At 39.0% G+C, this 72089-nt stretch overlaps 2 protein-coding genes across 2 annotated transcripts; one reads left to right on the top strand and one right to left on the bottom strand.

The window, feature by feature from the left end:
* The first annotated feature begins 12136 nt into the window (after window positions 1-12136).
* Window positions 12137-13069, top strand: LOC140036209 (protein FAR1-RELATED SEQUENCE 5-like). The gene is made up of 2 exons (XM_072077522.1): window positions 12137-12418; window positions 12551-13069. The coding sequence occupies exons 1-2, from the start codon at window positions 12137-12139 to the stop codon at window positions 13067-13069; spliced, it is 801 nt and encodes a 266-aa protein (XP_071933623.1).
* Window positions 13070-35366: 22297 nt separating this feature from the next.
* Window positions 35367-37111, bottom strand: LOC140036210 (uncharacterized). The gene is made up of 3 exons (XM_072077524.1): window positions 36993-37111; window positions 36644-36800; window positions 35367-36479 (listed from the first exon to the last, which is right to left on the bottom strand). Exons 1-3 carry the CDS (start codon window positions 37109-37111, stop codon window positions 35367-35369), a joined length of 1389 nt encoding a protein of 462 aa, XP_071933625.1.
* Window positions 37112-72089: the final 34978 nt, after the last annotated feature.

The raw sequence follows: 72089 nt of genomic DNA on the forward strand, positions 1-72089 counted from the left end.
CATAGTTTAATTTACACCTTGCAATAGCAGTTGTTCAATTCCAATTTAATTAAGACTATTACAATTGTTTGATCTCTATTGTAAACGAAATTAAACTTATATTTGTTACTTATCATCGATTTTAATCTCAACTTCTGATTGAGTGACAACATCTCACCTTAACGCATGTATTGAACATATCCAATCTCTCTTCCGATTTCAAGTTCACTATGTCAATTACGATTATCATTAGTCATATCTAATTTTGGCTCATATTGAAAAGAACAATTTATGTTCTCCCTCAAACATATATTCAAGTCCTCTATGTTAATTATGTTTATAATTAGGCACCGACAAATTTAGTTTTGTTTTTAAAACAAAATTTTCAATTATATTTGTGATTACTCATCTACAATATCAATTCCGATTTCAAAGCTATTAAATGAATTGTGATTTTCATATATCTTGTACAATCATAATTATAGGAGTACAATGCCAATTATAATTAGAGAGTTTTTGGTGTCCAATTTAATATTGCTAATTTAGGAGTATAATACTAATTATAATTTCACCATCAAGTGCAAAGCACCCGTCTAGTTTAGTAGTGGTTCGTTCAGCACCCTCCGAATTCCCCATTAACCCCCTTGGATCCACCTCTTTCCCTTAATGTAGAGTAGGAGTAGATGTGAAACAAAATTTATTGTGTCCGGGAAAAAAAATTAACCTAGTTTCATTGTATGTTAAGCATCTTGGAAACATTATGAGGTGGTGCTCATATTTGAGTTAATTATTTAAATTTTGAAAATTGAAATCAATGTAATCGCACAAAACTCTAGAAATATATAGCTTTGCACAACCCAAAAACATACATGAGTATGAGTAAATGTAAGTTAGAAGTGCAATAAATTTGGCAGATGGCACAATGGTGAAATGTAATGTCAAGACCAAAACGCATTATGAATGAATTTTTCAAATGGGGATGAGGAGTGGGTATGGAAATAATTATGCCGATTATAAAGCAGGGATTAAATGGTGTAATAAATAAAATTGTACTGTGTATTGTTCAAAAAGTTTAAAGTCTTCCTGTCTCCTTGTAAGGATCGAAGACAACCTAAGAGGGGGGGTGAATTAAGTTATTTAAAAACTATCCAAAATATGAGTCACCTTATTGAACTTGCTTTCTTTTTCTAAAGGACCACACAAAGAAACAATTGATGGACTAGCACAAGTAATTTGTGAGTAAAAGAAGCAAGCAATATATATATATAGTAAGACAGTAAATAAAGGGATGGAATGGCAGACCGAGTTTCAAACTTGACTAAGTTTGAATATCACTTTGTATATATATCAAGCTTCTTCAAGTTGATCAACTTTTAACCAATCTCTTGTGTACAAAGGAAGGATCACTTCCTCATTGCCTCAAGTCCCACTCGATCAAGCAAGGAAGTTTTACAATCACTCGGATAACCCTCACAAACCTACACTATTGAAGAAATTGAGTCACACTTGAAAAGCTAAAAGAAGACTACACAACTAAGAGTACAAATTTTCTTTTTGGAGTATTCTTACATTTGAATCACTCAAGATCTGATGTATCCTTAATGTGTAAAGTCATTTTCGAAGAGTTGACTAATCTCTATTTATAGGAGACCAAAAAATTCTTCAATAAATGCTGTCAACGGATAGAAGGCAATTGGAGAGTCAACTAACCGTTGGTAGTGTCGGACGTCCGGTACTCTGATTTTCTGCGTCCGAACGAAAACAGTGAGTTCAAGACAATTTCTTGAGATTCATAGGACGTCCGGTCCTTCCACAGTAAATGTCCGAAAGTGAACTCGTAAATCCTTCTTCATTTCTTTCGGACGTCCGATGCTCCAGTGTTTTGCATCCGAAGCATTGCAACGTTTTTCGGACGTCCGGTACGGAGGTATTGTGTGTTCGATCGAGATCAGTGATCATAGAAAATTTGGCTTTATTATCTTCGGACGTCCGAGTGTGAGTTCTTCATGCGTTTGAAGTTACTCAATGGTTGTCGGCCGTCCGATATGGTCCTTTTGTGCGTCCGACAGCTATTTCAGTAATCTGCCAAACTTGATCCTGTTTTGGCTTCAAGTCTTTGACCTTATTTTTGTTCCAAATCCTGACATAATCTCTTCAAAGAATATTAGTGACATCCAATTATTTTGTAATCATCAAAAGTTATGAACTGAGATATACAATCTCCCCCTTTTTTATGATTACAAAATATTGGATGGAGCAAAAATAAATTTAGAATTTTTATTGCAGCTCCCCCTTGCACAACTCCCCCTCAAAACGACTCCCCCTTCCTTATAGATTTCATGACGAGAGTATTCGCAACTCCCCCTCATTTATAAGATCCATATCCATTTTACTCCTTTTTTTGTCATCATAAAACAGCCATATGATCAATAGATGATCCAACCAAATTTGTCAACATTCAATAGAAATTATCAATCAGACAAAATATATCAACATTATCAGCAATCAGCAAACAGCAAAACCAATCAGCAAAGGATAAAGACATTCATTCATAGCAAAGGATAAAGACATCCATCAGTTAACAAAATAACACCAGTTTTACAGACCCAAAAAGGAATTATGATCCTCCATACATAGCATACCAAAAGTCTTTCAATGCATAAGATGAACTATTGTCCTAATGATGAGGTGCAATGTCCTAGTAGTGCTTAGATGGTAATTTTAGATGATCCAGGCCTTCTCCTGGTTAGACGAAACTGCTCAGGATCCACTTGGTCTTCATCCTCAGTCGCTTCATCATCTTCTTCAGTTGACTCCTCAGTTACAGGAGCCTTGCCTTTATTTTTGAGTTGAGAGCTAGAAGCATGTGTCTCTGGAGTGGTTTCAGTACCAGGAGTATGCCCTATGGGCTGAAATCTTGGCTCTTTTTGATGAGCACTTTTATTGAATTCAGGGATTGGAGGCACAAGGAGATTCCTTTTTTCAATAAAGATGGACTGCTGGGAAGGGAACATGGTCATCATGAGACCATCTTCAATGAGCAGAACATGCTGTTTGAGGTTCTCAAGCAAGGAGATGACCTCAGAATTGAAAACGAGTGACTTGCTGGCTGATTTTCTAGGGTGGATGGTGAATGGAGAGACATACATGGACTGATCACGAGGAGTCCTAGGAGTGACAGGGGTTTCGTGAAGATTCTTTCTCCTAGTTTCTGCAACAGTCTCTTTATGACACCAATGGTCCTAAAAAAATTTCAGATTTTTTCCTTCAAAATATGCTTGTGAGAAAACTGTTGAGGCACTATTTTTGGGTAATTTTCCAGTAAAAGGGATTTTAAAATGGGTAAAGATAGGAGTCAGAAATTTTTCATAAGATAGCTTCTTACGACTATCAGTGCTAATCTTGAGCAGAAATTTGCACATTACAAACCCAAAATCAATTCTGACTTTTTTAACAAAACAGTAAAAGAGATAAAGCTCCATTTTGTTCGCATCAGTTCTGTGGCCATCAGTGGGCACCAACAGCTTTAAAATGATGGTAAAGATGATCAAATTCTGAGGGCTAAGATCTTCTAAACTTGCCTCAGCAGGAGTGTTGAAATGTGATTGAAAATAGGTCATGAGTTTAGTAATGTGAAAATGATGATAAGCAGGGGGATATTCCTCATATGAAAAGAAATTTACAACTTTTCCTTTAAAACCAGCCTCAATATTTGTTTTCAGAATGGAATTCACAATGTCAGGAGTTAACGTAATGTCTACAGAGTTGACCCTAGAGATGAGTTCAGTGTGTGAATTACCCTTTCTAAGATTTGCAAAGAACAGATAGAGCATATCAGGGTAAAAAGTATTGGGGATGGACAGAAGATGAACCCATTTTTGGAACTCAAAGAGTTTAATGATAGGTTCGAGGTCAATCTTACGAAATTCAGGAGGAAAAATGGTCCTTTGAATGATGAATCCTTTTTGTGAGACCAACTCAAATCTGTCTCTGGCCTCATCATCAATGAATTTTGGCAGAGGAGAAGGTTCCTTAGCAGGCTGAGTCACTGGTTCCTTTCCAGAACGTTTCCTTTTTGCAGTTTGCTTGGCAGACAACTCAATATTCTGACCCTCAGACCTTGTCCGTGGAGATTTTCTGGTAGATGGCTCAGGGGTGTGCTGAACCTCAACATTTTTCTCTGCATTTGATTGAGCAGTGCTTCCCTTTTGGGCAGACCTTTTTCTTTTCCCAGGTGATTTCGTGACAGTCACTTCAGCATGGGTGGGTTCCTCCATTTTTTCTGCATTCCTACTCACTAGATTTTCTTCCGAGTGATGCTCTTCCATCTGCTCATCAGATGGCTCAACAGTTGGAGCATCTCGTTTCCTTTGAGCAGTTTGCTTCATCTTTCCCCCCGATTCGCAGTTTTCTTTTTGGATACTTTGGTGGAGGGTTCCACAATCCTCATCCCTAAGTCTAAAAGAACGTCCGACCCCCACAGAACCACCTCTAAATCTAACCATGATATAGTGTAGTTGGATATTGATGTAGAGAGTGGTTCAGAGTGTATGAGATGGATGAAAAATGCAATATGAATTAATGTTGATGCACGAACCAGCCACAAGAAGTCAGTTTTGAAGGTTTAGGGTTTCAGATACAAATTTGAGAAATATGAGGCAGTTGGAAGTTGGAAGAGGTCAATAAGTCTAGATGACAGGTAATAGGGGTGTAATGGTGTCGATTGAATCAATTTCTTGGAACTTGATTAGAGAAGAGAGTAATTTGAATTTTGAATTTTGAAAGAGAACTGAAGAGTTGCGTCCGAGACAAAGAAGGTAAATGAACTTAATGAGGTAGGTGGCTTCCTTATATGAAGCAATTTTTGAGTGTCGGACGGCCGAACGAAGTGACGCGTCCAACGCAATCGTCCGAACCAGAACTCTTCAGACAAAAGGATGAAGAACACTGTCGGACGTCCGTTCTAACTTATCAGACGTCCGATAAGAAGTGACCAAAGAGAAACTTAGAGAATTTTTTCTAAGACGCCCAGTTTTGTTCTCAGATATTCAAATTGATCCAGTGGAAGAGCTTTTGTGAGGATATCAGCAATTTGATCTTTAGAACAAACCTATTGAACACAAATTTCACCCTTGTGGACAAGATCGCGAATGAAGTGATGCTTAATGTCTATGTGCTTAGTCCTAGAATGTTGAATGGGATTTTTTGTCAAATTGATGGCACTAGTGCTATCACAAAACATAGGCACACAATTATACACTAAACCAAAATCATTCAATGTGTTTTTCATCCACAACAATTGAACACAACAAGCACGAGCAGCAACATATTCTGCTTCGGTTGTAGATAATGAAATGGCATTCTGTTTCTTGCTAAACCAGGATACTAAGCAATTTTCAAGAAAATTACATATTCCAGTTGTACTTTTTCTATCTACTCTACAACCACCAAAATCAGCATCAGAGAATCCACACAAAGAAAGTTCATGACACTTAGGATACCAAAGGCCAAAATTCAAAGTTTCTTTTAAGTATCTAAGGATTCTTTTTACCGCATTTAAATGTAATTCCTTTGGACAAGACTGAAAACCAGCACACAAGCACACAGCAAACATGATATCAGGCCTACTAGCTGTTAAGTAAAGCAAGCTACCAATCATACCTCTATACTTCTTTTCATCAACTTTGGTACCTTGTTCATCTTTATCAAGTTTGGTAGATGTGCACATGGGTGTTCCAACTTGTTTTGAGTTCTCCATTCCAAATCTTTTCAGCAGTTCCTTGGTGTATTTGGTTTGATTGATGAACGTTCCATCTTGAGTTTGTGTCACTTAGAGTCCAAGGAAGAAATTTAATTCTCCTATCATGCTCATTTCAAATTCTTTTTGCATGATTTTGGAAAAGTCCTTGTACAGTCTCTCATTAGTAGCACCAAATATAATATCATCCACATATATTTGTACAATCAGAAGATCACGCGAACTTTGTTTAGTGAAAAGAGTAGTATCCACTATACCTCTTTTAAAACCATTTTCAATCAAAAAATCACTCAAACGTTCATACCATACTCTTGGAGCTTGTTTTAAACCATATAAAGCTTTTGAGAGTTTAAAAACATGATTTGGATAATTTTTATTTTCAAAATCAGGAGGTTGATCAACACAAACTTCTTGATCTATAAAATCATTTAGGAAAGCACTTTTAACATTCATTTGAAATAATTTGAAATTCTTGAAACATGCAAAATCCAAAAACATCCTAATAGATTCTAACCTAGTTACGGGTGCAAACGATTCTTCAAAATCTATTCCTTCTTCTTGAGTATATCCCTTAGCTACCAATCTGGCCTTATTTCTGACTATCTCACCTTTGTCATTCATTTTGTTTCTAAATACCCACTTAGTGCCAATGATAGGATGATCTTGTAGTCTAACAACTAAAGTCCAAACTTTGTTTCTTTCAAATTGATTTAACTCCTCTTCCATGGCTAAAATCCAGTTCTCATCTTTTAATGTATCAACAACATTTTTGGGCTCAAAATATGAGACCAAAGCAAAATTATCTATTAGTTGTCTAGAAGAGGAACGTGTTCTAACCTTTTCTGATAGATCACCAATGATAAGTTCCTTAGGATGGTTTTGGACAAATTTTCAGACTCTTGGAAGATCATTAGGAGTGGTAGTGTCTTTGTCGTTGTCATCCCCAGCTGGACTGTCTTGATTTTCACTTTCCTTTGAATCATTTTCTATTAAAGCTGTGCCTTGATTACTGATTGTCAGCTTCTTTAGTTCTTCTTGAACACCTGCATCATCATTTTCACCACAACTTATAGAAATGTCACCATTAGATTCATCGAAAGTGATATGTATAGCTTCCTCTATAACCAGAGTCCTACGATTATAGACTCTAAACCCTCTCTTATTTTCACAATATCCCAAGAAGATCCACTCATCAGATTTTTTATCAAACTTACCAAGATGCTCCTTGATATTTAGAATGAAGCATTTGCAACCAAAAACTTTAAAATAACCGACAACAGGTTTTTTTATCAAACAACAGTTCATACGAAGTTTTGTTCAAAATTGATCTTAAAAGGACTCTGTTCATGGTATAACAGGCAGTGTTTATTGCTTCAATTCAAAAGTACTTTGGTAAATTGCATTCACCAAGCATGGTTCTAGCAGCCTCTTGAAGAGTTCTATTTTTCCTTTCAACCACTCCATTTTGCTGGGAAACTCTAGCAATAGAAAATTCATGTGTGATCCCATTGTTGTCACAAAATTCTGGAAAGTCACAAAAATAAAATTCTGTTCCATTGTCACTTCGGATTTTTATGATTTTCAAACCAATCAGATTCTGAACCTTAACAAACAGAGAAACAAAGTTTTTGAAAGCATCATCTTTATGTGCAAGAAACATCACCCAAGTGTATTTAGAAAAATCATCAACAACAACAAAATAGAATCTTTTGCCACCAAGACTTGTGGTTTGAGTAGGACCAAAAAGATCAAGATGTAAGAGTTTTAAGGGTTTTGAAGTAGAAACACACTTCTTGGGTTTAAAAGATACCTTGACTTGTTTTCCAAATTGGCAAGCATTACAAATACGGTCTTTACAAAAGTTGAATTTTGGAAACCCTCTAACCAGATCCATTTTGGAAATCTCTTTTAGCAAATTCATATTGAAATGACAAAGCCTTCTGTGCCATAGCCAGAGATCCTCATTTGCTACTTTGAGACAACTGAGGTTGGAAGAATCAACTTTCTCAAGAGTAACTACATAAATGTCATTAACTCTTTTTCCTTTAAAAACAACGTTGAATTTTCAGTTAAGAACAAGGCATTCATGTTTTTTAAATAATACAAACAGATTCCTATCACATAATTGACTGACACTTAGCAAGTTATAACTCAGGTTGTCAACTAAAAGGACATTGTGAACAAAAGTTTGACCATTCTTACCAACATCACCAATTCCAACAGTTTTGGCTTTATTATCATCTCCAAAAGTAACCTTTCCACTTGCTTTTGGTTTGAATTTGATGAACTGTGATGCATCACCGGTCATATGTCTTGAGCATCCACTATCTATGAACCACTTTGATTCTTTAATAATGTTTACCAAGTTCACCTATACAGAAATCCACAAGATAATATTTGGTACCCATTACTCTTTGGGCCCGTGAGAGTTAGCATTATGCTTAACTATCCACATACATCTCATACCATTTCTTATATTTTTCTTAACATAACAGTTGTTATTCATGTGACCGAATTGACAACAAAAACTGCACATAGTTGATGGATCATTCAAATGAACAGATTTAACAAAACTGATTTGACATCTCCTATGGATGGTAAAATCATTTGCATGATAATTTAACTTGTTCTGATGAGTACTAAAATGAGATTTTTTATCATTCCTTTGAAGGTAATTCTATTTCTGATGTTGAAGCCACTGACCAAGATCATTCATTCTATTTTCAAACAATTTTATTCATTTTTGAGTATGTCACAGAAATTTATTTTTCTTTCGAATTTAGCATGCAAATCTAATTCAATCCTTTTCAGATTATCATTTTCATTTTTCAAGTCTTTGTTTTGTCGATAAAGATTTGCATTGTCTTGAATTAGAAAGCTAATCTTCTGTTTTAGTTCTTTGTTTCTAACATAGGATCTTTCAAACTGTTGTACATTTTTTCTAAAAATGAATTAACATCATCATCAGATTCACTGTCACTATCAGTTAGAGAGTTACATGTAGTTACCTCTTCATCACCAATGGCCATGAATGCCACTTGGGCAGATTTCTCTTCTTCTTTGACTTCTCCTTATGAATTGCAGTCATTCCAGGTGATCTGAAAATTGTTGAACCTTGGCTTTCGTTCTACTTTCCTCTCCTTCTTCCTTTTTGTTGGACACTCATTTGCATAATGTTCAAGTTGGCCGCATTCAAAACACTTATCAGTTTGCTTTTTGTTAAATTCTAGCTTCCCTTTATTTCTCAAGTTGTTGGACTGATTCTGAAAGGAATTGCTTGGGCCACCTTTTCTAAATCTTCTCTTGTTGAGTATTTTTTTGAAGTCTCTTGTGATGAGTGCAATGTCACTGTCATCGCCTTCCAGGTCTTCTTCATCCAACGAGGCAGTATCCTCTTCATCTTGTGAAACTTTCAAAGCAATACTCCTCCTCATCTTTGTGTCTTCTTCTCCCTGCACCTTGGATTTTAGTTTCATCTCATAAGAGGTTAGAGAATTGATAAGAGATTCAATGGATAGGGTATTCAGATCTTTAGCTTCCTCTATGGCGGTCACGTTGCTCTCCCAATCCTTTGATAGGGCATTCAGAATTTTTCTGTTTTTCTCACCTAGAGAGTAGTTTTTCTCAAGCACTTCTAAATCTTTGATAAGATCATTGAATCTGCAGTACATCTTGTCAATGTTTTCATGAGGTTCCATCATAAAGGATTCATACTTAGTGACCAGGATGGATTTCTTTTGCTCTCTCACATTCTCACTTCCTTCATGGATTTCTCTAAATTTATCTCAAATTTCTTTCGCAGATCTGTAGCCTTTGACTCTAATGGACTCATTTGAATCTAAAGCACTATATAATACATTCATAGTCTTAGCATTTAGAATAAGATGAGTTCTATCTTCAGCAGTCAACTCACTTCTTGTTTTCGGTCTCGACCTATGAGTATCATCATCAATAATAGAGGCATCATATGGACCCTCATTAACAATAAATCATAACTCAATATCGATAGATTGTAAGAAAATGATCATCCTCTCCTTCCAACTCACATAGTTTGACCCATTGAACATAGGAGGTCTGGTGACAGATTGTCCCTCAAAGAACATGGCATTGTTGGTTGTCATTTTTACTCCCAAGTCGATTGAGTTTAATCTCTTGGAGACCAAACTCTGATACCAATTGTAAGGATCGAAAACAACCTAAGAGGGGGGTGAATTAGGTTATTTAAAAACTATCCAAAATATGAGTCACCTTATTGAATTTGCTTTCTTTTTCTAAAGGACCTCACAAAGAAACAATTGATGGACTAGCACAAGTAATTTGTGAGTAAAAGAAGCAAGCAATATATATATATAGTGAGACAGTAAATAAAGGGATGGAATGGCAGACCGAGTTTCAAACTTGACTAAGTTTGAATATCACTTTGTATATATATCAAGTTTCTTCAAGTTGAGCAACTTTCAACCAATCTCTTGTGTACAAAGGAAGGATCACTTCCTCATTGTCTCAAGTCCCACTCGATCAAGCAAGGAAGTTTTACAATCACTCGGATAACTCTCACAAACCTACACTATTGAAGAAATTGAGTCACACTTGAAAAGCTAAAAGAAGACTACACAACTAATAGTACAAATTTTCTTTTTGGAGTATTCTTACACTTGAATCACTCAAGATCTGATGTAGTCTTAATGTGTAAAGTCATTTTCGAAGAGTTGACTAATCTCTATTTATAGGAGACCAAAAAATTCTTCAATAAATGCTGTCAACGGATAGAAGGCAGCTGGAGAGTCAACTAGCCATTGGTAGTGTCGGATGTCCGGTACTCTGATTTTCTACGTCCGAACGAAGACATTGAGTTCAAGACAATTTCTTGAGATTCGTAAGACGTCCGGTCCTTCCACAGTAAACGTCCGAAAGTGAACTCATAAATCCTTCTTCATTTCTTTCGGACGTCCGATGCTCCAATGTTTTGCGTCCGAAGCATTGCAACGTTTTTCGGACGTCCGGTATTGAGGTATTGTGTGTCTGATCGAGGTCAATGATCATAGAAGATTTGGCTTTATTATCTTCGGACGTCCGAGTGTGAGTTCTTCATGCGTCCGAAGTTACTCAATGGTTGTCGGCCGTCCGATATGGTCCTTTTGTGCGTCCGACAGCTATTTCAGTAATCTGCCAAACTTGATCCTGTTTTGGCTTCAAGTCTTTGACCTTGTTTTTGTTCCAAATCCTGACATAATCTCTTCAAAGAATATTAGTGACATCCAATTGTTTTGTAATCATCAAAAGTTATGAATTGAGATATACACTCCTTTCGAAAGTATGCACGATAAAGTAAATGTGAATGAATGATAAATAAATTCGGTCAAAGGGCAAAAAGATGAAAATTTATGTGTGAAGAAAAATCTGAAATAAATGATTGTCCCAAAATGGGATAAGTAGGGATTTCGTGCCAGAATTGGTTACTTGTCTATATTAAAGTTGGTAGTAAATAAATTATTAAAGACCATGAGTTAATGAAAGAGTAAAAAAAGCCCAACAACTAGGTGCAGTGAAATTGAATCCTCGTTATAAATTGTAGTTGTTACTAGGAAGAAGGCAAGTGTGGGGGGCAACGGAATTGCTGGACGTATCGTGGAACAGTCTAAAGAAAGGTAACAAGCAAATGTCTTTTTTTTGTGCATCCATGCTTTATTTTATGTAACAGAGTGCTGAGTTTTTTTTTTAATTTAGTATTTGAAGCTAATTACAAGAAGTTAGTAGTATATTTTGAAAACTAGAGCAATGGGTTAAGTTAAGTCCAATTTTGCACGATATATAAAATAATAGCGTGCTTAGTTGCTTTTAATTTTTTTGTATGCATTTTCTAATTCTTGTATGTAACATGAGCCAGAGAATTTAGAATTTGAAGCTGACTAAGTACATGGAATAAATTCTAGTAGTAGGTATATTATTTCGTTATTTTCTGTGATATATAAAATAATATTGGGCTTACTTGGGTTTTGGAGGATTGAAGCAGTGTGATAATAGGCAAAAAAAGTAGGGAAAAAAGTGCCCATTAATTATTTGGATGACCATAAAATTTGTTTTCTGATAACATTGAGCATGCATGTGCTCCAACTAAGAAGACATCACAACCTAAAATATCACTATTTTTATTTTGGTTTAGGGTTTGAGATCAACATTCCAAAGGCAATGGAGGCAGATGATCCCAAAGGAAAGAGACCCGTTGAGTATTATCAGCAAAATTTTTTGATATGGGATACCAACCCTGTGCCACCATTAGAATACTACCACATTGAAGGTGATGACTTGTCTATCTGAGGAGAGCAGCTGGGTGAGAATGGCAATCAACAAGGTGACGATGAATCCATCAACCATGCAACCCTGGACGATAATGATGTGATGTCCATGATGTTTGACACCATGGAAGAAGTAGAGACTTTCTATCTGTTATTTGCTAGGGCAACGGGTTTCAGTGTTCGAAAGGGCTACAAATTGGTATATGACAATGGAAGGGTGTATTATAGGCAATGGGTATGCAGTCGAGAAGGTCGAAGAGATCCAAAATACATCAATAGAGAGGACAGACGAAGAGAACCTCAGCCAGATACTAGAGTTGACTGTCAAGCAACTCTCAAGATAAGATACGCAGCCGAGGAAGATAAATATGTTGTTAGCGACTTTGTGAGGCTCCATACCCACAAATTAGCATGCCCAACTACCACGAAATTATTGAAGTGTGACTATGCCCAAGCACACACATTACATCGTGTGGGCATGAAGACCAGCCAAATTATGAAACTATTTGTTCTATAGTGTGGTGGATATCAAAACATCCCATTCACTATGAAGGATCTATATAATAGAATGAATGCCGGTCGGATGGAGGAAATTGCAGATGGGGATGCAGAGGGTGCAGTTGCATATCTATTTGTAAAGAAGGATGCTGACCCTGAAGTGTACTTTAACTTTATAGTTACCTACGATGGCCGGTTGGGAAGGTTGTTTTGGTTGGATTCTCACTCTAGGGAAGACTACAAATATTATGGTGATGTCATAGTTTTTGATAGTACTTACAAAACAAATAGATATGTGCATCCACTGGTTGTGATGTGTGGCATTAATAATCATTTTTGCACGTCCGTTTTTGCATGCTCTACTGTTCCTGACAAGGAAGTTGAAACTTATGAATGGATCCTTAACAACTTCCTTGAGGCAATGGATGGCAAACAACCATTATCAGTTGTGACGGATGGGGCGCCTCAGATGAGAAAAGCAATCAAGAAGTGCTTCCCGAATGCAAAGCATTGCCTTTGTTCATGGCATATACAGTGAAATCTCATTTCTAATATTGCTAATGAGGAGTTTAGGGAAGGGTTCAAAAATTACATGTACAAAAACTGCTCCATTGACCAGTATGAGACAAAACAGGCCAATTTAGTCACCACATGCAACCTCCAGAATCATGATTGGATTAAGTACATCTACCAAAAGAGGAAAAGATGGGCATTAGCATATCTCTAAGGGAACTTTTTTGGTGGCATGAGGAGCACACAACATTCAGAGAAGATGAACGATATCTTAAAGATATACCTACACAAAGAGCAGAGACTATTTAAGTCAATTAGGGCATTTGACCTAGCTATGGCATGGCTTCGACATAAGGAGGCGAGATTGGATGCGGAGACAAAGCATAGCTCCCTCTTATCCGCTACTGATATGCATAACTTAGAGTGGCATGCTACAGAAATCTTCACAAGGTGCATATTTATGAAGGGTAGGAAAGAGATGAAAAGCCAAGGTGTGTATTTTAGGTACAACGTGATGGATGATGGAGTTCAGTGCATCCACTTCATTGCTCATGCCTATTCAAATAGACAATGGAGAGTCCTATACAATCGGGAGTCACAAGTTGTGCAGTGTTTGTGTGAACAAATGGAGATGCTAGGATTACCATGTTGCCATATGTTTAAGGTCATGGTCATAGAGAGAATGCAAAAAATTCCTCCAAGTTGTATAATGTGGGGATGGACCAGGGAAGCAAGATACAGAGCCAATGATGCATCTAGCATGCAGTCGGAAGTGACAAATGTCAATGAGATGGCATGATATGCCCGTTTGGCAAGTGCATGCAACACAATGTGTTTCTACGCATCAAAGACATCCAATGGCTATGAGCACTTGCTGGACGTCATCCAAAGAGAGACAACTAACATGAGAACTTTATTGCTTGAGCAAAGGTCAGACGCTAGATCATCCTCTCATCGTCATGTAGTTGGGATTGGTGATCCCCAAGTAACCAGAGGAAAGGGAGACCAAAAGAAGAGAACAAAAGAGAAGCATGCCCATAACAAGTGCGGGAACTATGTGTAAGATGATAATCTTTAAGCACTTCATTCTTTTTCTTACGTATCTCAGTAGATTAACTAGCGTAATTTATTTTATGTCTGATTTTGTAGGTCATGGAAGGGGCACAACAAGCGAACTTGCCCCTTAGACCTATGTATTCGATGAGTTATCCCACCCCATTGGCATGTCACAAGACGGGTTGCATGGCAATTTAAGTCTTGCGTGGGTGCGAGGGGGGCTTGAATTGTAGTCACAGTCAACCTGTGATTTTGGGCAGGTACAACGAAGTTAAAGCATTAAATTGTTAGGTGTTGACTTATATTTTTCATATATTTGTATGCTTTATCTTTTATTTATGTTTTGATAGACACCATGGGTTGGAGTGGGCCAAGGGTCCCACGATAAAGAAGGCCAAGGTACTCAAACAGGTGGAGAGCAGGAGAAAGTGGATGAAGAGAATGATATTGATATCATTTTCAGTTTGGAATTGCCTACGTGTTGACTACACGTTATGTTGATCCATCTAAGATTTTTCATGGCTTTAATAGTGGGTTTTGCTCGTTTGATATGAAGTCATGTAAATTGGAGACTTGTTGCTTTAATTGTGTGGCTTTAATGTTGCTTTCATTCTATGAATCGTTATGTTTTTTTTTTGGCTTTTTTTGCTTAAATTTTTCATTATGTTTGAATTTGGGTCTAGTTGACAAACCTTTATGAATCTTATTTCAGGACTTCATTAAGACGGGAAATTTTCACTGAAAATTTGAATCCCTAACTAAATTTTCGTGTGTTGAATTTTTACTGAAAATTAGAATTCCTGCCTAAATTTCCATAAATGTCGACCCGTCATGTCTTGATTTATATACAGGCATAGAAACATAGCTTGCCCAATCTCGTCGATACGGTTGCTTTGGGAGAGTCTTAGATGGTATGTCGAATATCAATGTGTTGGCAGTTGTGAGTGGACAAAGGTAAAAGCAACGGAAGTGTACCCAAAAAAGAGTGAGTTGCCGTCAACCCCTTTCGCTTCATCAGAAATGCATGAAAGACAAGGATTTGATGCCTGGTCGTCAACTGGAAGCATGTCTTCAATTGCAAATCATGAGTTGCCCTTACGGCAATGTAGCTGTGGGCATTATTGCGAAGTTAAAATTGTAGAGAAATCTGATGCAAATCTTGGCCGATTTTATTATGCATGTCAGAAGCAGAACGTGTGGTATTTAAATTCGTTAATTTGTAATATATGGTTGAGTATGTGGTTTTTTAATAAAAATAATTTTATAACTTTTCCATGCTGGTTACAAAATCGGTGTAATGGGTTTCAAGGGTGGCGTAATGTGTATGCCCGGGTAATTAGATAGTCCACTAGGGAGCCAACTGTATTCCGTAGTACTCCATCAGTTGAAACAACCAACTCCCAGTCAGTAGAAGTGGGTCTACCTGTGACGACCCCATGTCCCCCTAGGTCGTACCCCAAGATTTAGCGGACCGCCTGCCCAACTCTCGTCAGGACTCACTCACTCATTCACTTCAAATAAAATAAGTTAAAACCTCAAGAGTAAAGGAAATAACAGTTCCCAAACTTGGAACGTACATGTACATTCATTTCTATTCAAAGCATTCGTACAATCCAAAATATATCACAAGATTTAAGTTCTCAATACATTCAACCCTAATTAAGCGACTAGTGCGGGTACAATCGCAAATTTCCAAAAACTAGACTATGCTAGCGTGTACCAGTCTCACGCCTCGCTCGTACCCCCTGTAAGAAAAATAAATGGCATGAAATGAGCTAAAAGTCCAGTGAGGTTCCAAATAGCAAGTTGACCATTATTGAAAAGTTCACGTATCAAAGTAGTAAAGTAGCGAGCATAACCAGTCCATAAAAGTGAGCAATAACTGTAGACACCAAATTTTTAAGGATTTTTGTTTGCTATTATTTCTATTTTTGTTTGATTAATTTCAATTTTATTTTTATTTTTATTTTAAGTCATTTTATCATTTAATTAAATCATTTAATTTTTAGTTTAATTTGTTTCAATATTAGGGTTTTACTTTATCCTATTTTATTTTTGCACATAAGCCTATTTTTAGAGGATTAAATCTTAGCCCTTCATCTTAGGTTTAGTTTTTCTTTGGAGAGGTGCCTTAAAAAGAGAGGAGCCGCAAGCAATGAGGGGGAGGACAATTAGAGAAGGGAGCTATCGGGCATGGAGGCAAAAACAGAAAAACAAGAGATAAAGAAGACAGCACAGAAACGGAGGGAGAATGATTGAGGCTTACGGCAAAACAACAAAAACAGAGAAAGGCAAATAAAAAGGGGGCTAAGAAGCAAAAGAAACAGAGGGTGCCAATTAGAGAGGAAATGGAGGGCGGCTAAGGGGAAAAATCTGGAGAAGAGGAGAGAGTTGTCGGGTGAAGAGGTGATTTTTGGTGGATAGATGGACCGACCTAAATCAGACCTCTCTGAGATGAAGTGAGGGGTATCCTCGTGTCCGAAGTGGATGGCGGGGCTTCTCCCCTGGTATCACTCCGACGATTAAGTTAGTATGAGAACGAGAAAGATAATAGTATATGAGAATGAACAGTGTCTCTTACTTGTTGGGAGTGTGTGGGGTATTTATAGAGTGAGAGTGGAAGGCAGGACGGAGGTCTTATGCCGGTGGGACCCATGTCCTGCCATTACGGCTCTGCTCCCTGTCAGATGGCCTGACTCTGACACTGTAGCCGCCCGGACAGGGTGACGGGGAGTCCTTTGCAGTAGCCATTAAGTGCAACAGTGCTTTTCAGATAAAGCACACTGATCCCGGGTGATGTCAGGTGTCCTGACATCATCAGCGTGCAGCTGAGGTGGAGGTGCCGAGGTCACCTACCCGGTAGACTAGGGATTTAGCCGAGCTTAGGGATATGCCCGAGACGCGGATGAGCTCTGATGAAGGACGAGGTGAGTTCACCTCGGGCATGAAGGATTGCCGAGGTGAGCATCCTCAATAAGCCCCCCAAGCCTCGGGAGCTCCGGGCTAGGGAGGTTCCGAGGCTTCCTTGTGCCGAAGTCGTAGAGAGCCGGAGTCCCGAAACTGCTCCGGAGGATGCGGGGACGTGACACGTGGGCGTGTCAGGTGATAGGACGTGGTCACTGGTAACCGTCGCGTCGTGAAGCAGTGGGACGTTTCGTGCAGAGGGTGTCAGCTGAAAGGACGGGGCCTTAATGAGGAGAGAGGGAGGTACGGCGTTTTGAATTCGAACGTGGCCGTCCTTTCGCATTCTTGCCGCCTCTTCGGATTCCCCCCAAACCCCTATAAATAGTGGGGGTCCCCCTCACCGCACTTCTCACACCTTTCATTTTCATCTGAGACCTGCAAAGTTCACGAGCGTAGCCGAGATCAGTCTAGTAGCCGAGATCAGAGCCGAGATCAGAGCCGAGGCCATCAACTTCGTCCAATTCCGTAGGCAATAGTAAGTATCCCTCTTCTTTCTTATCTCGTCTTTCACCCATGGCCAGAACGGCTAAGACCCATGAAGAGACCGTGACTCCGAGCTACCAGACCGAGGTGAGGCCGGATCCTGGGGAAGAAGCGACGACGTCCAGCTCGGAAGGGTCGACCCCGAGTTCTGAGGAGGGATCAACCGAGGCGGGAACCAGCGAGGCAGCCTCGGAGTTAGAGTCGTCCGAGATGAGCGAGGGCGGTTCCGAGGTGGACTATAATGAGGAGTTCGGTGTCGAGATACCACACGATGAGGACGCACTGGAGCCTGTCGCTCCCAAGGACACAGCCAACATCGACTTCGGCAAGATGCCGAAGTTTAGAAGTCGCATCGGAAGAGATAGGGCTGTGAGGGTGATAAACAAGTACCCCTTCCGGTCGGGGTATGAGATTATACCGCCCGAGGCAGATGACTCAGCCGAGAAGCCCCCTATTGGCATGGTGGCCATCTATGTCCAACAGTTGGAGGCCGGGCTAAGGATGCCTACGTCGAGGTTCTTCAGGGACCTGCTCCGTCACTTCGGCGTGAGGATTACCCAGCTCACCCCGAATGCGATCCGCATCATTATGGGGTTCGAGATGCTGTGCCGACATCAGGAGGTGATTCCCTCTGTCGACCTCTTCCGCCGAAGCTATACCCTCAAGGCGCACGGGACAGACAAGGGATGGTTTTATGTTGGCAATCGGAACAATGCCATTCTGAAGTTGGTGGTCGGCGCTCCCAGCTCAATCAAGAATTGGAAGCGCGACTACTTCTTTGTGTCCGAAGTGGACTTCCCCAGGGGCTTTTGGTGGAGGCCAATCAAAGCGAAGGCCGATCCCTCTGTTGGGGATGCCAAGGAGGAGGACTTCCAGAAGCTGATGGGGTCGGGACTTCGGATATACAGTCTGGACTACCCCGAAGCCGTGCTGGTTGACGGGGGAATTAGCCGAGCTTTGATCCCTCCTGACAAGACTCCCTTCACCTCCACTAAACTTAAGATACCTTGTAATTTTCTTTCATAGCTTTGATTTCACTTCGGCTAAGGCACATGATAATATTTGCTCTTTGTGCAGTGACCAAATTGTCCGACATCATCACGTCGAGCTCAGGTGCCGAAGTGGCGAAGAGGTCGAAGAGGAAGAGTTCGGGCGAGACATCGGCGCCCCCGCCCAAGAAGAAAACGCAAGGGCAGCCTCCCAGGACGTCGGCAAAGGAGACCACCCCCACCACGGCAGCTCAGAGCAGTTCGGCTGCTGCTGCCACAGGGTCCACTTCGGTACCAGAAGGGGTGCCACTAGGGGTGACCACGGCACTTCCACCTCAACATGGCCGAGGCAAACAGCTGAAAGCTCCGGTCAACGCGGTGACGGCGACTTCGCTCTGGAACCGGTACCACAGCCCCCCAGTATTTTCTGGGAAGGATAAGTCTCACTCCGGCGGGCAGTGGTGTCCGGATTGGTCGCTCAAGGTCAACGACCGATGCTCGAATCCTCGGGTCGCCCAAGACCTGGTGATGCAGTCCACTCTGCCAAGAGACTTGGACTTCACAAGGAAGCTGACCCCGGCCGAGATGCTCCAAAGCGTTATGGTGACCACGGCCTCCAACACAGCCTTTGTGGCCGAGATGACACATCGGTACTGCGAGTTGCTCGAGGAGCAGGACACCGGCAAGCTGCAAGATCAGGTTGCCAAGTTGAAGAAGAAGCTGGTGGTGTCTGAATCTGAGAAGTCCGAGCTTCAGAGACAGCTCAAGGAGGCCGAGGCTAAAGGGGAGGAGGCCGAGATCACAACCAACAGTCTGAGGTCCGCTCTTGAGGAAGAGCAGAAGAGGGCCGAGGAGGGGAAGAAGAATCACGAACAATCCCTTGATAGCGCGAGGACCTCGGCCGTCGAGGATTTCCGGAGGTCCGAGACCTTCATTGGGGATCTCGGCCAGCTGACAAGGCCATCCTTCATGCTGGGCTTCACTTCGGCCATAGACCAGGACGCAGCTCATCTGCCCTCCGAGGCTTTGGAGTCCTTGAGGAACAGTGCTCACTATAACGAGGACTCCACGGAGCTGTGCGATCGGATGGCCGAAGGCATCCGAGCCGGGAGGAACCTGGCCGAGGTCCAAGACGAGTTCAACAAATGGCTGTCTGAACTCGACGAAGCGTTCGAGGAGGAAGGAGGAGAAGAGGCTGGGGATGACATCGGCGAGGGGGCTGCCGAGGAGCGAGGAGGAGAAGCTGTTCACCCCGGCGGGGAAGAAGACGGGGAGGCCACTGGCCAAGAGGGGGCCGAGACGGGGGAAGGAGCCGAGACTAGGGTCTAGGCTCGTAGATATTTCAGTAGGATCCTGAGGTGGGAGACGCTTAGTAGCACTCCTGACCTTGGTCTTGTATTCTTATGCATTCTCCTTTCATTAAATGAAATGCCCATTTTCTCATCTCGGCTCTTTAATTTCTTGCTTTGATTTCGTCCCTTGCTTGTCCCCCTTTATTTTTTAACAACGTAGAACCGATGTTGAAAAATAACATAAGATCCGAAGTCATAACTTGATTAAAAATTCAAGCATAATACATTTTGAGGTTCTCGGAGTGCCAAGACCTCGGCACTAGTAAGCCATCTCGGTAGCTCAGTTTACAATATCCCTTAAGGTCAGACTCCACAACTCGGTAAGGGCCTTCCCACTTTGGGCATAGTTTCCCTTGCGGTTCAGCTCGGCTGACTGAGTTTTTTCTCAGAACCAAGTCTCCAGGCTGGAATCTACGGTGTCTGACACGGGCATTGTAATAATGTGCCAGCGTGTTCTTGTAGGAGGCTATCCGGGCTGAGGCGAGGTCCCTTCGTTCATCGACGAGGTCGAGATTCAGCTGTCTCTCTTCGTCGTTCACCTCGGCGGCATAGGCTGCCAGTCGAGGGCTAGGGGTAAGGATCTCGGCAGGGATAACAGCCTCGGCTCCGTAGGTTAAGGAGAATGGGGTCTCTTGCGTGGCTGACCTTGGCGTGGTCCGATAAGACCACAGGACACTGGGGAGTTCTTCGACCCAGGATGTTCCAACTTGGTGTAGTCGGGTCTTGAGGCCGTGCAAGAGAGTTCGGTTGAAGTTTTCTGCTTGGCCGTTGGCCTGGGGATGGCCTACCGAAGTGAAATGTTGTTTGATGCCAAGGTTTGTGCACCAAGTTTTAAAGGGGTTCTCGGCAAATTGCCTCCCATTATCCGAGATGATCACCTGAGGTATGCCGAAGCGGCAGACGATGCATTTTCAAAAGAATTTTTGTATTGCCAGCCCGGTGATGGTCCTCAGAGGCTCGGCTTCAACCCATTTGGTGAAGTAATCCACCGCGGTTACCAGGAAGGTATGACCCCCGACGGCTCTGGGGAAAGGACCTATGATGTCTGTCCCCCATTGCTCGAATGGCCAGGGTGAAGTGATGGGAACCATGAAGTTTGCGGGCTGGTGATGTTCGGGTGCGTGGACCTGGCAAGAAGGGCAGCCGAGAACGAGGTCCTGGGCGTCTTGCCGAACTGAAGGCCAGAAATATCCAAGAAGCAAAGCCTTCTTGGCTAGCATTCTGTGGCCGACGTGAGCTCCGCACAAGCCCTCATGGATCTCGTGGAGGACGTGGCATCCCGTCTCGGGAGTGACACACCTCAGCCAGGGGCCGAGGTATGAGAGTTTGTACAGCTTTCCATCGCGGAGAGCGTACCGAGCCGCCTTGCGTTGTATTTTTCTCGCCTCGGCTCGGTCTTCTGGAAGGGCTCCGTGACTCAAGAAAAGGATGAACGGGGTCATCCAGGTTTCTTCAGATTGCACGGGGCAGGCCACCTCTTCCACGTATCCTGGTTCACTCAGGACTTCCATTAAGACAGTTTTGTTGAGGTCAGAGAATGACGTAGAAGCCAGCCGGGATAAGGCATCGGCTCGCTTATTCTGGGACCGAGGTATTCTTTGGATTTCGAAGGACTCGAAATACGCGGTGAGTTGGTGAACTTTGGAGAGGTACCGTTGCATGGTCTCATCCTTAGCCTCGTATTCACCAAGAACTTGGCGTACAACAAGTTGGGAGTCACTGCGGACGTGGATTTGCTGGGCGCCGAGCCTGCGAGCCAGCTGGAGTCCAGCAATTAAGGCCTCGTACTCGGCTTCATTATTGGTGGCTGGGAAGCCAAAGCGGAGGGCGTAAGAGCACACTTCTCCCTGAGGTTCTTCCAGGAGCAGTCCAGCTCCGCTGCCGTCCCCATTAGAGGATCCATCCACATACAATGTCCACAGGGATGGGGTGGACACCTCGGCAAAGGCGGAGGTGGACTCCGGACCTTCCGTGAAGGTGAGCTCGGCCAAGAAGTCGGCTAAGGCTTGAGCTTTTATGGCGGTGCGCGGCTCATAAGACAGGTCGTACTCCCCTAACTCGACGGCCCATTTAGTGAGGCGCCCGGAGGCCTCGGGTCGAACCAGTATCTGTCGGAGAGGCTGGTCGGTCCTGACGGATATGGGATGAGCCAAGAAATAGGGCTTCAGCCGCCGAGCGGCGTGGACTAGCCCCAGCACCAGTTTTTCCACCTGAGTGTATCGAGTCTCCGGTCCGCGGAGAGCTCGGCTGACATAGTAGACTGGCACTTGGGTGCCCTCATCCCGGATAAGAACAGCGCTGACGGCCTCTTCGGCTGCGGAGAGGTAGAGGTAGAGCTTCTCCTCGGGCCGAGGTGAAGCGAGAGTGGGTAGGTGATGGAGGTATTGCTTCAGTTTGTCGAAAGCAGCCTGGCACTCTTCCGTCCAGGCAAACTGATCAGCCTTCTTGAGCACCTTAAAGAAGGGCAGAGCTTTCTCAGCTGATTGGGACAGGAAGCGATTCAGCGCGGCCAGGCGTCCATTTAGCCGTTGGACTTCTCGGATGTTCCGAGGTGGGGACATGTCCTGAATGGCTTTCACCTTGTCGGGGTTGGCCTCGATTCCCCGGTGGGAAACCAGATACCCCAAGAATTTTCCCGAGGTGACGCTGAAGACGCACTTCTTGGGATTCAACTTCATCCTCGAGTCTCGCAGGACACCAAAGACTTCCCTCACGTCTGACAGAAAGGATGAAGTGGCGAGGCTTTTAACGAGGATGTCATCCACATAGGCCTCCACATTGCGGCCGATCTGATTCTGGAAGAGTCGGTTGATCAGCCTTTGGTAGGTCGCCCCAGCGTTCTTTAGCACGAAGGGCATGGTAGTGTAACAATAAGTACCTCGGTCGGTGTAGAACGCCGTTTTCTCTTGGTCCTCCTCACTCATTCCTATTTGATGATACCCTTTGAAGGCATCTAGGAAGCAGAGGATTTCATACCCCATCGCCGCGTCGACGAGGGCGTCTATCCTTGGCAGAGGATAGCAATCTTTGGGGCAGGCCTTGTTGAGGTCGGTGAAGTCGACACACATTCTCCATCCTCCGGTGTCCTTTTTTACCATGACTGGATTGGACAGCCAGGTGGGATATTGGACCTCGTGGATCATCTTGGCCGGCAAGAGCTTGTCGACCTCATCCGATATGGCTTGGCTACGTTCGGGGCCGAAGTGCCTTCGTTTCTGTCGCACAGGTCGGGCCTGCGGGTCAACGTTGAGTTGGTGAGTCATGAGCTCGGGTGGCACTCCGACCACTTCATCCGCGGACCACGCGAAGACGTCTCGGTGGTCTTTGATCAGGGAGATCATTTCTTCTTTCAGGGGTGGGGGGAGTCCCGCTCCTACCTGGACCACTTGGTCAGGTTTCGCTTCATCCACGACCACCAGTTCCACCTCATCCCCGGGCTCCAGCCTGTTGGGCTCTTCTGCCTTCTGAGGGTCGATACAGTCTATGGAGAGGACCGCTGGCCTCTTTTCTTCTGACCTCGGTGAGGGCCGGGGGGTGACTGCTGCTTGAATGGTGGCGAGGTAGCACTCCCGGGCGGCGCCCACATCGCTGCTTACCTCGGCCACCCCCGCAGATGTTGGGAATTTAAAGCTCAGGTGGTAGGTGGAGTATACGGCTCTCAAGGCATTGAGCGTGGGCCGGCCTATCAGCATATTGTAGGGGGAGTCTGCTTTGACCACCGCAAAACTGACAGGCACAGTTCGGCAGCGTGGATAACGCCCGATTGTTACCATCAGGGTCAACATGCCCTCCGGGTGGACGACGTGTCCCCCGAATCCCACGAGAGGAGTTCTGACAGGAGTGAGTTGCTCCCTGGTCAGCTTCAAACTTTCGAAAGTTCGGTAGTACAGGACGTCTACCGAGCTTCCGGGGTCTACGTAGACCTTTTTGACTACGTAGTTGTTGGTGAGGACTTCAATCACAAGAGCCTCGTGATTGCTGGAGGCCGCAGGAACGGGGTCAGCGGGACCGTAGGTGATGACCTCGGACAGCCGAGAGCTCGGCTCGGCCACCTCCATATCGGCCTGGCGGTAGGTCCGCTTCCGGGGGTTCTGGCTGTCTCCTCCCGTTGGTCCTCCCGCGATGGTGTTGATCACCCCAGCGATGTTGGGGCCGTAGCCCGGTGAGCCATCGCGTGGGGGCTGCTTGTCCTCCCTACGGTCTTCGGGACCTCGGCAATAAATGTTCGTGTCCCGTCGGTCGTCGCGGCGGGGGCCCCGGTTCTCCCGGTGGGAGACGCTTCGGTTGAAGCCTCCATCCTTGCGGACGAATTGCTTCAGGTATCCTTGCCGGATCATATTTTCGATTTCCTGCTTCAGGTCATTGCAGTCTTCAGTCTCGTGCCCTACATCACGGTGGTAGGCACAGTAGAGGTTCGAGTTCCTCTTATCTCTCCTCCCCGGAATTTCGGGAGGGTTGCGGCCGAGGAGATTCTGCCTCATCACAGCCAGGACGTGGGTCCGGCTCGAATTGAGGGGCGTCAGCTCGGCGTCCGAGGTGGACGATCTGCCTTTCACGATCCGGTCGAAGACACTTCGGCGGTCTCGGGGTTGGTTTGAAGTGCCACTTGGGCCTGGTTCACCTCGGCCAGTGTCTTTCCTCCTCCGGGGATCTTGCCCCGTACGAGATGCTTGGGCTTCTCGCTTCATGCGATTTACATCTTCACTTCGGATTCCCTGGTCCACTCTTTCCCAGAGCTCCCGTAGTGTACGGGGGTACTGCCGATGGATTTCTGTGTTGAAAATCCCTGCCACTAACCCGTTGGTGAAGGCAGCGATAGTTACCTGCTCGTTCTGGTCAGGTATCTGTACATTCTCCTCGTTGAACCTTTGGGCGTATGAGCGAAGTGGCTCGCCCTGACCCTGTTGCAGGTTCAAGAGGTAAGCTGAAGTCTTTGTTATTGGTCGAGACGACACGAAGCGGTGGATGAACCGGTCTATCAGCTCATCCAGGGAGGAAATGCTCCCTGGTTCTAAACTCCAGAACCACTTCCGGGCGGTCCCGTGTAGGAAGATGGGGAAAGCCCGACAGATCACGGCGTCGGGGACGCAGTAGAGTCGGAATGCGGAGATGAAGGCGCGGAGGTGATCCTCGGGGTCACCTCGGCCGTCATAGGTGTGCAAATTTGGAAGCTTAAAGTTTGGGGGCACCATCTCCCCATTGATGTCATCAGTGAAGGGCGGAGCCCTCATGTAGTCAGTAGCTAGGCCCCCGGGGCGCCGAGGTGGATCCTCGGCGCGTTTCCCTAGCAGTCCTCGGGAAAATGCCCGGGAGATGGAGGCAATCTTAGAGGTCGCCTTGGAGGAGGCGCGCCTGGAGGTACTCCGAGAGAGGCGCCCCTCGTCGGAGTCTTCTCCTGAGGGCAATTCAGGAGACTTCGTCGGCCTTCTCTTGGAAGACTCGGCCTTTTCTTTCCCCTGTCTTTTGAGGTACCTTCCTAGCTCCTCAAAAATGTTAGGGTTGTCTGATACGAACTCGGCCATCTTGGCGATGGCGTCCTCATTATGGGGTTGGGTCCTTTGGGACCCTGGCTCTTCAGAGATGTGCTCTTGCTGGGCTCCCGAGGTCTGCCCAGCCCCAGTTGAGGGAACTCTTCCGCTTCTGGAGCGCGTGGATCTCATTTTTTTAGCTATCTCGCTTCCCACAGACGGCGCCAATTGAAGAGGTGATTTTTGGTGGATAGATGGACCGACCTAAATCAGACCTCTTTGAGATGAAGTGAGGGGTATCCTCGTGTCCGAAGTGGATGGCGGGGCTTCTCCCCTGGTATCACTCCGACGATTAAGTTAGTATGAGAACGAGAAAGATAATAGTATATGAGAATGAACAGTGTCTCTTACTTGTTGGGAGTGTGTGGGGTATTTATAGAGTGAGAGTGGAAGGCAGGACGGAGGTCTTATGCCGGTGGGACCCATGTCCTGCCATTACGGCTCTGCTCCCTGTCAGATGGCCTGACTCTGACACTGTAGCCGCCCGGACAGGGTGACGGGGAGTCCTTTACAGTAGCCATTAAGTGCAACAGTGATTTTCAGATAAAGCACACTGATCCCGGGTGATGTCAGGTGTCCTGACATCATCAGCGTGCAGCTGAGGTGGAGGTGCCGAGGTCACCTACCCGGTAGACTAGGGATTTAGCCGAGCTTAGGGGATATGCCCGAGACGCGGATGAGCTCTGATGAAGGACGAGGTGAGTTCATCTCGGGCATGAAGGATTGCCGAGGTGAGCATCCTCATCGGGTGAGGCCAAAAACCGAGAGAAAAGCTACGGCAAGAGGGAGTTTTGGGGGGCTCAAAAAACAGAGGGAAGTAGTGGCAAGCTGAGAAACAGGGGAGGTTTTTCGTCTAGGGGAATCAACAAAAGGAAAGGCTAAGAAGCAAGAAAACAGAGGAAGGTTTCGACTGGGCTAAGAGCTGAAGGAAAAAACAGAACAAAAACAAAGCAAAAGAGGGGGGGCTTCGAGAAAAGCAGAAAAACAGAGAGGGAGCCTTCGGCAAGAGCCGAGGAAAAAATCTGAAAATTGGGGGCAAGAGCTGAAGGAAAAACAGAGAAAAGGAATGGTGCTTCGGCGAGGTGTGGGCAAAACAGAAAGGGAAGACTCGTCTGAAAAGTCACCAGTTCGCATCCGCCGTTGCTGCTGTCCGCCATCGCCGTCACTCGCGCAACCTCCATAGCGGCCACCAGGTAGCCGCAAACCTTTTTCTCCAGCGTGGTCGACAAGTGGCCAACCACCTGCCCAAGAACTGGAGCCGCCACCACCGCTGGAACCACTGTCATCGTTTGCAGATTCTCACCAAGCAAGAGCATGTAAGCAGTCTTTTCCCTTTAAAAATTCGGTTCTGCTTAAGTTCCCAGAACAGGTCTGCCGTGGCTCTGTTCTTGCAATGGTCCCTCTGATTGTTCAAGTTTTTAGCATACGTATGACTTATGTATTGATTGGACTGTAATTTCTTGTGTTTCTGATAATCTTGGGTGCTTCCCCCCAATTGAGCAAAAATTCGATGGAATTTTAATGCCCATTTGCTGTTCGACGAAATGCCTAAATTGAAAACTCAGGTTGAAAGACCATTTGTCTGCATATTTGCGCATGAAGAAACTGGCCTAGTCGGCCAGTTCACTTCCTTGCATTCGAGAATTTTGATGTGTCTTTTCCTTATGCTTCCGGTCGATGTGAATTCGAATTGATGTATGAGGGAGAGTGTTATGAGTTTCATTGTTTGTTGGGATGGTCAAAATCGAAACCAAATTTTTGTTATTGCTAATCGAATAGAAAGCTAAACTGCTTAACTGATATTGGCAATGAAGAAGAAAGCCTCTGCGAAACATGAGTGAATAAATGTCTAAAAGTTGCAATTCAATCCCTCATTTTCTGTCTAATTTCATTGTGACCCAAAAATCTGGAAAAATCAAACTAAATTCACCCTCTTAAGCTTAATCCTCTGTTTACATATTTTATGTGATTTCTGGATAGATTAATGCTGAGATTTGATGCATAATCAAAGGTTAGCAGGTTTTGTTGGGTTTTATTTTGTGGGGTTTCACTAATAAAATTTGGATTGACTTGGACTTATTTGTTTGGGTTTGACAAGTAGATTAGTGACTTATTTTTTAGGGCTTTTGGTTTGGGCTAGAGGGTCAAGGCCCATCTATTCGGTGGGCTAATTTGTGGGCCAAAATAATGTACTAGCCCGCTTGTTTTTCCTTGGATTTCTGATTGGGCCAAGTGATCTTGGCCCAAGAAAGGTGAAGATGGGCCCATTGCCTTTTGTTTTGAATTTCCGACTGGGCCTAGAAGATTTTGGCCCAAGCAAATAAGGGAAATGGCCCAATGGTTTGGTCCATTAAGAAACCAGAAAACGAATTTGCAAATCAGTCCCCGAATTTTTCTTTAACTTTACTATGGCCCTACAAACTTTCAATGCTTTCAATTGGGTCCTTACTTTAATTGCAAATGAGTCCTTGAACTTTATTTTTCTTTAATTTTGGCCCCAAAGTTTTGTCAATCTTTGCAATCAGGTCCTTTCTTCTCTTAACTTCTTACATGTGGGCTGCTGACATGATTTAATTGATTCAAATTCATGCTTATTTTTATCATTTGTGATTATTTGCCAAATAAATTGGTGCCTTGACCCTTTTATTGTTTTTGAAGCTAATATTCTCTTCATTTCACAACTCAAGGGAGGTAACCTCTATCTCCTTGATTTTATTTTTCCTACGTGCTCCTACGTGTTATGTGCATATGCATGTCTATTTCGCTTTCTTTGCCTTTCCTCAATTCTTTGCATTTATTTCATTTACTTTTACTTTTATTTAAGTTATTCATTATGGGGTATGTGTACACCTCTTGGCTTGTAATAGATAGGGCTTGGCGAGCAATTTTTGTCCATCTTCCCTTTCCCCTTCTGTTTTAGTTAGCAAATGTAATAGGTTCATTAGATTCATTGTTTGCCTATGTGTTATGTGTTAAGTGCTTTATTAGGCCCTTGCATCTAGTCGAGCATGCTAAGTGTTATGTGCTACGTGTCTATAAGTGATTCGCATGCCTACTCGCTTTTTATAGTCATGAATGAATGTGATGGATGAATGGACGTCACCACACTAGTCCAATGCTAGTTGTGGCCCCCTTTTTCGTCACCACACTAGTCCAACGCTAGTTGTGGCTCATTGTCCCGCTTTCCACTAGTCCAACGCTAGTGGGAATTCATAGATGGGCTAGTCCAACGCTAGACCCTTAGGATTTCCCTTTCGTAGGTGCATGTTTGCATGTTTCACTTCATTTCACGTATTTTTTCTAGTTTTTCTATCATTTGGCATGCCCCTCTAATCCTTTCCCTCTCACTTTAGGTTTTTGCATCTCACGCTAGTTGTAGGGTCCATTTGCTTGAAGGGTCCCCTTAAATATGGGATATAGACGAGTGTGGCTTTTTCTAAAGCCTTAGCACGCTTATATTCCCTCTATCAAAGGAAAAATCAAGTCACAAAGTTAGGAGTCCCCGTACCCGTTTTGCTTGCATTCCTATAGGATTCATGCATTTCATTCATTCACTATCACTTACTTTATGTTCCATTCCTCTTTCTACATTCTCACTTCACACTACTTTCATTTTACACGTTTTATTCAACTACTTACACTCTATACTATATCACTCGCACACATGCACCTTATGGCATTTTTCACCTTATTATTTTTTACTTACCTTACCTTGTAAAGACATTTGCACACCTCCACTTATATCTTATTACTTTTATCATTTTTCTCACTTCACACAAACTCACACTTTCACATGGCATGCATTCCACTCATTTTTACGTTATTTAGGATTACGTGTGACCTCTCCAAAGGATCATTATTGGGCTTCACAATTAATGTGATTGGCACCACTCAACCTTTGAAGAGAAATTTCCCCCATGTCCCCCTAAGTCTAGGTTTTTGCATTCATATAGACGTATCCAACACGCGATACATACCTTGGGTAGAAGAATTAGGAAAAATTGGTTTAAGTCACGCAACTAGCCTTGGCTAGGTCGAAGGGGTGCCTTGGATTTTTATCCTTGCCTTCCCCTTCGTCAAATGTGACCCCCGATCCCTCTTTTGGTTACGTAGACCCAAAAGTTCTCTAAAAGGGTTTATTTACTTTTTTTTCAAAAACAAAAATCATTTTTGGGTGACTTGGTACACCCTAACCCTATACCAAGTGGCGACTCCATTTTTTATACAAAAAACCCTTTTTGAACTTTATATGGCCAAACCGTCGCATTATCAAATCCCATGGCCTTTATTTTTATTTTTGCACACGTTCACACACACACTACACACTCACATCTCACACCACACTACACACACAACACATCATTCAAAAAATAGGGCGCGACAATAACACTTCAAGTAACAAATCTCAAAATGAGCGAGTGTAAAATTCTTGTCTAAAAGAAACAATAACACTACGAATAACAATCAAAGTATAAGGATACAGATGGCTCTCAGAAGCCAATTTCCTGTTGCTTCACCAGAGCTTGATCAAGTATTAGTTGACACTCCGTCAACCTTCAAGTAAAGTAACCAATCCAGTAGTGCTTCGCTCAACACCAATCCGTCCGCTATTCAACCCCCTTATCGGGCCTAAACACCAACTAAACACTGGTGGTAATACTCGAGTATACCGATTAGTCTAGAAGATATCACTCCACTTGACAAAACAAGAGACCCATGGTTCGTTATCTAATCGACCAATCCCTTGCCGGCTCGACTCGATTAACTAGCCAGTGGGGTTTGGGTTCCCAAATAGTCACTATAGTCGATGACCAATCGACTTAGTCAAGAGAAAAGTACGGAGACGGGAATAAGAGGTACTTCCCACTCGTATCGAGTGTGGTTCATACTGTCGCTCAGTACTTACAAGTCAAGCACAAGTACAAATACAAGTACAAGTCAATGCAAATCAAGTCACTTGTACAAGCATGAATGAGATATCAAGTATTTAGCTGAGTTAGGTCAAGTACGATAAAGTACACACTTGCCCGACCAAACTAAGCAAATCTTATCCGATCATGTTGATAAATCAAATATCAAGTTCAATCATGTATTTGGAAGCACTCACCAAAGATTGAGTGCTTGTCAAAAATCACGTTCAGGTGTAATTTCTTGGTTGGAGTCGAAATCTGTGATACAATATCATTTAAGAGATTGAAATCAACTAGGGTTCGAAACTTAAGAGTTTCGCTTAAAGAAAATCAAGTAATTGAATCTCATTTGGGTAATATTCATATTACTTATCACACCCTAGAAAACTCATGCTCGCTCTTTTAGTTTTGGTAAGGAAGCGATTAAAACTTTGGAATTCTTATTTGAGTCAAAAGACGAGGAAAACATATTTCTATTGATCGCTACTTTCATGTTTCCAAGGGTACAAGTTTCGGCCAAATTCCAGCTTATATAGTTCTACAAAAGAGGATTCGAATAATCTAGACAATTCAAGTTCACTCAACCTCAACTCTTCGCTCGAACCACAAGTACACACGTCTAGTCCTCGAGTAAAAATTTGGGCGGCATGCCCTTTGTATTTAGCTATTTTCCAACCATTTATGACTTCATTATTTTTCTCAATTCAGCCCCAAAGTCACACACAAATAATCTTACCACAATAGCCTTTTACTAGGCTCAATGTCATTCAATTACAAAACAATGCTTGCAATGCGACCGGAGCTAATATTCAAGACAAATAACACAATAACAGGTTTGATGTCTCTTGGCGTTTCGGTCACAACCAAAGCTACACTTATCAGATTAGAGTACACTTTATGCCGTTTTGAAACTAAGACAAAGGGTTACAACTTTCATGAAGACAAGTCAACCCAGTTCATAGTTGATCCAGATCGAATTTGCAGATTACAGAATCAGAATTTCATTGTCAGTCTGGTTGTCAGAATTGGATTTAAATGGCAATAACTTAAACTACAAAATTCCGATTGAGGCGTTTTCAGATGTGTTGGAAAGCTTAAATATAGGGCTAGAATTTTTATGTTTTGGTCAAAGGCTGATTTGATACGGATCAAAGTGAAAAATGAAGCCAAAAATGTGAAATCTCAAAACTGTCCGCGAAATAGGGCACTTGGCAGTCAAGGTAGTTTTGTCATTTCATAGGCTACAGTGCTCCGATTGAGCTAAAATTTTGCAGGCAGCTAATTAACACCATTTCCTACAAATTTTATGTTTTGACCTAAGCCTGATTCGGCCTCTAACATGAACGAATTAAACAGGTCAGAAGCAGGGCAGATTCATCACTAACACAAGATTACATATAAGTTCATCAACCAAAACCCTAATCCAAACGCTTCATGCTGGCCGAATGTTATATGTTACAAAACTAACAAGGTTTAACCATGATTTACTTCCATAAACTAAGTATAAGCATTACTACACATGAACACCAAAACAACCATCCATTCCACAACCAAAGCTGAAGCTTACACCATAAAGCTGGAATTTACTACAACCACTACTAAAATCATGAAATCTACCTAAACAAGCCATAACTTTTACTTGTAAACCAATAAGTAGTACAACCGTGAACTAATACCAACCTTACCTAGAATTGGAGAAGCACAACAACCCCTAGAAAGCTTGAACCACCAAAACTCTCCACTCCAAGATAGCAATCCACCTTCCTAAGCAACTTCTATGGATTATTTGGTGAATCTATTGGTTAGTTTGCAAGATTGAGCAAGAAATCAAGAACCCAAAGTGAAGCTTTTCTCTTGCTCCCTCCATGAAGCTCATGGCCTCCCTATCTCTTTTTCCTCTCAATTTGGCTTTGTTTGTTTTCCTTTCATTTACTAATAACTTCGATATTTAAACTAAAGTCAAAGATACTTTTTCTCCTCCAATCAAAATTGAGCTTAGGAAAATCCTAGAAGCTCTAAGGTTCCTAGTATCTTACTTTGCTAATCCTCACACTATGGCCCCAATAACTTTTAATCTTTGCAATTAACTCCATAGTTCTCCAACTAGTTGTCAAAAATTATCACACGTACTGCACTAGCGGGTCCCACGTCCAATATACACTACTAATGTCACATGAACTAACTTATAGCGAAAAAATGTCTTAGAACTTAATTCCCTTATAAAATAGCTAGAAAATTAATATAATAGAGGAAAGTATAGAAAATGTATGCACGGAATGAAAATAAGGGCTAGAAAATAAAAAAAATGTCAAGTTCTCACCGTTTTTCCTTAACTCGCATGTACTAGGGTTTTTCACTTGTAATTCACTAACTTATCATTATTACTTTTAATCACACACCTTTTTCTTATCTAAAACTCATTCTTAACCACCAAATTTTGTACACACTCCGTATCGAATAATCACACTACCAAAAAACGTAAAAACTCTAGTTTACCTTAACGATGAAAGTAAGGGAAAACCCTTGGTTCTATGATTAATTGTAACTATTGAGGAAGTGAATGAGTAGTAAAGCTATTGTAAAATAATAAATTCCAAATTAAAGGGAAGTTTTAAGAAAATATGAGCGCATTTTCCAGTCGTCATATTCTCTCCAATTTTGGTCCCCAATTTATAGTGTATGCGCAGAATTAGTCCCAAATCTATTTTGAAAATCAATTTTAGTCCCCAATCTATTGAATTTTGCATGAAAAGTGGACAATTGATAGAATTTTTTCAATTTCAACTGGAATCAAGTCACGTAAGATCACGTGCCGGCACCTAAAACCCCTTTTTCAATTTTTTTAATTTCTGAAACACATTTTTTAATATTTTCAGCTTTCTCTTGCCTTTTGTCTAATTAAACAAAGACATAAAAGGCTAAAATTAATTAATTAAGTAGTTAGTAATCATTTGTAGAAATAAATCACAGAATAAAGAGGGATGGCAACATCCTCTACATCTTTCTTTTCTTATCTTCTTTCTTCCAACTTAAGAACAAACCCTAGGAGCCTCAATCCCATTCTAATCAGACAAGAAAAATTCCTCATTCTGGCAAAAAGTTGCAAGATCTGGGCCAAAACTTTGTATTGAGTTTCTTCTATTCTCAATTTGGCTCCTAATGGAACCAATGAAAAATTGCGACTGCAAGCAGTGAGCAGTAATGGTTACTTCTTGGACAGACAACAATCCTAAGGGAAGATATTTTACTTGTGCAATCAAGAAGGTATGGTTGTCTTTGTTTCTAATTTCACTTTTCTATCTCTGTTTCTGAGTTTTGTACTAAAGCTTTATGATGTTGGCTGTGAAGAGTGACAAAGGAAAAGGATGCAATTTTGAATGGTATGATTCGATAATGTGTAGAAGGTCAACAGCTTCGATTCTTGGACTGCTACGAAGCATGAACTCTAAAAATGCTACAATTGAGAGGCTAAGAGCAAGGGAAAGAAAATTATTGTTGGCAATTTTCTTGTTGGTACTTTTGCTGTTTATTGTGTTACTGGTGTAAAGGGCAGAAGGTTGGACAGTCTTGGTATCAATTGGTGAAAGGAAAATGTGTTAAGTGTTTGGCTAATTTGTTGTGGTCTAAACTTAGAAATGAAAGACATTCATCCAGATTCGTTGGTCTTTTTTGTTGTAATGGGTGAATGTGTAAGTTTTAATCTACTATCAGGCTAGTACATACTGTTAATTTTGAATGAATGAATATATTGGATGTTCCAATCCGCCATCGCTTAGTTGTGATTTTATAGTTAATTTACAAGTTATCTGGATGTTGAGTTATCCCAGAAAATGAATTCAATTTGAGAGGTTGAATGAAAGAATCATTTGATAGCTAAATCATGAATCCTGACTTGGAAGACCACATACGTAATGCTAGATAGCAAAACAAAACAAATGGTAACATACAAAAGATAAAAGTAGAATTTATTGCTAACTTGGATCCAATGTACAAAAGATATATTCAAAATTCATTACAACCATCAAATAGGCAATGTTTAGTCATTTGCCATAAATGATTACAAGCTTCAAAATGTCATGTTCACGCTAGCTTGTTCTCAAGATACATGAGTTCCAAAATACCAATGTACAAAAGCTACTAATCTGACAATAACATATTTCAAATTTAGCAACACAATCATCCAAAAGGTGCTGATTGGCAACATTAAGTTAGGTACAAGATCATCAGTTAGTTGATGTTGGCTTTCCTTTTGTCATTGCAAGGTGGATTTGAACATCTTTGATTCGAAAAGGTAAGATCCTTCTTGGCCAACTAGTTGACTATTATGTACCACAAAATTTTCTGGGATCCCAAAAACTTCATGTAGGTTTGGTTCAACAGTAGGGGCAGAAGATATTATGTTGTCATCACCAATTGCTGGGTTGTTCTGTGATGAATCTATTTGCTTTGCACTTCGTTTGGTGTCATTTCCCTACAATACATCAGCATTTAACCACTAAATACATTAGCATTAAGTATTTAAACACTAAATACACCAACATTAAATACTTCAGCATTTCCCTACAATACATCAACGTTTAACCACTAAATATTGAACTCACAAGAAACAATAAACTAAATGTACATTAAGTAATAAAATTACAATAGATTTTCTTGATGTTCTTGTTCTTGTCTTCTTTGCATCTGAAGTGTTGCCCTTAACCTGCAACAAAGCATAAAATGCATTAGCTGCTACAATGTTACAATCATTACTATATCTGTTTATACAAATTAGGAATTATTACTTACAGAGTTATCTACCATCATGTCATCTAGTTGTGAGAGACTCATATCCTGATTTGCTTGTGTTTCCTGCCCCTGTTCAATCATTTGACTGGCTGCAACACCTGCTTCTTGTCTAAACTTACATGTCCATGTGTTATGGCCTTGCTCACCATAGAATGAGCATTTATAGATTTGACCAAATCTCCTCACCTTCTTGCTTTGCTCCTTTATTTGCTATATCTCATTAGCAGATTTTCTCCTCTGTTTCTTTGGTCTTCATGGTGCTCTTCCATATGTTGGTGGAAGGGGTGCCTGAATATCTACATCTTTCCGTTCATTCTTTCCATTCACAGGTAAAATGCAAGGATCATAACATTTAAGATACATTTTAATAGTGTAGCAGCCATTAATGTACTGCATAGGGTCCTTCATAGCAATCCACAAAGCTAAATTTGCATGAGAGCATGGTATCCCTATCAAATCCCATTTCCTGTATGAGCAAGTCCAATCCTCAATATTGACCGTCCACTTTTCACCATAAGGACAAGCAATTTCAAAACTCACATCATTTGATTTGTAAGGCACATAGTAAGTTGCGTTGTCAATATTGACTGTCTTCCTTTTTCTGATTTTTTGATAGAAATAAAATTTACTCCACTTTTCACTAGCTCTATCTCTATTTTCCTGCATTCTTTGCATGACAAAATGCCTTAATGCCTCCATCATGACAACAATGAACCCCTCCCTGCCATCTAATATTTTATTGTTAAATGATTTACATATGTTATTCAACAACATAGCACATTTAGAGAATGTTCTGAAGTGTGATTTACTCCACTCTGCTGAATTCTTGTCCTCTAACCACTTAATTGCATCAACTTCTAATTTTGCTATGGCTTCAATTCTTCTTATGAATTGTGCATGAGTAGTTGCCTTAGCTGCTTTCCATAGAGCTCGCCTCATGGCTGTCCTTTTGAATCCAGCAGTTGCCATATTGCTATGCATATGCTTCATACAAAATCTATGATCAGCCCCTAGAAAAACTATTTCACATGTCTGAATTATGCCCTTCTGCTTGTCACTCATTATGATCCATTTATAGTCTTTTTCAATTTTTAGATCCTCCTTAACTAAAGTAAGAAACCAAATCCAAGAATGCTTAGTTTCTCCCTCAATTGCCGCATAAGCAATTGGGTACAAACCATTATTTGGATTAACTCCAGCTGCTGTCAGCAATACTCCACTAGCTGCACCTTTGAGAAAAGTCCCATCTAAACCAAACACAAGCCTACAAGCATCCAAAAATCCTTTTTTCACCCCAGTAAAGCACATGTACAATCTTTGAAATTTTCCTTGTTTGGTGACTAAATCACAGTAGTCTTCTGCTACCTTTATTACTACAGTACTACCTGAGTTACTTCTCAAGATTTCATTGATATATTTGTGCAACTTATTGTATTAGTCCACATCACTATCTTGGCCAACTTCCTGCCAATTTTTTTAGCTCTATAGCTTTAATGTCTACTCAAATAGCACTTGCTCTCTTTCATTACCAGATTTTTGAAGCTAGCATAATCCAGCTTGGGATTTTCCCTAAATGTGCTAACATATTTTCTGCCAACCCACCCAGATTTGACACTCTTGTAATGAGATGAAAATTGCTTCTGCTGGAATGTTCTAACTTCCAATCTTCCATCACCTTTCCTCTTCCTAGCATATATGCACCAGTCACATCCTTTTTTAGGACAAATTGCCCTCACTTTAATGGTGTCACTCTTGATAAATTTAAATGGTCTACCCCGCTTGATATTCCAGGTTCTAACCATCTCTTTAAACTCTTTGAATGTGGTAAATACCTATCTAAGTTCAAGTTTAGGGTTATCTGCGTCCTTGCGATCATACATAGGGGGTCTTGAATGACCCTCTTTATCTGAACCTTGGAGACTATCAATATCTGAACCTGAATTTGGTGCAACATCTATGTTGGAGTTGTCATTATCAGTATCAGAATTATTCGCCATTTGTCCCCTAGTTTCCTCTACATATTCCTTTTTTTTCATTCCTTTTAAGTTGCTCTTTCTTGTAATTTTCTACCCCTAACAATTCTAAATTATGATCAACATTTTTTTCATAGTTATTATCATCAGAATTTTGCTCATAATCTGAATCTTTTCCTAAGAATTCTCCAGAATCAGAACCCCCTGTATATTCACTATCAGATTCATCCTCTTCATCTTCTAATACAAAGTCTTCTAATCAATGTCAAACCCCTATTGTGATGCTAATAACTCACTAAAAGAAACCTCTATGTACAAATCAACTACCCTCCTATAGTCAAATTGATCAACACAATAGGCATGCAGTTCTCTATCGTGCTTTAACAAATGGAAGCCATATTCCTCTATCAAAATGTGGTACTTTTTGTCACCTATAGCCTCAACCTGACTTTCCAACATTTTATCAATTTCAAAAAAGCTTATACCTATGACCTTTACATGATCAAACACCTTTAATTCATCTCCCTCATAATGAAAATCAGGTTCAATTTCACATTTCCCCGATAAGTGACACTTCATAGTCACTTCCGTGCTATCACTGTCTATATTTAAAAAAAAAGAAACAAAAGAAACAAACAAACAACATAGGCAACAATTTAGATGACAGAAATAGTAAAACTAGCAAACTGACAATAAAAAAATGCATACTTTTGCAAAGATTCAGAGGCAAGGACCATCAATTGTAGTAAAACAAGTCCCACTACACTAAACATGGACCAGCATGATAACCGACAATAGAGACACACACAGGATCACATCATAAATGACAAAATTTTGTAGGGTTTTTTTCAAGATTAGTCATTAATAAAGCCTTAATCATAATTTTTTGTCCCACCCAAGTACAAAAAACATCTTTTCCACTATATTCACAATATAATGGGCGATTGCGCTTATATATCACAAAAAAAGGCAAAATCACATACTATAATTAGGTGCTGCTAGCCTGTTCATTTCCTTAGACCTCACTGCCATTTCTACTTTGTAAAACCACCAGGAGCTTCAGATTGACTGAATTCTACAAGATTTTTCCTTATTTTTTTACATTTTGATTATTGAATTTGGCTCTTAGGGTTCGTTGTTCTTTTTGCTAAAGAGACCAGGGTTGAGAAGTGTGAGAGCAAATGTTTTCTTTTTTTATTTTCAACCTTTTTAGTGGGCTCCACTGCTTGATTAGTGAATTTTAGCCTTTTATGTCTTTGTTTAATAAGACAAAAGGCAAGAGAAAGGTGAAAATATTAAAAAAGTGTTTCACAAATTAAAAACTTGAAAAAGGGGTTTTAGGTGCCGACAATTGTCCACTTTTCGCGCAGTGATCTCACGTGACTTGGTTCCAGTTGAAATTGAAGAAATTCCTTCAATTGTCACCAAAATTGATTTTCAAAATAGATTGGGGACTAATTCCACGCATATACTATAGATTGGGGACCAAAATTACAATTTTCCCACTCAAAAAACTGGTCTACTTGACTGTAGGTTTTCCTTTAGTCATGCCATTTTGTCATTAGTGATGATTGCTTCTTCTAAACCTTAGCCCACTGCACACGCCATGCGTATGAAAGCCAAACTTAAATTGAACTCGTCAAGTTGCAAAATAAGAAAATTTGGGTTACGTTTGGTATGAGTGGTAAGGAAAAATTTAATTCCTATATTTATGATTCTTGACTAATGTGATTGCTCATCTATCACCACATATCAATTTAATTCCTTATCTTCATTTAAATGTGACGATTGTATAATTGTTGGCTGAAAATGAAAGGAAACTGACAAAGAAATGTCACGTGAGTGCATGTGCATGGTTAAAAGAATACAAATTATAACCAATTTGATCCCTTGTTTTTAAGGTTTTGATCGTTTTGGTTCCTTAGTATCATGACAAGCCAGTTTTGCCTCTTAAATTTAAAAATATGGTTAAGGAGATCCTTTTGATAGAAATTTGAGTTGCTAATGCCTTTCATGTCGCATCCGTCTCAACAATATATTAAAGTTTCAAAACATCTCAAATAAGTCATAAAACTCATAAAACTAACCCCAAAACTCTTTATCGTGAAGAAAATAAATTTTTGTAACTTTAAAAAAAAATCAAACACAAAACTTTAAACATAATTATGGAATTTGTGCCATTTCCGAGTTGAAATATTATGAAAAAGAGTACCAAAAGGTGAAAGAAAAATGCATAAATGTATGTTTGACATAGTATACAACGTTTCTTTTTTCATTATATTGAAGAGTTTTGGGTGAGTTTAGAGTTTTGGGATTTTATTTGAATGCTTGATGTTTTCTGCAAAATGGCACAAAATATCTCTAAGGTCTCTTAACTCCATTAACGACTCTAAATTAGTGATGAGCGCGGGGTATATATATATATATCAATTAACTCATTCACAATCAAATTTTACATTTATAATATCCTAAATACCTCACATGTGATTTTTCGCAAGTATACGAGTCGAGAGCGAGTATAGGGTATTAAGGGTCGAACCCACATGGAAGATTTTCAATTACCGGTGATTTTCTAACTCCTTTATTATTTAGACTATGAAAAGTGCAAGAAATTAACTCTACTCTATGAACATGAAGTAAAAGTAATAAAAATAATACTAGAAAGCTCCTAGATATATGGAATTCCTTATTACTCTTGCAAGTGAAGTTACAAGTTAAGTGAATGCTATTATCTTGGCTAGTTATAGCGTAATTTTCTCAAATATATGAAACCTACTCTTGTAGTGAATCAACTATATGTGTAATTAAGTCATACCTACTTTCGTGATTATGAAATTAATTACAAGTTCATTTCTTCTATGAAATCACATGAAACAAGTCATTAAAGCCACAAAGGTACATCTTTACTCTCTTGAGTGAACTCCCTAGGTTTATCACTTCCTTGAACTAGTGTTAAACTCCAATTCTTATTGCAAACTTAACTCCTTTAGATAATCACAACTAATGGCCGGTTAATCATGATTAGAAAAGCAAAAGTTATAAATAACTTGTTCAAAATAATATCATCAAATAACCAAGTAAACATCACTAACAAGATATAGAAAGTTCATCCATAACTCTAGGCGTAAACTTTAACTAAACAGGAAAAGCAAGATCCAAACTTTTATTATAGTTAAACATGAACTTAAATACAAAAGAGAAAGTGATAGGAGAGAAGTCACCTTTGTCACATAAGTTTCAAACTCTCCATCTTTACTTTTCAAATCTTTGTTCAAATCTAACTACAAATACAAGGAAAAACTACACTAACTAGTCTATACTACCCTAACTAATGAACTAAGGAAATTCTAGTGAAGACTACATTTTTGGTGAGTTTCTCTAGCCTTCCAAAGTTTTTCAAATGTTCCCCAAAGGCTGCTATTTATAGAAGATTCAAGAGTCAAATGAGTTGTTTTTAGTTGGTATTTTTGACTCTTGAAACTCCCATGAGTTGTTTCTCCAACTTTCCACGCTTTTCTTGGTCAGATACAGCCGAATTCTGAGTTGTAGATGAGTTGGAAAGGTTGTGTGAATAAAGAACAAGTTACAGAGCAAGTTGCAGCAGAAAATGAGCAAAACGTGATTTGAAAACGTGACCTTAGGTCGCTTATTCCTTACCCACGTATTGCTTTTGCAGGTTTGCACTTTCTGGGCAGAAGTCATTCTTACTCCGTTTTTGGTCCAATTTCAACTGATATTTTCTTGATGTTAGAGGCTGAACTAGCTCTTGTTAAAATACAAAAGCTGTAACCCTTTGAATTAGCTTTCCAATGCATCAAGAATCATCCAATTTGGAGCTCTTTAGACTAAGAAATGACCAAAATACCCTCGATTGGTCAGAGCTCTATTTCAGCTTTCAATAATAGAGTTGCACTTCTGTATTTCGACTTTTTGACTACGAAGACAACTGAACTGGATTTCGATGTCTACATACCAAATGTAGATCTATCTCTTAGTTTCAAAATGGTATAAGAAACACCTCAATCTAATGCATATAGCTCAATATATAGCCAAAATATCATGATGTGTCAAAACTGTGAAAACTTGCTTTCTTTTATTCTTGCTTGCATTTCATCTTGGCACTTCATGTCTTCTTTAAACTAATTCAAATCATCAATAATCATCTAATTATCTTCTCAATTCACTCTAATTGATGATTGAATCATTAAACCTACAAAACATGAAGTTTTCACCATAAAAATTCATATAAATGCAATTTTTATACTTTAAACCACAAAATACATATTTTCACTATAAACCTAGTTCATTAACTATAAAACTAAATAAAACACACCAAAATTAACTAATAAAACACATTTTAAATACGTAATATATACACTTATCAAATTCCCCCACACTTGAACCATTGCTTGTTCTCAAGCAATTAAGAATTTCAATCTCACAATGATCCAACATTTTGAAATGAAACATATGTGCACTATTTAACTTCATTTCCTTGAAACAAGATAAATAACCACTATGCAATTGCTCAACTAAGCTCAAGTACTCATAATATCAAACAAAGGAGAGTCAATTATACTGCAATTATAACTAGTTCAATTCAATTCCTCATCTTTACCCAATTTTACAAGCAAATAAGTCATATGGTCAATAAAATGCTTCCTAAATCTTTGATCATCTTCTTATTCATATTTAAAGAGGGATTTATTCATATATATATATATTAGTCAAGTTGTGAAAGTGCATTTTTATGCGAAAATCGACATTTTTAGATGAAGATCGCCGGTTACTCAACACTTCACATTCTCAAATTACGTTATATATTCTTAATTCAAGTACCATTTTACGCGAAAATCAACATTTGTGGATAAAAATTCCCGGTTACTAAGCACAAGAATCATTGGAGTAGAACAACTTTTATTTTCTTTTTATTTTCTTTTTTTTCTTGACAGGTGTCGAGCTTGGGCAATAATAATAATGTTAATTCTAGTTGCCAACAAGAGCAGTTCTGAGTCAATTCTAGTACTGGAGCAGGGATTCTGGATGTGCAATGGGTTACTAAATTCACCCTGATTCCGAAGAGTTTGCTAGATCCGATATACCAGAATTTATTCACAAGAACTTGTTAATTTGTATATAAGGCAAGTAGGGTCGTATCCTCAGGGATTAGGGAGAATTTGCTCATTTTTCAAGTCAAGGGTAAACGGGGGTTTTGAGAATTAAAAACTAATGAATTATTAACAAACTTAATTGACTGCGAAAAATAATTAAGAGAGAGAAATAATGAGAAAACTCTAGCAAAGGATATGTTATTCTTGGTTTTGATGATCACAAAGGATTTTGAAATGTTTATCTAACTCTCTTCAAATATAAGTGCTTTTTGCCTATCAAAGAATTAGGTACGAATATGTCATGAAATGAAAATCAACCAAAAGAAGAAGCAAAAATAGGACACCCATGTCGGACGTCCAAAGGAATCTGTCGGACGTCCGAAAGGATAAAGAACATCAGGAAGGAAATTCTGTCGGACGCTCGTGAGGAAGCATCAGACGTCCGGATGGATCGGACACACTCTTCGGACGCACATCGATCGTGTCGGACGTTCTAAAAATTCCACAAAGTATTGATGACTCTCTGCCAAGACTCTGTCGGACGCTCGTAAGGAAGCATCGGACGTCCTGAAGGATCGGACGCATGCTTCGGACGCACATCAATCTCATCGGACGTCCTAAAAATTCCACGAAGATTTGATAACTCTCTGGACGACGTTCGGACACTGAAGCTCGGACGATAAAATTCCATCGGACGTCCGAACAACAACTTGACTGTTTTTCGGACGATGGGTTCGGACGATGACTAAGCCATCGGACGTCCGACAGCCCCAACGGCTAGCTGACTCTTCATATGCCTTCTATCCGTTGGAAGTATTAATGAAGCTCATTTTTTGTTCCCTTTAAATACAAACGATTCTGAATCAGACCTGGACTTTTGCACACTTTGTTTACAAGATCTCAAGAGATATTTTAGTTAGAAAATAGTCTCCAAAGCTAGATTTGTTCTCTAAGTGGTGTGAATTTCTTGTGAGCATTTCTCTTGTGGTTGAAAGTTTCATTAGTGTAGCTTTGTTGAGGGTTATCTGAGTGATTGTAAAACTTCTTAACTTGACTAAGTGAGGCTTAGGGCAAGGAGGAAGTGCTCCCTCCATTGTACATCTAGTTGATCATCTTTCATCAAAGAGAAGTTGTTCAACCTAGTGATTGGTCTTCAAGTTTGAGAAAAGCTTGGTAGACAATCGGTTTGGTATTCTATCTTATTCTTTTTTGTTTAATAAAATTCTCATTGCTTATCTATACTTGTTTTTCGAATCAATATTGCTCTCTTCTTCTAATCTACTTGATTGATCATTACTAGAAAAGAAGATAAATTTTTATTAAGCAAAAATTAGCATAAATTTGATTGAGAGTTTAATCAACCTAATTCACCCCCCCTCTTAGGTTGTCTTTGGGCCTTATAATTGGTATCAGAGCTTGGTCTCCTAGAGATTAAGCTCAAACGGCTTGGAGTAAAGATGACAACCAGTCATGCTATGTTTGTTGAGGGGCAATCTGTTACTAGGCCTCCCATGTTCAGTGGCTCCAATTATATTAGCTGGAAAGAAAGGATGATTATCTTTTTGCAATCTATTGATATTGAGCTATGATTTATTGTGAGTGAAGGACCGCATGAAGCTAACTTTCTTGATGCAGATACAGGGTTGCTTCGGCCAAAAATGAGAGCTGAAATGAATGCTCAAGATAGGACTAACCTCACATTGAATGCCAAGACCATGAATGTTCTTTATAGTGCCTTAGATTCAAATGAATCAATTAGAGTAAAAGGCTGTAAATCGGCCAAAGAAATGTGGGATAAGCTAAGAGAAATCCATGAGGGTGGTGACAACGTGAGAGAACAGAAAAAGGCTAAATATGAATCATTTAAAATTGAACCTCTTGAGGATATTGACAAAATTTATTACAGGTTCAATGACTTGATCAAAGATCTCGAGGTGTTGGGCAAAGAGTACACCTTGGGAGAGAAGAACAGGAAAATTCTCAATGCATTGGGCAAAGAATGGGAAAATAAAGTGACTGCAATAGAGGAGGCTAAGGATTTAAATTCTGTGCCTATTGAATCTCTCATTAACTCACTATCCTCTTATGAGTTGAAACTGAAATCTAAAGTGCAGGAGGAAGAGCATGCTAGAGCAAAGAGAAATATTGCTCTAAAGACTACTCAAAGTGAAGATGATCCAGCTCACTTGGATGATGAAGACTCGGATGGTGATGATAATGATCTTGCTCTCATCACAAGAGGCTTCAAGAGAATCTTGAATAAAAGGAAGTTTAGAAAGGGAGGACCTAGCAATCAATTTCAAAATTATTCATCAAATGCAAGGAACAAAGGAAAACAAGAATTCAATGGACAAATTCTATGAATGTGGACAGCCTGGACACTATGCAAACGAATGCCCCATGAAGAAAATGAAAGATGGGAAAGCTGATCGAAAGCCAAGATTCAACAACTTCCAAATTACTTGGAATGAATGCAACTCTGAAGGAAAAGTTGAAGAAGAGGAAGAATCAGCTCAAATGGCCTTCATGGCTATTGGAGATAATGAGAAAAAAGGCTCAAACAAGTCCAAATAGTTTATTGATAGCGGCTGCTCAAGGCATATGACCGGTGATCCCTCTTTGTTCATAAAGCTAAAATCAAAATCAAGTGGAAAGGTGACATTCGGTGATGATGTGAAAGCTAAGACAATTGGAATAGGTGATGTTGGTAAGAATGGTGAAACTTTTGTTCATAATGTGCTCTTAGTTGATAACTTAGGCTATAACTTGCTTAGTGTTAGTCAATTGTGTGATAAAGACTTGAATGTGCTGTTTAAAAAGCATGAATGCATTGTGCTTGATTCCAAATATAATGTTGTGTTCAAAGGTAAGAGATTTAACGACATATATATTGTGGTTCTTGATAAAATTGATTCTTCTAGCTTCAAATGTCTTAAAGCTTCAAATGAAGATCTTTGGTTATGGCATAGGAGACTTTGTCATTTTAACATGGATTTACTAAAGGAAATTTCGAAAAAGGAGCTGGTTAGAGGCTTGCCAAAAATTTGTTTTGAAAAGGATAAAATTTGTGATGCATGTCAATTTGGAAAGCAAACAAAAGTTTCTTTTAAACCAAAAAAGTGTGTTTCAACTTCTGAACCTTTAGAACTCTTGCATCTTGACTTATTTGGTCCTACTCAAATCACTAGATTGGGAGGTAAGAAATACTGCTTTGTGATTGTGGATGATTATTCTAGATATACTTGGGTGATATTTCTTACTCATAAGGATGATGCCTTCAAGAATTTCACTTCATTGTTTGCTAAAGTGCAAAATCTGCTTGGCTTAAAAATTGTTAGGATTAGAAGTGATAATGGAACTAAATTCAAGTATTGTGGTTTTCCAGATTTCTGTGATCATAATGGCATAACACATGAGTTTTCAATTGCAAGAACTCCACAACAAAATGGTGTTGTAGAAAGGAAAAATAGGACACTACAAGAAGCTGCTAGAACTATGTTAAGTGAATGTAGTTTGCCAAAATACCTTTGGGCTGAAGCGGTAAACACTGCATGTTATGTGATAAACAGAATCCTTTTGAGACCCATTTTGAATAAAACATCTTATGAACTGATTTTTGATAAGAAACCTACGGTTGGATATTTCAAAGTCTTTGGTTGTAAATGTTTTATTTTAAATCTAAAGGAACATCTTGGTAAGTTTGAGAAAAAATCTGATGAAGGAATATTTTTGGGTTATTGTGAGAACAAAAGAGGATATAGAGTCTTTAATAGAAGGACTCTTGTGATAGAAGAAGCCATTCACATAACATTTGATGAAACTAATGATGATAATTCCAAAAGGTCGTGTGAGGATGATGATGTAGGTGTTCGTGAAGGAATGGAAAAGCTGAAAATTGGTGATGAAGGAATATCTAAACCAGCAGCGATGGAAATGATGGATGAAGCTCATAATGATCAAGAAAAGGGTGATGAAGATGAGAATGATGATTCAGTCAAAGACCTTCCCAATGCTTGGAAATTTAGCCAAAATCATCCAAGAGAGCTTATAATTGGTGATCCATCCGAAAAGGTAAAGACTCGTTCTTCATCTAGAAAATTGATAGACAATTTTGCTTTAGTTTCTCTTTTTGAACCCAAAAATATCAGTGATGCTTTAAAGGATGATAACTGGATTTTGGCTATGTAAGAGGAACTTAACCAATTTGAGAGAAATAAGGTTTGGACACTTGTTGATAGACCTCAAAATCAACCTATCATTGGCACAAAGTGGATATTCAGAAATAAATTGGATGATAAAGGTGTTGTTGTAAGAAATAAAGCCAGATTAGTTGCTAAAGGATATGCACAAGAAGAAGGAATTGATTTTGATGAAACATTTGCTCCCGTAGCGAGATTAGAATCTATTAGAATGCTTCTTGCTTTTGCTTGTTTCAAAGGTTTCAAATTGTTTCAAATGGATGTTAAAAGTGCCTTTTTAAATGGTTTTATTGATCAAGAAGTATATGTGGATCAACCCCCCGGTTTTGAAAATACAAAATTTCCAAGTCATGTGTTTAAACTTTCTAAAGCATTATATGGTTTAAAACAGGCTCCGAGAGCTTGGTATGAAAGATTAAGTGGTTTCTTGATTGAAAATGGTTTCAAAAGAGGTATTGTGGACACCACACTTTTTACTAAGCAAGTGTTAAATGATCTTCTTATTGTGCAAATATATGTTGATGATATTATTTTTGGTGCTACTAATGAGTATCTATGCAAGGATTTTTCCACCACTATGCAAAGTGAATTTGAAATGAGTATGATGGGAGAATTAAATTTCTTCCTTGGACTTCAAATACATCAAGCCCTTGAGGGAATTTTTATAAATCAAGCAAAATATACCAAGGAATTGCTGAAAAAGTTTGGCATGGAGGACTCAAAGCAAGTTGGAACTCCAATGTGCACTTCTACAAAACTTGACAAAGATGAAGAAGGTAATCATGTGGATGAAAAGCACTATAGAGGTATGATCGGAAGCTTACTCTATTTAACCGCAAGCAGACCTGATATTATGTTTGCTGTTTGCTTGTGTGCTAGATTTCAATCGTGTCCAAAAGAATCACATTTAAATGTTGTTAAAAGAATTTTTAGATATTTGAAAGGTACATTAGACTATGATCTTTGGTATGATAGATCTTGTGAATTTGCTTTATATGGATATTCGGATGCCGATTTTGGTGGTTGTCGTGTGGACAGAAAAAGTACTAGTGGAACTTGTCACTTTCTTGGTAATTGCTTAGTTTCTTGGTTTAGCAAAAAGCAAAATGCAATATCTCTGTCTACAACCGAAGCGGAATATATTGCCGCTAGTGCATGTTGTGCTCAACTTTTATGGATGAAGCATACCTTGAATGATTTTGGATTGTTATATGACTGCATGCCTATATTCTGTGATAATACTAGTGCTATTAATTTGACCAAAAATCCAATTCAACATTCTATGACAAAGCATATAGATATAAAGCACCACTTTATTCGAGATCTTGTTCAAAAAGGTGAAATTTGTGTAAATTATGTTTGTTCTAAAGATCAATTTGCTGATATTTTTACCAAAGCTTTGCCATTAGATCAATTCATTCATCTAAAATCAAAATTAGGAATAATCGAAAAATCATCTTAAAATTTCTCAAAGTCTTCGGACGTCTGAAAGAAGATGAACGGACGTCCGATAATGTTCTTCAGCTATTTTTTCCAGAAAACACCTGTTCCGACGAAGCTGTCGGACACACGACTTCGTTCGGCCGTCCGACAGCGTAACGGCTCACTTTTTAAAATAACTTTCTCCCTCATTTGCTTCAAATTTTTTTTCTTCTATTTCCTCTCGGACGAAAACTCTCTCATTTCTCACTCTCAAATTCATACCATTCTGAAGCTCTCATTCCCAAATTAACTCAAACAAAACTTTTCCTGATTGATTGCGATTCATTTCTCCTGATCATTTCATCGAATCGCATAACATTTCGTAAATTTCCAAATTTTTCTCAAAACCCTACTTTCTCATAGCCGCTCTGTCAAATCTTGTTCAAGGCTTTTTTGTCCCAAAATTTCTGTGCGATTCACTTCCTTACTACTGTGTGCATCATTTGCATCCTTCATTCCACACATTTCGCACAATGGTGAATCTAAGAGGAGGAAAGGTTACTGCCGGACGCAAGCATCCACTCAGGGATGAGGATGAGGATCTTCCTATGGTCAAACGTTCATCCAAACGCTTCAAGAGAGGAGCCGTAAAGGGTCAAATGTCACGGCCTACTCCACAACCCACCTCTCAGCCTGAATCTGGACAGGGAACCTCTTCTCAACCGCCTCCAAAATCACCCACACTCCCTACATTCTTTGATGATGCTGCAAAAGACAAACACTCCTGGATATCCCAGAAAGGTGTCATCCCTCAACGAACTGTAAACTCTTCAGAATTTCGCCACATAGGTTTAGAATCCATTCTGAGTCTATTTACTTTCCAGAAATGGTCACATCTCATTTCTATGCCCAATGTCTATTATCCTGAAATGCTGCATCAATTTTTTACCAATCTTAGGAAAGGCACTGACCAAACTGAGATCGTGTCCAGGGTTAATGGGGTAGACTTAGTCTTTGATTCTGAAATTGTGAATTCCATTTTAAATACTACCATTGAACGTGGATGCAAGGATAAAATTGCAAATTTCTTTTCCTATGAAGAGCACCCTACTGCTGATAATCATTTTGATGGGGCTAAGATGCTGACTTATTTTAAAAGAAGTTTTTCTTCCCCTGCTGATGCTAAACTGAATGATCTTGCCCCTGTGAATCTAATTGCCTTTTCAATCATTTCAAACCTGCTTGTGCCTACTGATGGCCATAGAACAGATGCAAACAAAATGGAGTTGTATCTCTTTTACTGTTTTCGAGAAAAGATTCGCATTGATTTTGATTTTGTCATGTGCAAGTTTTTACTTCGCTATGCCACTGATTCTCGCAGAAAATTATCCTATGGAAAATTTCTTCAAAAGATCTTTGAGTTTTACAAAGTACCGATTCTTGGTGTATGTCCTAAAGAAGCATCTTCTTATGCCTTTACCAAAGGATATTTTGAAAGGAAAAATCTTGTTTTTAAGGATAATCTATGGGCTTATAAGGGGGCATCATCCAGTGAACCTAGGTCTAAGGCTGCACATGATCCACTACACAATCATTCATCTATTGCACTCACTCCTATTCATCCCTGGAAGTCTGCCACTAAGGCATCTTCCTCCTCCAATGATGCAGTGGTTGAGCTCCTTCGTGAACTCAAACAGCATGTTCTTCTTCTAGAACATGGTCTAATGCTCACCATGTCCTCTGAACATCAAACAGCCTACCTAGACAAAAAGAACCTTCTTTTTCCCCCACCTGTGGTTGAGGAAGTTTTCCATGGCAAAGAGCCACGCCCCACTGATCCAAGTTCATCAATTCCAGACCCAAGCTCGTCAACTCCAGTGACTCCTCATGACCCTTCCAAATCAGATAAAGGCAAGGCACCTGTTGAAGAAGCTGCTGCAGAAGATGAAGAAACTGAAGAGGAGGACCTCTCCCAATATCAGCTTTCTCGAAGGACACCTGGATCCACCTAGTTCACCATTTAGGATCACATAGGGTCATTTGCATTTTGTTTGACTATTTCATGTGGTGTTCAACAATGGATATGTAGATGTAATGACTATTTCATTTTGTTTATATTATGTTTGTTTAAGTACTGTTTGATGGATGATTATGGCTGTAATGGTTATGGATATGTGGATGAATGATTAAGTATTTTGAATGTGTGGATGTGATGAATGTTTTTGTTATTGATTCTCCGTGTTATATGTGATTGATTGGCCTTTTGTGATGACAAAAAGGGGGAGAGGACTGGATTGGATTGATTGATGATTTAATTGAATTGGCTTGATGGATTGAATTGGTAAAATGTTGGATGTTGGCTGCTTAATTGTTATGTTTTTTGGTTGATTGATTAATTCGGTTGGGTAGCCAAGTGAGGGGGAGTTTTTCAAATTTTTGCTCTATGATCCACTGAGTAAGGGGGAGTTTTGTCAATTGAGAAAGGAGGAGCTTATAATGCAATCATCAAATCTTATTTCAAACCATTGTTTTGTCATCATCAAAAAGGGGGAGAATGTTATTCTTAGTTTTGATGATCACAAAGGACTTTGAAATGTTTATCTAACTCTCTTCAAATATAAGTGTTTTTTGCCTATCAAAGAATCAGGTACGAATATGTCATGAAATGAAAATCAACCAAAAGAAGAAGCAAAAACAGGACACCCATGTCGGACGTCCAAAGGAATCTGTCGGACGTCCGAAAGGATAAAGAACATCAGGAAGGAAATTCTGTCGGACGCTCGTGAGGAAGCATCGGACGTCCGGGTGGATCGGACACACTCTTCGGACGCACATCGATCGTGTCGGACGTCCTAAAAATTCCACAAAGTATTGATGACTCTCTGCTAAGACTCTGTCGGACGCTCGTAAGGAAGCATCGGACGTCCTGAAGGATCGGACGCATGCTTCGGACGCACATCAATCTCATCGGACGTCTTAAAAATTTCACGAAGATTTGATAACTCTGTGGACGACGTTCGGACACTAAAGCTCGGACGATAAAATTCCATCGGACGTCCGAACAATAACTTGACTGTTTTTCGGACGATGGGTTCGGACGATGACTAAGCCATCGGACGTCCGACAGCCCCAACGGCTAGCTGACTCTTCATATGCCTTCTATCCGTTGGAAGTATTAATGAAGCCCATTTTTGGTTCCCTTTAAATACAAACGATTCTGAATCAGACCTGGACTTTTGCACACTTTGTTTACAAGATCTCAAGAGATATTTTAGCTAGAAAATAGTCTCCAAAGCTAGATTTGTTCTCTAAGTGGTGTGAATTTCTTGTGGTTGAAAGTTTCATTAGTGTAGCTTTGTTGAGGGTTATCTGAGAGATTGTAAAACTTCTTAGCTTGACTAAGTGAGGCTTAGGGCAAGGAGGAAGTGCTCCCTCCATTGTACATCTAGTTGATCATCTTTCATCAAAGAGAAGTTGCTCAACCTAGTGATTGGTCTTCAAGTTTGAGGAAAGCTTGGTAGACAATCGGTTTGATATTCTATCTTATTCTTTTTTGTTTAATAAAATTCTCATTACTTATCTATACTTGTTTTTCGAATCAATATTGCTCTCTTCTTCTAATCTACTTGATTGATCATTACTAGAAAAGAAGGTAAATTTTTATTAAGCAAAAATTAGCATAAATTTGATTAAGAGTTTAATCAACCTAATTCACCCCCCCTCTTAGGTTGTCTTTGGGCCTTACAATTGGTATCAGAGCTTGGTCTCCTAGAGATTAAGCTCAAACGGCTTGGAGTAAAGATGACAACCAGTCATGCTATGTTTGTTGAGGGGCAATCTGTTACTAGGCCTCCCATGTTCAGTGGCTCCAATTATGTTAGCTGGAAAGAAAGGATGATTATCTTTTTGCAATCTATTGATATTGAGCTATGATTTATTGTGAGTGAAGGACCGCATGAAGCTAACTTTCTTGATGCAGATACAGGGTTGCTTCGGCCAAAAATGAGAGCTGAAATGAATGCTCAAGATAGGACTAACCTCACATTGAATGCCAAGGCCATGAATGTTCTTTATAGTGCCTTAGATTCAAATGAATCAATTAGAGTAAAAGGCTGTAAATCGGCCAAAGAAATGTGGGATAAGCTAAGAGAAATCCATAAGGGTGGTGACAACGTGAGAGAACAGAAAAAGGCTATCTTGGTCACAAAATATGAATCATTTAAAATTGAACCTCTTGAGGATATTGACAAAATGTATTGCAGGTTCAATGACTTGATCAAAGATCTCGAGGTGTTGGGCAAAGAGTACACCTTGGGAGAGAAGAACAGGAAAATTCTCAATGCATTGGGCAAAGAATGGGAAAATAAAGTGACTGCAATAGAGGAGGCTAAGGATTTAAATTCTGTGCCTATTGAATCTCTCATTAACTCACTAACCTCTTATGAGTTGAAACTGAAATCTAAAGTGCAGGAGGAAAAGGATGATAGAGCAAAGAGAAATATTGCTCGAAAGACTACTCAAAGTGAAGATGATCCAGCTCACTTGGATGATGAAGACTCGGATGGTGATGATAATGATCTTGCTCCCATCACAAGAGGCTTCAAGAGAATCTTGAATAAAAGGAAGTTTAGAAAGGGAGGACCTATCAATCAATTTCAAAATTATTCATCAAATGCAAGGAACAAAGGAAAACAAGAATTCAATATTGTTCTCTTCTTCTAATCTACTTGATTGATCATTACTAGAAAAGAAGGTAAATTTTTATTAAGCAAAAATTAGCATAAATTTGATTAAGAGTTTAATCAACCTAATTCATCCCCCCTCTTAGGTTGTCTTTGGGCCTTACAGGATACATTTCAGAGATGGTTCATGCAACTGATCATTGATTCAAATATAATTCCAACATTCATTAATAAATAGGTTTTTAACTACCGATACGATATGACAATCAATATCTCCTTACTGTTTTGATAGTCAAGGTACGACCATTGACTATTTTTCTAATTTAGAAATAACCCTAGGTACGACCATAGGATTTAATTCCCCAATTGCATTAGAAACTAGAAAAACGCTACTCTAATCAATAAACATGCTATGAGGGTTTATTTAAATTAGATCGTACGTTTCCCTAATACAAACTCAATTATATCAGTTGCTACCGGGATTGGAGTAGTCAAACAATTACGGATTCAACTACTCTAATTAGTAAATAGATTATGTGAGTAATTAAATATTGCACAACTATTCAATCACACACAATAATCATAGCCACGAAGAGCAGAAAACATATAAATACCAATGAATGAAGAAAGCAATTAAAATAATATAGATCTCACAGTTATCGTTGAACCAAATCTTCAGTTGTCCCCTTGACTAGAAATAAAAAGTTAGTTCTCTATTAATGAAGAACAATCCATGCGAATGTTTTAAGAAGAGAGACTCCCCCGACTTGACTTCCACACTTCTTTTTTTAAAAGAAAGAAAAGGCCAAAAGACCTAAAAGAGTAAAAGCCTCTCAAGAAGAAAGCCTGCAGAGCCGACAATCTCCAATTGATCTCCCATGGCCAAATTGCCTTATTGATTGGCTTTCTAATACCAATCAAATTCCTAAAGAGTTTCCTATTACAATTCAATTTCCTAAAAGCTCTCATTTTTGTTGAGAATGATCCCGCGAAATAAGGAAAGTCCCGGCAGCTAACAAATTAGGAATTTGATTTGGATTGGGAAACTGCCCAATATTAATCCCGACTTTCCGGTTTTGAGCAGTGAGTTTAGGCGCACCCATGTGCAACCATCAAATTAATTGGAAAATTGCCCCTTTTTGTCACATTTTGCTATTTTTTTCCTACAATTAGCACCATTAACCAAATATAAGTAGAATCCATCAATTAACGCAATATTTGGTAAAATAAAAGAGGAAAATAACCATAAAATTAATAACAAAAATGCAACCTATCATTTCTCTTTTTATTTCTTTCTTTTTTTAAAATAAAGATAATAATATTCACTCAAAAGAATAATCATGAGAAGAGTGTTATACTTATTGACCATATTAATCACTTAACTATGTAAATTCAAGTAAAAAGAAAAAATTTCATCAAAATTGTAAAATTTAGGTATAGTTTTCTCCACTTTACATGAGGTATACAAATTATAATCACATAATAGTTATTTTCAAGTTAAATGAGAAGAAGTTTTCAAATCACATATATTTATCTCAAAAGTAGAAAGAATTTGAACTACTAATGGTGTGAAACTTGTTGCCCTTTGGTAAAATTGAAAAAATTTGAAACATTTTGGGGCAATTTTATAATTTTGGACAAGATTTTGAAAAATTTTTGGTAGAGTTTCCCCTTAAAAATGGATTAAACTCCCTGCCAACAAACCTAGTTTTGAACAAATTAAAGCATAAGTCTAATATTTGCAACTAACAAGTCAATTACATACAATGCCAATCAGTACAAGGTTTCCCTCCTCCACACTTAATATGTACATTATCTTCAATGTGTAAAAAAGGAAAATTAAGATAAAAAAAGTAATACTCCCCTAGGCCTGTCAACGGGTCGGGTCTAGACCCGGATCCGGACCGAATCCGTGAAATTATTGCAGGTATGGGTAGGGATTTAATTCCGTTTCTGGATCCGGATCCGGATCCGTTTTGTCAAACAAAAAAATGGTTCGGATACGGAATATAGTATTCCGACCCGTATTAGACCCGGATCCGGATATAAATGAATTAATAATTTTAAAAATATATATTTATCAATATAATTTGATTAGAGTGATGTATTTGAATAAAGTCAATTTGATTTCTTTTCTTATTTGGTTTTTTCTTTGCATTAGTTAGAAATTAGTTTACAAATATATTTTTTTCTCATTTTTATTAGAAATTATAAATTTTACTAAATTTGTTCGGGTAGATCCCACCCGGATCCGGGACCCGCCGGATCCGGATCCGGAACATAGAATAAAAGACCCGTCGGATAAACGGGTCGGATCTGGGTCCAGTATAGTAATTCGGGTCCGGGTCCGAAATAATGAATTCCGACCCGGACCCGGCCCGTTGACAGCCCTATACTCCCCTATTGTTGCAATTGAAGTGTCAAAGCATGAAGTTTACTAGCCACTGTCCACTTATCTCCGCAACTCCATGAGTTCCATTGGATAATCGTTAGTGATATAAACCTAAGAATTGAAAATGAGAAACAAAGGTAATAACAAAGGCATTATAAAACAAAACGGCGATTCGTAACTTCAAGCCTTTGTGGTGGTGATATACCTATAAAAAAATACACAACAAGTTACTCAAGATATAAGAAAATACATGAGAAAAAGAAGAAGAGAATGAACAAGGAACCTATATTTTTCTTTAAAAAGATCGCTAAAAACGCGACTGCAGAAAACGTGAGCAAGAGGTTGCGTTTTTGGGACTCGCGTTTTCAGCTGAAAAATTGCAGGATCAAATCCGCGGCTCTTGAAAACACAACTTGGAGTCATATTTTTGTAATCTCGTTTTCTGTTGAAAAAGTACAAAACACAATATGCGAGTTCTTGAATACGCGACCTTAAGTCGCCTATTTCTGAGTATCGTGTATTGTTTTACAAATTTTTGCAGAAATATTAACTTTCTAAAATTGCACATGGTACCCCAATTACTCAAAATGCATTCTAAATCATTCTTTTGTGAAAATTTTCAATTCACGCATATGTAAAACAATGAAAACATGCATTTTAGCCCCTTCTAACGAATCAAAAATGGCATTTACTCAAATCGAGGGGTTGAGTTTTTTGATCAAATTTCGCCTTTTTTTTCCGCAAATGGTCACCTTCACTTCTAATTCCCAAACCTACAAATGAAAAATAAAAAAATAACTATCGTTTATCAGAAACAATCACAAATATGCACAAAGATCGGCAAAAATTGGATAAATTCGATAAAGTTAGACAAAAAATTCCAACAAAAATGCCTATACTTGTACTTTTTCAATATATTATCAATATACTACTCCCCTACACCTAAATCTTACATTGTCCCCAATGTAAGAGATAAAGAATAGAATACGAAACAAATAGGACAACGAAACTTCCTTGAGCACATAATGGAAGGTCTCGAGCAGCTAAAACATAAGTGGGAATGGTGGTGTGAAACCAATATGGTGAACCTCCATTACCCCCAAACCAAAATCGGAGATGCCAACAGATAGCGAAAACGAAGATGGTCATGGGTGGTGGCTAGTTGCGACAGCATGGTGTGGTAGCGATGGCGACGAGTAGAAACGGCACAAGCAACGGCGATGGCGTGCGAGCAGAGATTGACAGCCACATACATCTGCGTAGAGAGGGAGAGATAGTAGCAGCAGCAGGAAAGGAAGAAAAGGGGAGGGAGAAGAGAAAGAAAAAGAAAAAGAGAAAAAAGAATAAGGCACCGTTGGATTTTTTTTTTTACCGCTACGTTAGACGTGGGCATGCCTAATTGCTCTCGAGTCTTCTAACCAATCCTCGAAAATTAAATTCCTTAAGCGTGACCACATGGCATGGGCACGCCTAACTAATGGAGAGTCTTTTGCCCGCAGACGAAAATTGCCTTGCTTAGACGTGACTAAGATGTGACCACCTGGTGTGGGCACGTCTAACTATTGGATAGTCTTCTATCCGTCAAATTAAAAATTCCTTCCTTAGGCGTGACCACTAGACGCGAGCACGCCCAACTGCCAGCTTCCTGCCACAAAAGTAACAAATTACTAAATGTAACTAACACATAACAAAAATTCCAGAAACATGAGAAAGCTAAAACAAAGGGCCTTGGGTTGCCTCCTAAGGAAAGCGCCTTTCTTTAATGTTTTTGGTTAGATATTGCCATGTTTATTCACAGAGAATAAAACCATGTAGTAGATGGAGTAATCATTGAGCACACAAGGTACAGTCTTCCATGGATTAGTAGATGGTGCCAAACAAACAAGTAATCATCTTAATTCTTCACTCACTTCTCCATGACGAACACTTATTTGTTCGAGATATTTTGCCAATTCAACTCTTAACTTATTCCTGTCATAAAACTCAAGATCGTCTGGTACAATAAAATCAATCTCACTAATAGGAATTAAAAAAATAAGAGTTAGGAGAATGTTGATTAAGGAATGGAGGAGATGTCACTGCAATAGAAGATGATTTACTAGATTCATCCACTTGAACAATTTGATATTGGGGTTCCATTTCTTGTACTTCAATTTCCTTTTCAATTGCATCTTTAGATTCTTCTTCTTAAGACTCTTGCAGTTCCATGTCACTTGTCAGGATAATTATACTCTCATTTTCTTTAAAATCGATGTTGGTCTATGAGGGCAATTTTTCAAAAATTGGAAAAATCAATTGCGTTATCCTAGATGTCAATAGATTTATTTGATCCGCCAGGTTACGAATGCTCGCTTGTGTCTCCTAATGAAATCGATATGTGTTAGTAGTTAGTGATTCAATCATTTCTTCAAGAGACATACCTGATATAGATAATGGTTATTGAGACTCTTGCTGTGGAAAATCCATTGGCCCTTTTTCATAATTAAGATTGAAATTATCCCACCATTCTTGATCATACCCGTTTGAATAAGAGTCATATCACGTTTGATATTGAAGTGAAAAATCTCCAAAAGTATCTATTGAAACACTTAGGCCATCCTGAAATGTGGGGTATATGTCGGTTAAATGATTTGAGGCAAAATAATTTTCACAATTTACAATAGCCAATTGATCATTAGAAAAAGCATGAGTTTCATAACCCATTCTAAAAATAAAATCCAGTCTATCACCAAAATACGGAATGTTAGCAGCCATAAACTATATTAAAAAAATAAGAGAAAAAAAGAAAAAAAACAAGATGAATTCAAAAAGAAACAAATTAATCAGCCACCAGTCCCCGACATTAAAGAACTGGCCAGATTCAAGGTAGTGAAGAAACCCAATTTTTTTTTCAAAACTCATCAACAATCCGGCCAAGAACTGGCCGGATACACGGCCGGATTTTGTGGGATAGTTTCCCGCACGGATTCTTTTCAAAAGGCCGAGAATTTTTTATTTTTGGAGCATTCTTTGAAAAATCATAACTCACTCCCTGAATGTCCAAAATTGGAAAAATTTAACCGTTGGAAAATACTTTCCAAGTACTAAAAGTTTCTAAAAGACAATTTTACATGAATCCAAGTGGAAGACATTCAAAAATTGGCTCAAAATTACTGACATGAGTTATCAACACAGATTTAGGTTGGTTTTTGGCCAATTTTGAAAATTTGGCAAAATTCACTTGATTTGAACTAGCCTCTGAAATGTGGAACTCTATTAGAGTTGCAATCGGAGGTTAAAATGAAACAAGCGGAATGAGAATTGAAGTTTTTGAGCACCAAGATATGGTAGCTCAAAGTTACTAAAATTTTCTTGTTAAACAAGGATTTTTCAAACTCAAATCATGAACTTTGGAAGTTTAGTTGAACAGCGAAACGGACTCGAAATGGCACCAAATTTCGTATGAATATACCACCATATAGGGGCTATCCCTCTGTCCAATTTTATAGAAAAATACGTACGGAAAGTTGGCTAACCAAATCACTAAAGTTTCAAGAATTCCAAGGCAAATCTGCCTTGTATATTCCGTTTTCCATTTTCAAAGCGTTTGGCTAACAAAGTGTCTCAAACACGGTCCATTTGTGTAGGTAATGTCCAGAAAACATCCAAGACACATTTTTTAGGCGGTTAACAACAAGAATTTCGAACAACAAGACCCAAGTCTAGATTGGTTATAAATCAGTCCAAAAGTAAGGTTTCTTTCCACAGGATTAGTTTCGAACTTTCGCCACCACTCACTCAATTCAACTCGGAATTGAGCGTGGTTGGTGGCGTTAGAAACTTCATTTATAAGATTACAAGTTTACAGAAGGGATCATTTTCAAAATCTGTTCACAACTAATTCATTTTTTAGCATCAAGTTGCAGTTCATGTCCTGTGCTCCAGTGAACCCGTGAAACAGGACAGTCAAGTTCAAACGGTTGGTGTGGTTCACTCAGGTGGAATTAGAACATGTATTTTATACCATTAGAGAGATGGGAATGTCTAGTTTCCAATGCTGCAAACGGAACTCGATTTCAACATCGGAGCAAAATGTTATGGCCAAAACAAAAACACTGCCTGAGTAATCCGGAAACAATTTCCGGTTTTGAAGAACTTCCGAAATCATAACCTTTGGCCAACCAAATCATGTAATTTTTTGATGACACTTTTTACACAACCCATACAACATATATATATCATAAACAAGTCAATTGGACCACTGAAAAGTGCTCAAAAACACACGAAAATGACGGGGGCAGATTCGAAATATTTTTGCTCTTCACCTCCTTTGAGTTTCCTTTCATCAATACAACTTATTTCCGCTAATTTAAGCACTAAACCAACATTAACAATATCAAAACTCATGAAATCAGTCCTCAAGTCATAGTGGGAGTTCATAGAACTCACACACCAAATTTTCAACATAAATAAAGCTACCCAAATGAATATATGAACCTATAAGTGCAATATAACTTTAATAAGTCAAGATTTTGGTAGTTGATCGTTGTATACCTCTCTTGATGAACAAAACAGAAAATTTCAGCCTCTTGAAGCTAAAGAAAACCGTGGAAAGCAAACTCTTTTCCTAGCTTAGGTGATGCTCCAAGTTGTTGTGAGCTTGTGTGCAAAATTTGAGGTGAAATGGATGAAAGATTGGAAGTGAAATGAAATGAAGTTTTGATCTTCTCCTTGCTAAGAGTTGCAGCCGACCATGGAGTGAAGAAAAAGGAGAAAAGGCTGATCAAAAGAGGCTTTGTAGAGAAGCTTGGTAGTTAGTGGCCTTATGCACAAAAGTCAACTCTCACTAGCGCGCGCACGCGCGCATTTTGTGCTCAATTCCTCTTGAGTTTGTTTCACTTGTGCACTAAACCTCTAATGCACATTCATTAATACTATTATTATTCGCTCTTAAGGGTCTGAAAATTGTGGCGACCCCACTTTCCCCAAAGGCGAACCAGAGGGTTGGCGGGCCGCCTGCCCAACTCTCGCCAGGACTCACGCAAGCATTCTAACCCAAAACCTTTCGAAGAATAACCTAATCTATTACAAAACAATTCCTCCGAAGTAGGTCGTCACTAAAACCACATTAACTTCAGAGATAGCAGTAATTTAAAATAGCCAAACGACGGCTCCTAAACATTTCACGCGTTGCGAACTGCGGAATAGAATCGTACCGTCCCAACTAAAAAAAAATTCATACAACACAATACAACAATCAAGCCAAGCATCCAAATTAAGTTTTACACATTTTCCAGCTTCAAGTGGCAATCCAAAATAAAAAGTACCTTATTCGAATTTAACACACTACAGCCCACACAAAGACACAAGGACAATCCGAAATAAAATTTACACAAATGAACAGATAAGCTTCAAGTCTCCCGATTTCCAAGACCTGTTAAGGAAAAACAAATATCGTGTGGTGAGCTAAAGCTCAGTGGTGCCCAAAGCATGCAATCAAATCAATTACTTAGCAAATAGTAATTTCAACTTAAATTCAGCAAGTAAGAAAGCGTGTAACAGCACGGGGTAGGATACATGGGCTCTCAGGAGCCATTTTCCTTGCGCTTGATCAAAATTACCCGCAGTTGACCCTCCATCAACTTTCACTATCTAAAGTCCATGTAGATTCATTATTATATATATATAGTTTTTATATAGACTAGTCGAGGGATTCACCCAACGACGTTGCGTCCAGCATGAGGTTAGTATAGACTAGTCGAGGGATTCACCCAGCGACGTGGCGTCCAGCATGAGGTTATTATAGACTAGTCGAGGGATTCACCCAGCGACGTGGCGTCCAGCAAGAGGTTATTATAGACTAATCGAGGGATTCACCCAGCGACGTGGCGTCCAGCAAGTAGATAGTGCAAGCAGGATATTCACGAAAATATTTCAAGCAAGTCACCACTCGAAAGAACTAGTGCGATAAAGTACACACTGCCCACTTCGATGGATCAGAAAACCATTTTTCCAATTATCACATATCAAGTCAAGAAAGCACTTTAATCAAGTAGGCATAGAACAAGCAGGGACACTCACCAAAAGTGCAGTTCACAAGTCAAGCTGGGAATCGTAGTCCAAGTCCTCGCTAAATCCTAGAAATCGAAGTTTTAACAACTATAAGTTTTACTAAGCAAATTCTTGACTTCAAACATATAAAAGATTATCTTGTATTAAACTAGTTTATTTCCCTGAAACAAATCAATAAATTTCTTAAACATCAAGACTAGTAAGGAATAAAGTGTTTCATGTGGTTTCTTTAAAGATATTTTCTTTCAAGGGTGCAAACTAAAACCAAAGTGGTTCAGACGGGTTTTCCTTGCCGAATAAGTTTTCTATGCCTTTTATTTGAAATTACTTAAAGCTAGTATTTTTTTTTCCAAATTTCCTTTAAAACAACTGGTCAAGAATAGTTTTAAGAAAACTTAAGGTTTAAGAGTTGGATACAAATACTCCCTAAAGGTAATAAAGCTAGTTTAAGCAAAATAAAAGAATTAACTAGTCGGCAAGGTTTTGAAAGTCCCAATATCTAACTTTCTAATAATACTACACTAAACTCGAATTCTATCACTTGATATTAAAGCGGAATATTTCAACAAAATTTGATTTTGAAAGTATTCAAGTTCAAGAATAATCAAAACGGTCTTCACGATTCTAGCTCATTTGCACAATGGATTCCCAGGTCACCAAGATTGAAACATTACAAACCAAATATCAATTTTACTAGAGCTTCATCAATCATTAGCCCTAGGTCTCAACAAATTCCAGTACAATTAAAATTCAACAAAGGAAGTCCAGGTACTAAAGCAAATCCCAAGTCACAACCCATGGACTTTCCAAGTACATTTCAGCCAACATGCAAAAGGTGATTAGCAAGCCTCAAGCAAATCTTAAACATCCAATACGAAAATCTGAATTGAAATTCGAAAACAAAACTAATTAAATGCTCACTTCCTTCTCTCGACCAAGCTGGAATATTTTGCAGCAGAAAATTTCCCTCGGTTTCAATCCACAATTCAACTTTTCCTCAGATTTTCTTCCATTGAGCTTCACTTAATACTTAAAGCTAACAATCTATATGCAATTCATAACAAAATTTTCCATTTGACAGCAATTACAAATGCAAACAAACATGAAGTCTCTCGGCTATTCCAGAAAATTTCCAGCAGCTAAGTTAGACGCAAATCTGGATTTTCTTCAGCTAAAACCTTGTATTAGGTACTCAAAACCAACATGCATGACTAATTAGTGGAATTACTATCAGCTCTGGTTTAAATCAAGTTCGGACAGCACTACTATCATTCACAATTCTAGAATTTGGTTCAACCATTCTCGGATGTTCTTGCATGAAGCAGAGTCGTGTTTCATTTTTTTTTTCTTCTAGCGTAATCCGGCTAATTAGCTTCATGCATGGTTTAAACATCTTGTTTTCAGTTAGTTAAACACATTTCTAAGCTCGGATTATCACAGATTAGCTAATTAAAGTATCAAATTTCCAGCTCAAACTTTCGACAGCTTTAATTCTTTTCCAAATCAGATTTCTTAAGTCACAATTCCTCATCTAACCTTACAAGCATCACATGCAAGTCCATAGCTGACCTCACTTGCCTATAACCAACTAATTTCAGTTCAGAAGTTACCTCAAATGAAGCTCACACACACGGTTAGCAGCAGAAATAATTCTCCTCCCTTCGGCATTCCAGAAAATGCAGACCGCTAGCTCTCTCTCTCTCCCTTGCTCTGGGTTGCGGCTGGAATGGAGAAAGTTCAGCCCTCAGTCCCTTCACCAGCTCACAGTTAGAAGGACGATGATCAGCTAGACTCTCTCCTCTTTCTCTAGTTTGCGGACAGAAAGGAGCAAAAGAAATTAAACAGCTCGGTTCTTGCTCCTGTCGATGATACCGAGACAAGGAGTGATGTGAATTGAAATGGTATTATGAAGTGTTGGAGTTGCTGAAATGAGAAGCTAAGCCGTGGATGAGGGAGATGGAGTGTATATATTGAGGTGTTGTGGGTGAAGTTGGGTCGGCAGAAGCAATGGAAGGTGCTGGAATGGTAGGTGACCAATAGAACCGGCAGAAATTATTTGCAATTGAGGATTGTTCCAGGGAACTCCAAGACTGCATGGTGAATTTGAATCGGAGGAGGGCTAATTTGGTCTTTTAGCAACTTGTCCGGCCTTCCACTTAGGTTCCTCATTCGTAAACTAACTCCAAGATTTTACCTCAAATGAAATTCGATAGCCTACTAGTGTCCTAATCTCGCAAAATTAAGTTATCGAAATACAACGTCCTAAAAAAAATAATTATAAAGAGCTTTGACTTAAAACGATTCGCCTTGATTCTAATTTTCTTAACACCTAATCATTATTAGTACTTAAAATTAACTTATTGAACTCAAGGAATTAAATAAAAACAATGGCACACTCAACGTCAAGAATTATTAATTTAGCTTGGCAAAATTCAAATAATCTAATGTTTTGCACAATTGAATTATTTGTAATCTATAATGAATTATTTTTGCACACTTATTTAAGATCAAATAATAATAAAGTTTATTAAAAATCTAAGATGCACATAAAATTTATTTCTACGCCCGTATTTAAAAACAATTAGGTTTAATGCTAAAATTTATTTAAAAATGCAAATGAAATATGCACAGGCTTATATATATATTTTTGGGGTTCTCACAAAAATAAAGGTCTAAAGTCTCTCAATTAATCGCGCGCGCAAAAACGCGTAGTTCCAATTCGTGCGCGATAAAGTGAAATTTTCAAGAAATTCTTATAACGATAATACTACTAACTATTACTTGAGTATTTAAACATAAAAATACCAATTTTTAAGACCATCATGCAAGTCTCCATTTTTTCAAACTTATTATACTTCCAATTCGGCTATAATCTCCAAACGCATATCCACTATTCTCACTTAACAAACTTTCAAAATTAAATTTTGAAACAAGTCACTTTAAAAATATAATTAAACTATAGACTCATGTAATTAGGTCTAAATAGGTTAGAAAATAATATTCGGAGTAAATTGGCAATTAAATATTTAAATAAGTTCGAAATGGAATTTAAAATAATAAATTTTGCGAGTCCTCACATTAGTCGAGTTTTAACTTCTCAAATCTCAAATTAACTTTTCTTAATCTGCTATTGATCATTCTTACCTCTCCAAAATTATTACACACTCGATTTAAATATAGCCTTGAAAAACATGTACTCGTTGTTCCGAACTAAACGAGTTTTCGAAAAGTAAATTTTCTAACAAAACGCTTTAAAAGCATAAGAGAGCTGTTTTTTCATATAAATGGATTTTAAATAGTCGAATTAGATAATTCGGAGAAAATGAGTGAATAACTATTTAAATAAACCAGTAATATATGACGAAAATAAGAAAAATTTCAGATCCTCACAACCTCCCATCCTTAAAAGAATTTCGTCCTCGAAATTCACGCTTAGGATAACTTCATACCCCTTAATAGTCACGCCTATCGGATCAATCAGTAACTTACAATTGCTAACCCATCTCTCAAAATTTCTATCCACCTAAATTGTAATCAAACTTTAATTCTATCTTACGAATCTAGGATTTTGTAAACGTGTGAATTGTACTAGGGTCACTTAGAACCTTAGAGAGACAATGAAAAGAAAGAATCATACCTTCAATGACCGTAGCAAGATTGGAAACCTGTTGATAGCCTAATGCATAAACCCTAACTGGTGCTTTAGATCGACTTCCTCCAGCACTAGACTGCTTAGCGGCTGACTTTTCAGGCCTTTGGGTACTACCTCCTTCTTTTGGTACGGTTGGGCATTTCGATATCTAGTGCTCGGTACTACCGCAATACAAGCACTTCCCTTGTTTCCTAAAACAATCACTCTCCGTATGGTTGAGCTTGCCACAATAACCACAAACAACTTATGGAGCCATAGCTTGACCACTTAGAGGTGTCACTCTCAATTGACCTCGTCCATTGTGACCTCTTCTTGATTGAGTCCCTTTTGGTATGCCAGATATCTCTACTCCACCCGTTTCTTTTCCCTTTTTAAAAGGTGGGGTACCCTTATCTGCCTGTCCAAAAGAGTTACTAGGAGTGCCCCTTTTCTTAGCATGAAAGTCTCTAACTTGCAGCCTTGCACTCTCGACTCTCTGTGCTTTTTCTAAAACTTCAGTGAACGTAGAGATTTGGGCTGCTGCTAACCCCTCCTGAATCTCCACATTAATTCCTTGTATAAAGCGCTTTATCCTTCTTCGTTCATTAGTCACAAATTTTGGAGCATATTTAGAAAATTTAGTAAATTTTCCTTCATATTCAGCTACGCTAGAAGTTCCTTCCCTCAACTTTAAGAATTCATCTTCGTTTCTTTCTTGAATCAAAGGTGGGAGATATTTCTCATTAAATTCTTTGGTGAAATTTTTTCAAGTCCAAGGGGTCTGCGCTCTTTCTCACTTCCCCCTTATCAAGTCCCACCAAGCACGTGCCGCTCCCTCAAATTGGAAAGCAACAAAATTCACTCGGCTATCTTCGGTATAGTCTAAGGCGGCGAATATATTAATCATTCTCTCTAACCAGTTCTCAGCTGCCTCGGGGTCGGGCTCTCCAGTGAACTTAGGCGGGTTAAACTTCAGAAACCTCTCCAAAGCCCTATCTTCCCCTTTATCCTGGCCCTCGGGTTGGTTAACTGGTCCTGGACCCTGTCTCTCGACTAACCGCTCAAGAATATCAGTCATCCTATTAATGGCATTAGCCATTTGGTTAACCTTTGTATTCTCTTGTCCTTGGGTCGGTCTAGTTGCCGATCCTTGTTCATCCCCTTGAGCATGGGCTTGCCTAGACCCTCGCCCACGACCTCATCCACTCCTTCGTCCTTCCATAATTCTAATGGTGCCTAATGCAAGAAATAACAGTGATCACGCGAGGAATTTCTTAAAACAAGAGTTGATCTTGAAAACATCAGAGATAACAATAATTAACATGTATTTACACTTTAAAGTTCATGTAATTTAGCAAGTCGGGGGGGGAGAGTATTACAAAAATATAGCACGCAAGTGCCACAATAGGACTTTTAGTCATGTACGACTAAAGCAAAGTCAAACGCATCAAAAGTAGGCTACACAATTAAATAAAAATGCAATGGCCTTGGCACTAGCATCACCCCAACTAAGTCAATCCTTTATAACACTGGTAGGTCTGATTTTTCTCGTTCATTTTCGACTCATATCAGGCACTAGGATCCTATTAAGTTACATAGGACCATCCATCAATCTTTCTTTACCTCCCTCTTTCAATTATTGTACCACCTTAGCCAAACGACTATTGGTTTTTCTGTAACTATTCAGGAGAAATATCGATTCGTTCTTTTTCCCGCAAATGAAAATCTCAAGTCCTTAACATTTCCCTCAACTCTTAAGTACTCGAGTATAAGAATTCGAAATAAAATAATTTACATCTCGAGCTGGCCAATCCCAAGAGTAAATTACCACATTTGAGATTCCTACCCAACATACATATCTAATATTCTCCAAGTATCACGATAAAAGATTTATACCTATCACATTCATGATTCACAACTTACGCTCTAAAAGAGTACTTAAGCCTTTTTTCATTCATATGATAAGGATCATAACGCCATTTCGTCCAAACTCACCCCGCGCAGATATCACGCGAAGTGGTTCTGATTATTTTTTTTTATCCCAACAAGTGGTTACTTAACTTTCAAACCAGTCCCACAGATCGGTATCTTAAACTTCAAGCCTAGGATACACTACAAAGTTCTGAAACCTAAACTCTGATACCAACTGTGACGCCCCCACTTCTCCCAAAGGCGAACCTAAGGATATTTGCGGGATGCCTACCCATCTCTCATCAGGATTCAAGACAAATCGATTCAAGCTTATCGATACATAAAAATTAATACAAGTCAAATAAAGAAAAGTCGCTTCCATAATCAACCATTCAAGACTCACACCACGAGTTCAAAATACATCAGTTATTCAATCCTTACATCAAGCTCCCAAAAGATACATCATTTCCCCAAACTATACAACAATCACGAGTCCAGCCAAAACATTTGAAACCCTAATACCAAAAATACATCAAAAGGGATTTCTCCGAAGTTCACTTCCTCCATTCCTGTTAAGGAAAACAAACTAATGGATGAACCAATACTCAGTGAAGCCAAGAAACACACATGCAAAATTCGAATAATTCACATTTCGAATAGGAAAATTGAACAGAAACAATTCAAGGATACTGTAGCTCTCAGGAGCTAAATTCCACGTAGTCGAGTCAAAGTCTTGATCACATCTCATGTTGACACTCCGTCAACCACATAAGTACCAAATCCGTAGATACATCACTTTTCTTCAAATCCCGTCACCGGTACACCCCCTTCACCGGGCCTGCTCATCAAAGTTTTGATACTACTCGAGTATATCATGGCAATACTGCACGAGTAATGTCGAGCAAGATCTCTCAAATAGATCATGCTCTACGAATATCTCATGGTTTGCTAAGCTTATCGACCAAACCCATGCTGGCTCGATTCGTAAAATTAGTCAACGAGTTTGGGCGTCCTCCGAATACGAATATGAATATAAGTCGATGAGCAACGCTCAAATCGACGATTCCAAATAGGAATCACAAATACGAATCACATATACGGATCACAAATACGAATCACATTTACAAATCACATCCATATTACTATGTACAAGTTGAATATGAATTCACATATCAAAATACGAATATAATTTCATTTGGAAGAGAACGAGTGCGGTAAAGTACACCCTCGTCTCAAAATTTCAAATTCATATAACGGATAAGAAATAGATAACCACTTAACAACAAGTTCATGCACTTGACACTCACCAATCAAAATATGAGAGCGAGTGTGCAATTAAGCCTTTAGGTGGTCCCCTCGAGATCCTCTTGAAGGTCTCCTTGAGCACCTGAGCAATTAGTAATTGATAATGAACCACCACTCATACGACCCAACTATCATGAAAGATCATACACTAGTACAATCTAGAAGATATCGCGAAAATGAGCATTAATTTCTTTGTAAATCAAGTTCAAAGGTGGGGTTCAAAAACCCAAGAAAAATCTAACTTTTATCCTTAAAAATCATTGGTTGGAAACAAGTAGGTATGAAATCATGTAACTAAATTTTTAGACGAACGATCGAAATCGAAGTGAAGAGGCCACGTCGCAATCCGGCCAAGAACTGGCCAGATTCAAGGCAGTGAAGAAACCCAATTTTTTTTTTCAAAACTCATCAACAATCTAGCCAACTATCCAGCCAAGAACTGGCCGGATACACGGCCGGATTCTGTGGAATAGTTTCCCGCACAGATTCTTTTCAAAAGGCCAAGAATTTTTTATTTTTGGAGCATTTTTTTGAAAAATCATAACTCACTCCCTGAATGTCCAAAATTGGAAAACTTTGTACCGTTGGAAATTACTTTCCAAGTACTAAAAGTTTCTAGAAGACAATTTTCCATGAATCCAAGTGGAAGATATTCAAAAATTGGCTCAAAGTTACTGACTTAAGTTATCAAGACAGATTTAGGTTGGTTTTTGGCCAACTTTGAAAATTTGGCAAAATTCACTTGATTTGAACTACTCTGAAATTTGGAACTCTATTAGAGTTGCAATCAAAGGTTAAAATGAAACAAGCGAATTGAAGTTTTTGAGCACCAAGATATGGTGGTTCAAAATTACTAAAATTTTCTTGTTAAACAAGAGTTTTTCAAACTCAAATCATGAACTTTGGAAGTTTAGTTGAACAGCGAAACGGACTCGAAACGGCACTAAATTTCGTATGAATATACCACCATATAGGGGCTATACCTTTGTCAAATTTTATAGAAAAATACGTATGGGAAGTTGGCTAACCAAATCACTAAAGTTTCAAGAACTCCAAGGCAAATCTGCCTTGTATATTCCATTTTCCGTTTTCAAAGCGTTTGGCTAACAAAGTGTCTCAAACACAGTCCATTTGTGTAGGTAATCTCCAAAAAACATCCTAGACACATTTGGTAGGTGGTTAACACCAAGAATTTCGAACAACAAGACCCAAGTCTAGATTGGTTATAAATCAGTCCAAAAGTAAGGTTTCTTTCCACAGGATCAGTTTCGAACTTTGGCCACAACTCACTCAATTCAACTCAGAATTGAACGTGGTTGGTGGCATTAGAAAATTCATTTATAAGATTACAAGTTCACAGAAGGGATCATTTTCAAAATCTGTTCACAACTTATTCATTTTTGAGCATCAAGTTGCAGTTCATGTCCTGTCCTCCAGTAAACCCGTGAAACAGGACAGTCAAGTTCAAACGGTTGGTGTGGTTCACTCAGGTGGAATTAGAACATGTATTTTATACCTTTAGAGAGATGGGAATGTCTAGTTTTCAATGCTATAAACGGTACTCGATTTCGATATCGGAGCAAAAAGTTATGGCCAAAACAAAAACACTGCCTGAGCAATCCGGAAACAATTTCCAGTTTTGAAGAACTTCCGAAATCATAACCTTTGGCCAACCAAATCACGTAATTTTTTGATGACACTTTATACACAACCCATACAACATATATACATCATAAAAAAGTCAATTGGACCACTGAAAAGTGCTCAAAAGCACACGAAAATGACAGGGGCAGATTCGGAATATTTTTGCTCTTCACCTCCTTTGAGTTTCCTTTCATCAATACAACTTATTTCCACTAATTTAAGCACTAAACCAACATTAATAATATAAAAGCTCATGAAATCAGTCCTCAAGTCATAGTGGGAGTTCATAGAGCCCACACACCAAATTTTCAACATAAATAAAGCTACCCACATGAATATATGAACCTATAAGTGCAATATAACTTTCATAAGTCAAGATTTTGGTAGTTGATCGTTGTATACCTCTCTTGATGAACAAAGCAGAAAATTTCGGCCTCTTGAAGCTAAAAAAAACCGTGGAAAGCAAGCTCTTTTCCAAGCTTAGGTGATGCTCCAAGTTGTTGTGAGCTTGTGTGCAAAATTTGAGGTGAAATGGATGAAAGATTGGAAGTGAAATGAAATGAAGCTTTGTTCTTCTCCTTGCTAAGAGTTGCAGCTGACCATGGAGTGAAGAAAAGGAGAAAAGGCTGATTAAAAGAGGCTTCCTAGAGAAGCTTGGTAGTTAGTGGCCTTATGCACAAAAATCAACTCTCACTAGCGCGCGTACGTGTTCATTTTGTACTCGATTCCTCTCGGGTTTTTTTCACTTGTGCACTAAACCTCTAATGCACTTTCATTCATACTATTATTATTCACTCTTAAGGGTCAAAAAATAAGGGTCTAAAGTCCCTCAATTAATTGCGCGCGCAAAAACGTGTAGTACCAATTCGTGCGCGATAAAGTGGAATTTCCAAAAAATTCTTATAACGATAATACTACTAACTATTACTTGAGTACTTAAACATAAAAATACCAATTTTTAAGACCATCGTGCAAGTCTCCATTTTTCCAAGCTTATTCTACTTCCAATTCGGCTATAATCTTCAAACGCGTATCCACTATTCTCACTTAACAAGCTTTCAAAATTAAATTTTGAAACAAGTCACTTTAAAAATATAATTAAGCTATAGACTCATATAATTAGGTCTAAATAGGCTAGAAAATAATATTCGGAGTAAATGGGTAATTAAATATTTAAATAAGCTCGAAATGGAATTTAAAATAATAAATCTTGCGAGTCCTCACATGAGTGGAGTTTTAACTCCTCAAATCTCAAATTAACTTTTCTTAATCTACTATTGATCATTCTTACCTCTCCAAAATTAATATACTCTCGACTCAAATATAGTCTCGAAAAGCATGTACTCGTTGTTCCGAACTAAACGAGTTTTCGAAAAGTAAATTTTCTAACAAAACGCTTTAAAAACATAAGAGAGGCGTTTTTCCATATAAATGGATTTTAAGTAGTCGAATTAGATAATTCGGAGAAAATGAGTGAATAACTATTTAAATAAACCAGTAATATATGACGAAAATAAGAAAAATTTCAGATCCTCACAGTGATGGATCATTAAACGGTGGCTCAATAGCAAAAACCACACGTTCTAATGATATGAGAGGTGGAAGTGACTTACCTATCTCAAGCATTCCAGAGATATTATCTTGAATATGCACCACTTGAGAATTCACTGAAGGAACGTTCGCATGGCTTCCTTAGGGAATAATACCTTTAAAACCTATACTCTCAACACATTCCTCAAGAGGGGTGAAAAATGAGTTGTTAAGTCTCACCTCTTGAGGTTTAAGGTTAGTTCCAAAGGTACTATTATGTAAAATGGATATTTTCTCATTAAAATACAATTGAGGTTCATCATTTTCATCAAAATGTAATTTATTTTCACTTGCAATATGCTCACCATTCATGCTAGGATCATTTTGTATATGATTAGAAGAAATAACTTCACACAATGCATGTAATTGGTCTTGTATTCTACCAAAGTGAGAAGTTAATTCATTTAATCTTTTCTCAACCCTATCAAAAAGGTCGAAGGTTGCATTTGCTATTTTTTCTATAGCTAATTCCCAAGATGGTTTAGAATTGTTAGCTAATGGTTCACTTTCTAATTTTGAAAGTGAAGGTGTATTAACTAACCTTTCTTTTGCCAATTTCCAAGATGGTTTAGATTCAAATTGGGCACATTCGGGTTGCTAATCATAAAAATATGGAGAAGCATTATAAGTACATTGATTATCACAACCATAAACAGAAGAATTACCCTAATTAGGACCATATTGATCAAAACAATACCCTAATTCATCATAATTATCCACATTTTGTACTTGCCTACATGTATTAGTAGTATGATAACCTTCACACAAGTCACAAATCATATGATTAGAATTAAAAGCATTAACATTGCTCTTTTGCTCAAGCATATTTATAATGGTGTCCATTTGAATTTTTAATGTTATAACATCAAATTTAACATTTAAACACTTAAAACCATTTTCAAAAGACATACCTTCAGTAATTTCTTGGTTATCTCTATTCAAGGAGCTTTGCACGTAGTAACCATCCGTTGCCGATCTTCCACTTCTCATGCATTGTCTCCTCATGTTTTCTACTCTCTTTAAATCCTTAAACATGTCTTCAAAGTAATTTAAAAACAAGTTTA

This window comes from Coffea arabica, chromosome 2e (assembly GCF_036785885.1).
Source record: "Coffea arabica cultivar ET-39 chromosome 2e, Coffea Arabica ET-39 HiFi, whole genome shotgun sequence".
In the NCBI taxonomy this organism is placed as follows: domain Eukaryota; kingdom Viridiplantae; phylum Streptophyta; class Magnoliopsida; order Gentianales; family Rubiaceae; genus Coffea; species Coffea arabica.

Coding starts and splice junctions, on each gene's coding strand:
- LOC140036210 (XM_072077524.1), bottom strand. CDS start 37,111: ATGGCGAATAATTCTGATACTGATAATGACAACTCCAACATAGATGTT. Junction 36,801..36,992: donor GGTCATTCAAGACCCCCTAT/GTATGATCGCAA, acceptor CATATATGCTAG/GAAGAGGAAAGGTGATGGAA. Junction 36,480..36,643: donor ATGCTAGCTTCAAAAATCTG/GTAATGAAAGAG, acceptor GTAGTAATAAAG/GTAGCAGAAGACTACTGTGA.
- LOC140036209 (XM_072077522.1), top strand. CDS start 12,137: ATGTCCATGATGTTTGACACCATGGAAGAAGTAGAGACTTTCTATCTG. Junction 12,419..12,550: donor AATATGTTGTTAGCGACTTT/GTGAGGCTCCAT, acceptor TTTGTTCTATAG/TGTGGTGGATATCAAAACAT.